This window comes from Tenrec ecaudatus, chromosome 13 (genome assembly GCF_050624435.1).
Source record: "Tenrec ecaudatus isolate mTenEca1 chromosome 13, mTenEca1.hap1, whole genome shotgun sequence".
NCBI classification, from domain to species: Eukaryota; Metazoa; Chordata; class Mammalia; order Afrosoricida; family Tenrecidae; genus Tenrec; species Tenrec ecaudatus.
The window spans coordinates 22,891,478-22,952,425 of record NC_134542.1 but is presented as its reverse complement, the minus strand read 5'-3'; the positions used below and the strand labels follow the sequence as shown (position 1 = coordinate 22,952,425).

Sequence of the window (60,948 nt, the reverse complement as noted above, 5' to 3'; positions counted from 1 at the left end):
ACAAGTTCAACATTAGCCCATATGTCCGACACAGATCCACAAAGTCCTCCTCCATCTCACAAAACACAGACTATGATGCCAACTGCAGGAGGAAAGACAAATCAGTGAACGTGTAAGCATCTCAGGGCTGTCAGGGGTCTCCACACAGCTGCTCCAGCACCCAGGGCTGCATCAGGGTAAGTCCATGTGGCTTTTCCTCAGGGATGTCTTGCAGGAAGTGAGCCTTGCCAGCTGAAGCAGGAAAGTGGTAAGGAAGCTGCACCCTGGTCTGACCATCACAAAGAAAGAGACCTGAGAACTCAAAAGGTGAGGCTCACTGAGCCATTTAATCCTCTGCCTTTCAATTAACTCCACATGTGTTTATCGGCCAGGTTGACACAATGAACTAACTACCTCAGGTGGCATGGTTTATTCATTCATATAACCTTTGGGTGGTTCTCAGGTTTTTTGCTGTTGTGAATAATGCTGCAACGAACAAGGTTGTGCACATCTCTCCACATCAGAGCTCTTATTGCTCTGGGACACATGCCTAGTGGGACTGCTAGATCATGTATTACTATTTCCAACTTATTTTCCCCATACTGATTTCCCATTGTACAGCGCCCACCAGCAGTCTCTTCAGACCCTCAACAGCGTTTGTGGTTTTCTGATTTTTAACTTTGCCATCAATACTGAGGTGAGAAAATATTTTGTGATGCCTCTAGTTTTTGTCTCTCTGATTGGTAATGACCATGAGAATTTCTTATTGTGTTTGGCCACGAGAATGTCCTCTTTGATGAATAGGTCATGTATCCTCAGTCCACTCTTGAATTGGATTATTTATCTTTTTGTTATTGAGGTATTGACGTTTGTTGAGTTTATGTATTTTAGAGATTGGTCCTTTGCTGATATGTCACTGTCAATTTTTTCCCCCCAATATCAGAAACTTACAGGGGCAGTTCTCTCCTGTCCTGAAGGGTCGTTATGAGTCTACATTGACTCAGATAGAATTGAGTTTGGCATTTTGGAGATACTCTCTTTATTCTTTGGGTGAAATCTTTCCATGAACGTGTGATGTTTCGTTTCTAGGCCGTCCCAGTTATCTGCTTTGTATTTTGCTGTTTGTGCATTTTTAGGTATGTTTAATATCTGTTTATTTTAGGGCCCCTAAGTTTGCCCCTGTTTTTTCCTCTGATGATCCTTACAGTTTAAAGTTCACATTTAGGTATTTGATCTAACTTGAGTTCATTTTTTCACATGGTGAGATACGTGGATCCTACTTCATTTTTTCTTAAGCAGTCATGCCAGCATTATTGCTGAAGCGACATTTCCTGGTCTCAAAATGTACTATGCAGACATAGAAGTCAAAACAGCCTGGTATTGGTACAGTCACAAGCACATAGCCCAATGGAACAGAGTTAAGAAAGCAAACATAAATTCATGTGTTATGAATAAATGGTTTTTGAGAAAGGGCTGATTTTCTGGAAATGTGAGACCCCTCACTATCATCGAGTCAATTCTGACTCATAGCAATTCTATAGAACCAGGTAGAATTGCCCCTGTGGGTTTCCAGGAGTACAGAGCCTCCTCTCTTGCCCTGTTCCTTATTAGTGTTCTGCTTATCCAGGGTCTCTTTCTTTCATATATAAATTTGATTATTCATGTTTCTATCTCTTTAAAGAATGATGGGGAGGCTAGGTCAGGGTAGCAAGACCTGTAGATAACTTTGCATTGTAATGACAATTCCATAATGTTAAACCTTTCTATGCATGAGCATGTTGTTATTTTATTATGTAAGTCCTTTGGTTCCTTGTAGTAATATATTGTAGTTTTTTTGCGTGTAGGTATTTTATAACTCAAGTTAAGTTTATTCCTATGTGCTTCATCATTTGGGTGGCTATTATACACGTTAAAATACAATTTATATTTTTCTGCTGTTTGATCTTACATCAACAAATTATTTCACTGATGAAAAACCTGCAAACAAGAAATGCAGACAAAACCGGAAGAGAAGAAGCTAAAGTTGAAACGTTGTTAGCAGGTCTTGGAAATCCAAGAAGGCACTGCCCAGATCAGCTGGTATTCCACTAGCTAGCGGCTTTTTGTTGTTGTTGTTGAGCCAAGTCCTTGGTTACTGTGACAAGTGAGGTCAGGCAGTTGTCGTGAAGAGAGCACTGAGCTCCATGGCAGTCCTGAAAGTCCTCTGCTCGGATCTCCTGCGGACGGCTCCAGTTGCTGGCCTCTGAGTCCACCATGGCTTTCACGTGGAGACCTCACTTCCCGCAGGCATTCTCAGGCACAGTCCTGCCAAATGGGAGGCTACTCCAAGGATGGGAAGCGCAAGGGCTTCCCAACAGCCTGGTCAACACTTTCTTAGACAGTACCGCCATCGGAGAGTCTTCCCACCCGATCCTGCATCCTGTCTCTTTCACAGGTGTCCAGCCTTCGTTCCAGCCACATTCAGAGGATAAGTAGGAAAAGAGAGAGGAAACATCTTCCTAATGGCGGGATGTGCGCAGAGTATGCCTGCTGTCCAACTGGAAAGCAAAGTGGCTTGAGATGAGGACATAGGGAGATTCCTGAGCAGGGGCCAGGAGTCTGGCTCTTAGATCAGGAATCTAGATGATGAACCATGATGACGCAGGGCATAGAGGCATGTGGATTCCTCAGTGCTTTGACCTGGTTCTTTCCAGTTCAGTCATGACAAAGTGAAACTGATATGAATCCACATATTTAAAATGAAGGTGAGCTGGAAAGTTAACAGGAAAAATGACAGGTGAATGATCTGCTAAAAACGTAATTTCTTTGGAAGAAAACAAAGGCTGTGTGCCTGTCCCATAGCAACCACATCTCCTGAATGGCAGAGGCAGAAAGAACAATACCAAGATCAAAGGTGCTGGCATAGCAGGGCCCGGAAAGAAAGCTCATGCTGCGTCTTTCATCTGTCCCATTCACTGAGTGCTTCAACCCATAACTTCTCCCCTTCTAGTTCTTGTTCTGCTTTACCAATGTGTAAAAAATTCCATCTGTTTCAATTTCACTTCATTTGCCATGAGCCAACCTCTTCACAGCCCTTGTCATGAGCCAAGGGAAGCTTTCATTTTCTTCTCACACATTCATTGCCCCTCAGGAAGCATTTGTTCTGGAAGAAGCATTGGACAACTAAGCAGACAGGATGACTTAGACAGGTTGATATGTGCTGATGTCATTACCTAGAACCACCAGCTGCCACAGAACCAAAAGGTGAGCTACACAAATGGAGAAAATTTACGCATGAGCTTAAAAGCATGGACTCCCAGTGAGCAATGCTAATGTAGTTAGTGCTGCCTCTGAATATCCCACCTGCCGACAGCAGCGACCAAGGCAGAATCCGCAATTTTCTACCATTCATTCCAGAGCCCTCCTGACCACTTGTGGGTAAGCCGGTAGCTGTTCTTATGGCTTCGCTATTTCTCCATTCTATGAAAATAGATCCACATGGTCGGCTGCCCATGACCGCCAGCAGCACCTTAGGAGAAAGACCGGACTGTCTACTCTTGTAAACAGTCTCAGAAACCATGGGCTTACTGGCAGTAGGATGGCAGCAGGGAGATGGCAGTGATGAAAGCTTGGCTAGTAGAGGGCGGTGGAGAGGCAGTGCAAGAGGAGAGACAGTCCAATCAGGTTCTCCAACTCCAGGTTCTTGTAAAGCATAATGGCCAGCTGCAACCTGCAGCCAGAAACTCCCCCAGCACCTGCCCACGTGTATTGAGAAGCCTCTGGTGAAGGACCTATCCACCAACAGTTTCTTGAACACCAGGGGGCCGATTTCCAGCAAGTTCTGCCAACATAGCACTACAGCGACACCCCTGCCCTCCAGTAAGGCACCACCATACCTTCCCTGAAAGGCTGTGTGTTTGCCGCGGGTACAGGGCTTGCTTCTTTGGGTGCACCATGTCAATTCTATGAGGGTGATGGTTGCTCATTGCATCTGCTATCCCTGCATTCTTTAGGGTTCTTTTTACTTCCTCCTAGGCCGGCCCAACAAGATGTGGTAAGTGAAAGAGAAGAAGGTTCTGGACGGGTAATGTTTGGCCAAGATGGAGACCAAAGACAGTGCTGCACGTGGCTCACAATCAGCTTATGACAGCTAATAGTTAAAAACTTTAAGAATTTTTGGAGCTGGTTATTCAACACATACAGTATAAAATTTGTGATATAAACTTACAACCAAATAAATCTTATTAGAACAAGGTTAATAAATCTTAAAACCAATAAATTCCTAATTATTTAGTATGGTTTAATATGACCCATGCTGTTCTGGTTATTAACATCTATCTGCATGGTGGAAATGTTATATAATAGTACTATCCCAGCATCTTCTCCCAAATCTCTGCATTCAGTAACAGCTTGTTAGTAGTTGGAAATTGGTCACAGTGCAAGTGTTTACACCATAGGAACTGGTGAACTCTACATATTTGGGCTGTTTTTCCAAAAAACCAAGAGTTAAACATCTACTAAAACAGCACTGGCAGACAGGGATGCTTGTGAGGAGGAATGGCCAGAAAGAAGGCAGTCTATGGACTTGCAAGGTGGAGTTACAATACGGGAGAGGGAAACTCAACTTCTCACAGACTTTCATAGAGTTCACAAAGCAGGTAAGGCTTGAGAGAGGTCTCAAAAGAGGGGTAAGATCAGACAGAAGAGGGAAGAGAAAGGAAAGGGCACTGAAGGCTCCGCGAGGACTGTGAGAGTGGAAGGATTCTCAGCGAGTGTTTTGTGCAGATGTGTGGTATGAACAAACAATTGGATACACCATTGGGCAGTCAGTGTCTGTCTGTGCACCAAGCAGCACAGTCCTATGTATTCACCCAGCTAGCAACTCCCAAACGCCGGTGTCCATCTTTGTTTCAAACGTAGACGCAGAGGCAAAGCCCCACGGATTCTAATTCTTAGAACTGGAGTGGGCATTCGAAACCACATCCCAGCTACTTCGTGGCACATTGGGAAAAAGTGATCCCATGACTAAGGACATCACAGGAAAGGTGGAACCTTCGTGTGATTGGAAAGAAATGTGAGCCTACCCTCTTCTTGGATAGACAGCTCAGGAAAACGGCCAGGCTTCATTTTCTACCTCAGTGGGGGTCATGGAAAGGGCCATGGTGGTGCTCATGTCTTAAATGGTCTAAGGGATTCGCATTTAAAATAAATCATGTAGTGAATTTCTTATCAATAGCCTCCTAAATCCATCAAAATGCACACAATGAATGTGCTTGACAAGGTTCATCTGTGAGTTAAGGTGGATGCTGTTAGAAATATTTCGTGATCCGTGAGTCTTTTCTGGTTCAGGAGCGCTGGGAGTGTCGTGGGTCACTGCTGGGCTACTGCAACCAGAGTGGCAGTTGTGACCCACCAGCCACTTCTCTGGAGAAAGACGAAGGTTTCTGTTCCTGGATGGACCCCACAAGAGCAGTCTACTCTGCTTAGTAGGCGCACTATTGTCGGGCTGAAGCAAGAGTTGGCAGGGCAGGCACGTGGAAAGATGCCCGGGGCTGGGGAAAACATTTCAAGGACTTTGTGAGAGGCCAGGCCTCCCCCTCCCCTTCGGTGACCTTCCAAGGCCAGATGCAGGAGGCTGACCATTACAGATAACATTGTAGCTTCATCCCGGCCTTTCAGACAGCCAAGCCCCATTGGAAAATTCCCCTGCTACTCCCTTCCTCAGACACCATCAATAGAACTCTTCTCCTCTCGCCCAGACAGTGCGACTTTGCAGGCCCCAGCTGAGGACCGTGAACCTCGCCAGGGAGCCAAGGATGCTCCCGCCCCTGTCTTCAGATGCCTTTCCCTCTCTGTCCCCAATCAGGGACCCATGAACCTGTCCCAGGTTTCTGAAATAAACCTCTGAAACTGCTTCTGCCTTTTCCTTCTTTCTTTCTTCCTTCACCAAACCTGCCTTACAAGTAGAAGCCAGAATCCACTAGGTGTCAGTCAGTTTGAACTGAGTGTTTTCAGAGCTCCAATGGATGTCAGTTAGGAAGACCCTGCCTTGTTGAAGAGCTAATCCATGAAAGTTGTGTCAAAGTATCAAGTGGTTGAGATATAGTCTATCAATGAGGTCTGTATGACGTTAATCCCTTTTGCGATGTATTGCAAATTCCTTCACCTGGTGGTATATAATATAACCAACTGTTGTTAAACATTACAATTGAAAGCAACTCTGACCTCCTAGCAACCAGAGATTTTATGCTTGGTAAAGTGTATACATTGAAATGAGTTGGTCTCAGTGATAAAGAAAGGAAAATATGTGCTTCATCACAACTGGGAAGAAGAAATCAACCGAACAATTTCTTAATGGATTAAGACCAAAATATGGATTGATGTAATCTGCTAATGGTATTTCTTAAACAAAAGTAATTCCCTGGAAGAATCATTTGAAGGCAGAATCCAACCCTAATAAATTTGTATAAAATTTAAACAATGAAATAGGAAGTTATGTTGGCTGGTAAATAAAGATGTAAATCAAGCACTGCAAGAAAATATTGGATATAAATTTATTTTTCCCTTGAGTTAAGAGAGTTTATACAAAGTTGTCTTCATTAACAAAAAAAGCTATACATTGATTATTACATAAGGCTGAATTTTTTAAAAGTATTTGCCTATAAAAATTAACTATGGTATAACTCACCTACAATCATAATTATGCCACCATTCAGAGTTTTTCTCTAACTTCATAATTAAGTAATAAAATATTTTGAAGGTTCACAATCCATGTAATTGTTATCAATTTAAGTGTGTTCGTTTTCAAAATGCCTTTCTTGGTTATCTCACCGTGTGATCAAGTGTACTCTGACCCATAGGGCCCGAAAAGACCCCGTCAAACTGCCTCTGTGAGTTCCTGAGTCTGTAAATCGTTACGGCAGCAGGAAGCCTCCACTTGCTTCCAAGGAGCACCTGGGACGTTCAACACGTAACCCACTATGTCACCAGACCTCCTATTTTAATTTCTAAAAGTACTTTTAATTTCCCTTCTTATTTTTATTTATTTATTTTTAAAGTAAAAGATCATTTTATTGGAGGCGGTTACAACTCTAATTACAATCCATACATCTATTGTATCAGGCATATTTGTACAGATGTTGCCATCATTCTTTTCTAGACTTTTACTTTCTATTGAACCCTTACTACCAGGCTCTTTTTTTCCTCGTCCGCCCCACCCTCATGACCCCTTGATAGATTATAAATTATTATTATTTTCATATTCCCTTCTTAATTTTTATTTAATTACAGGGTAATGTGAGTTTATTTTGAGAAATAATTTTTGCATCCATTAAAATTTACATTGCTTCTAGAAAGCAGAAAGTGATTTTTTAATACAAAGTATAAACTCTCATGTCTTTCTCGAGATGTTACGGCTCTTGGGGAAAAAGAAAGCCTCATGTTCTTAGCTTAGAGCTTATGCTTAGTTTTGTAAAATGCCTTCAGTTTTTTGACAGCTGAAAAGTCCCCTATTCCTTCAGGCCAGTTGTCATGATCTGTTAATTAAGTAGAAAATTTTAGGTCATTTGTTAGGCAACCAATCAGTGACAAGCACTTATCTCTGAAAGTCAGCCAAGAGAGGACAGACTACCACACTTTAAGCTTACATTTATGGATAGGCACAAACACACACACACACACACACACATTGTGCATTCATACTGAGAATATTTCTCAGGGTTCAAATTTCACCCAACAGTGGGCATGCACACACACAAACAGAAACCCTACTCTTAATGTATAATGTTATGTTATATAATAAGGATACTTTCTGCAGTTAAGAACATGGCGTTTAAAAGACGTTATCATGAATAAAAACATTCTGCACCCTCACTTTGATCATCTAGATTTCACAGGGGTCCTCAAACTCTGGCCGGTGGGCCACATGCGGCCCGCCAAGGACATTCTTACAGCCCATCGGGTGTTTTTGCCTCATATCTTGTTTACTTCAATATAAGATATGTGCAGTGTCCATAGTAATTTGTTCATAGTTAAAAAAAATAGTCTGGCCCTCCAACGTATCTGAGGGACAGTGAACTGACCCCTGTTTAAAAAGTTTCAGGACACCTATCTACAAGGGGTTGGGAACACCTGGCCTGAGGGTCGTATGAGGTCCCTGAAATCATCAAAACCAGCTAACACCCAATGCCTGCCAGAGAGAAGCAGTTCCAGCCTTCATATCACAGTAAAAGTGAATTAATTAAATGTCTGACCATTATGGCCTGTGAGTTACAAATATCTGTATGTCCCTTGGCAAAAAAAAAAAAAAGGCTCTCCACCCACGTGTAGAAGAACAGAAATCTGTTCTACACCAATTACTTAACACAACACGAGTCACATACGCCTTCCTGCGCTGCTCACCTGGTATTTGGACTGCATGGTTGTACAGAGACTGGCCCCCATCCACATCCACCAGCTGCCCAGTAATGAAGGAAGCTCCGGGAGACAGCAGGAAGCACACCAGCGAGGACACCTGGAAAGACAAATGGACTCAGGCGCAGGTAAAAGCAGCCACTCCCAGGTTGTGCAGCTTTGCACTCCACAATACAGCCTTCTCCAAGCTCAGGGCTGTATCCGTAAATCCTGTGGTACAACTGCACCGGAATGGCAGCAGGCAGCCTCTACTCTTCCTCTCTGAGCATCATTTAAATCAAGCAGCAGTGCACTGGTCAGAACCGAGCCCGGGGTCTCCCACGTGCAGGGAAAGGATTGTAGAGTTGTCTGCTCCCTGACTAAGGTCAAGGCTGATAAGACCAGGAAAGATGGAGGCCAAGGCAGACAGGAACTGAGTTGTATTCGTGGGAGACCACCAGGGTCCAGATCAACAGAGAAGGCACCTGCTCTGCAAACCACAGGTGCCGGGATCTGTGTTTCTGGCTTCCTGAGGCCTGGTGTAGTGGGTGCTCCTATGTCCCAGGAGAGCTGGTTGGAAAACAGCTCGATATATTTTAGGTTCTCTTGAGTAACTATGTGCGTGCGACCAGATTAGGCTCAACAGGAGAGCTGTGGAGGTAATCAGAGCCACTTTGCAGGGCTGTGGACTCTCCTTGGCAGGTGCCCAAGAAGCAGAGCAGGCAGAGATGCGGGCACCCACGGTTTACTAAGGTGGGGAGCTGGGAGAGAGAAAGGATACGAGGGACGCAGGACTTAGTAAAGCTGAAGTCTCACATCTAACTCAACTTCAACTCCTACCCAAGAAGCCACTCACTGTTTCCTCTCGGCAGGCCGCCCTCTGACTTCCTTGTTCTGTTTGCGACTCCTTCCTGATCACCAGCTCTTTCCCATCCCGGTTACATCCTCAAATGTATATGACCTGGAAAACGCTTTCTTCTCTCTCTAGCCACCACTTTCTCTTCTGCCCCTCCAAGAGGTACTTAGGGAGGGTCTCCTGAGCATTTGTCCATGTACAGTCAGCAGAAGTCGGACATCCCTACGGCCTTTCTGGGGGGTTGCCAGGGAAAGACATCTGCCGTCATACTAAGGCCGTGTGTGTCATCTTCACGGAGCTGACAATGCTGCAAAAGCAATGGTGAAGACCTGCCAAAGCCTCAGTCTGATGGGAGACAGTAGTAACATGAAAGGGCGCTAACCAACGTGACCTTACTCTTTGGTAGCCGCATCCAGGGAGAGGTGGGGGAGGGAGGCTGTGTAATGTTAGGATGTCCTTCATAAAGGGGTAAAATCTGTTACTTCTACTATAGCTTTACGCTTCAACACACATCTTTTTTAAATGCTCATGTTAAAGAAACCCCAGATTACTTAAAAGAATGGATCCGACTATGTGGTTTGCCCTTGGACTCGTGGCAGACGTTTCCCCCAAAGTAAACAGAGCCTGCTGCACTATGGAAAACACCCAGCAGCATTTGTGGCCAATGGCAACATTTAAGCTTTCAAGTGAAAATGAGAATTTTGGAAAACTGCTTCATCCATCACCTTGACCTTGACCGCTTCCTAATACTTTTCTGAAGTTTGTTGGTGCTACATACAAATGTCACTTCATATGTGTCATGAAATATGCCAACCTTAAGAAGATTTCCATAACTCAATAATTAACTACTATTTCCCAGAAGGCCCATCCCGATGGTACAAAGCCCTGCACGGTGAGAGATCTGCCAAGGGTGAGACACATCAATGACTGCTGATGGAACGGAGAACCAAAAAGGCCCTCGGCATGGCTTCATTCCACACTGCAGTGTTTGAGATGAAACTACCTGTCGAATCTCAGAGAAAAAACACCCACAACGATGTGAGCAGCCTAATGACAGCTTCTCCTTTTCCATCGACCTACCTGGGTGAGGGCAGATTTTCTTCATGGAGGTCAACCGAAACTATGTGCTGTGAAAGACTGCTCTCAGAGAGACAGGAGAAATAGAGACGGTCCGCTAAGCGCGGCATGAGTGAGATATGCAGGACAGCTAGAACAATGCCATTCTTCACATTATAGTGCTCACTGCTTTCCTTTAGCAAACGTTGTGTTTTTTCATTTAAAAATGTTCTTGAGGCTCAAGCAGAATGAAATGCTTTGAAAATGATGATGGCAACATACAGCCAAATGCGCTTCACACAATGGATGAATGTGTGGATTGTGATAAGAGCTATAAGAGCCCCCAATTAAAGCATTTAATAAAAAAAAGTTCTTGATGTTAGCATGTGACACACTTATTACTATTAGTCTTCATTGAGCTAACCAATTGAAATGATTTCATTCACATTAATACAGTAAAATCAAGAATAGGACAACTATGATAATAGCAGTCGGTTCAAAGTGAAAATGGTATCACAGGAGTCTCCTGATTAAAAGTCTTTATAAACTTCTCTTAGCTTTCAGAAGCCCAAGCATCTTGCTTGCTATTGTTCCTCAAGCCATTCACCAATATCCTCGCAAGTATAAAATGCAGTATATATTAATTCAGGAGCTTGGCTTTAAGAAATTTGGAAATTTACCCATTCCTTCAGGAGTGCCTAACTGTGATCAAGGACGTTCACTGTACAATTATTATAAAAAAAAAAGAATTAGAAATAAACTACCATATATACTTGAATATCAGCCAACCTAAGTACAAGCCGAGTTACCTAATTATTACCTGGGAAAGCAGAAAAACTGATTGACTCGAGTATAAGCCTAGGGTGGGATATGCAGGATGTGAATTCACACAGAGAACAGAGGGGAGAGACTGAGCGCAGCCACAGACACATGCTTACCAGTTCAGCTGCTGGCCTAAGTGAATCACTATGGGTGCTTCTGTGAATTGGAGCCATCCATGTCATAGTAGGGCTCTGATTGGTTAGATGTGAGTAAACAACATTCAGAGCCTAGCCTTGTCAGTGGGGCTTTGAATGAACACCAGAGGAACAGCAATTACCTGCGAGATGTTAAACCTCGCTGGGGTACCACTGACCCGTGTATAAGCTGACACGTGTATACACGAGTATATACGGTATTTAAGAATAACCTATGGTAAGTGTTCTACAGTAACACTGATTACCTAAGTAAATTATGGCACATCCACAACAAATTGTAATGAAAAGCATAAAGTAGAATCACTTTGGTAAAATATGTAAGCATGTTGACACAAGGCAAGGATGGATGGATTGTGATGAATTGTATGAGGCCCCAATAAAATGATTTTTAAATGTAATCATGTATGCACATATACATGCATTTGTTTATGCAAAATAAATTTCTAAAAGACATATCAAACTGATAAGGAAAGCTACTTTTATTAACTGGTAGAGAGTGCTTCTAATTAAACAGTCAATGGCCCCCAAACTTTTGCTGTATATTTCATCTTTTCCCCATAGAGTGAAATGTTAGCTTTATTCTACACTAAACTTTCATGTGCATGAATCAAGAATCTGTTCTGTCCTAAGTTTACTCCATTATGGAAACAGTACCCAGACATTGAAACCCCTGTAGTTTTCAATGTCCACCCGCTGCCATTGAGTGCCATTGGCTCCACTCCCAGAGCCCTGGCCGAGGGTTTCCAAGACTGCAGACCCGACAGCAGCAGAGAGCCTCATCCTTCTTCCAAGGGAAGGCTGCTGGGTTTGACCTGCCAACGCTGTGGTTCACAGGCCGGAGACGACCCTCAGAGCCTCAGATGCCCTATTTGGGTATCGGGACAGTGCATGATTTACCATTCTTGTTTCTCAAGATAATTTTTTTGCTATTCGTCCATACACATATTTTTGGTAGACATGCTTTAGAGTCCGTGTGCTGAATGACACAAGTAGATCCGTTTTCTGCCCTGATTTGGGGGAACAGACCTGCTCCTCCCCACTGAGCATGTCTCTGTGTCTAGCTGGGTCTTTCCCTCTGCCCCCGAGTCTGAGTTTGTTTGTCATTGTTTTCCTTAGAGCTAAGTTTGCTCCGAGGAAGGAGTTCTGGTAGCAGAGTGGCTTATGTGTCCTGGGTTACAGGGAGTCAGGCTGCAAACGCAAAGATCAGGGGTCTGAACCCATGACAGCCCTTCTGCAGAGAAAGATGAGGCAGCCCATTTCCTTCCAGATTCACAGCTGCAGACCCCTGCGGCGCGGTTGTGCTCTTTCCTATAAGGCCGACCCACACAGGGCAGTCAGAGTAGGATTGGACAGCAGAAGGTTGTTGGGTTGGATTTGCCTTTATTCCCGTCTATTTTAGTTTTTACTATAATGGTGGAATAATATCCTTTTTAAAGAGTTAAGGGCTCAAGTAGAAAGCAAATGTTTTGAGAATGATGATGGCAATGAATGTACAACTGTGCTTCACACCGTGGATATAGGTATGCATTGTGATGAGTCGTGAGAGACCCCAGGAAAATGATTTTTTTAAAGAAATTCCATTTGAAGGCTGATATTGTTGAAATTTTAAAAAGTTATTGGTTTTACATACTTCTGTCACGTGTCCTTACTGAAATCTTGTGTAGACATACATAAAGTCATAATCCTCTGACTTACTGAGGGTCCTGCGTACCTGCATGGGCCAGGAACTCATTTACTGGAAGGGGCAGTGACACAATGGCACACACTGAGTTCACTCCGGAGTAAAGACCGCTGCTCTTATTCCAAACACAACCAGGATGTTCTTGAAAGCCAGCAGGCAGAGAGGGAATGGTGTGGAGGAAGTGGACATCATCCTGTCAGTCAGCCTGACCCTACCAAAAGGGCCCCAAGTGTTGGAAATGTCCAGATAGAGCAGTCATTTTCATCAAACTTAGAAATGTACATTACCTCCTCAGGAATTCCTAGTCGTTTAGCTGGGATATGCTGATAGTTCCCAAACAATTCCTCTGCAAGATCACCATAGTTGGCAAAAGCAGTCTCAGAGTATATGGTGCCCTGTGATTGAAAGAGAGCAGAAACGACATGAAGCGCGTGAAGCTCAGTGTTAACTGCTAAGACATCAGCACAGTCCTTTGGTAGACTCTAACCGTGAGCAACGAATACCAGAAAGCGAGCCAGTTGCCAGGTTGGTTATGATCCCAGTGACCCTGCAGGAAGAACAAAACTTCCCCAGAGAGCCCAAGGTGGCCTTCTTTAGGGAAGCAGATTGTCCTCCCACTGAGCGCCTGGTGGGTCCGAACCTCTGATTTTAGCTGGCAGATGAGCAGGTACCCAGGGCCCCCCAGGACTCCCTATCACAAAATAAAGTAGCTTACATGGAAAAGGAAAGTTAACGTAAACACTGTAAATTTCCAGGCCACGGGGATCCTTTATCTGAGCTGTCACAGCTTAGTCAGCAACTATTGACACGTATTTTATCTAAACTTTCAGTCAGTGACCACCTCTGCCTGAATAGCCAACCAAAACTTGGAGTTTTTCTTTTTTTCCATAATAGACGTGGCTCCTGAAAAGCATAATTCTAGGAATAGATCAGAGAGGGCCGTGGCTAGGAACGTTGTGGCTTGGCTTTTTCAGGGGACACCTAGGAGACTTTGTAGCGCTGTCTTGGCTTCCCACCTCTGATGACAATAAATAAACTAACATCTTCATGAAGCATTCTCTTATTTATTTTTCACCAGCGTTCAAGGGTTCAAAAAGCCAGGGGAAATGTTTGAGCTGCTTCTTACTGGCTTTATAACTACAAAGAAGTTCAGAAGAAGAAGAAAAAGGAGAGACGAGATGGAAGTTGAGAAACAATTGGCAGCATGAATTACTCCAAATGACATTGGCTTCCAATCACACCCTCAGGTGGGAAGGCACTCAAAATACGATGAGGGAAGAGAGCCCTCCTCAGCGGAGAGCTGACCATGACATTGACATGGAGGGAGCAACTCTCTCAGGCCCTTAATTGGCTGGGGTGGGGGTGGGGAAGGCACCACTAGAAAGGAGAAGGACCTGCTGCAACATCCTTTAAGGACCAGAATGCAGATGTGCACAGCAGGAACCGAGGACAGTTGAACATGGTCAAAATGTAAGAGAACCCATGCTTATCACACCAAAGACCAGACAACAGCACAGAGGAAGTAGAATTTAAGCTGAGTTTTGCGGGTTGGCAGAGATATTTAGTTTAATTTCTCTTTTGAAGTTCATGGCCAGCAATGTTCAAAGAAGCAAAAGTTACAGCTTGTTTCTCAAAAATCATGGTTTTTGAAGTTGACTATGTTGTTTATATTTGGTTGTTGTTGTTTGGTTTGTTTTACATTTAATTACTACTCCCGAGAATTTATTTCTTAACTACTAATTAAATCCTCACCTGGGAATTCGTCTCTAAAAGTCTCACTTTAAGATTTTTTTTTTCTGGCAAAGGATTAATAATATCAAAGAAATATCAACATGAGCTGAACATTTCCCTGTACATTTGCTTTGCCTCAGGACTCTTGAAAGTGATAACGTCTGGGCTTCAAAGGTTGGGGTGAGGTTCATATAACACTATTTTTTTCTTAAAACGTTTAACAGATCACTTTAAGATACAACCAGGATCGCAAACCACTGGCTTAATTTAAACTTTTTAACAATCTTGTTGTTAACTGAATACTTTTGTAATATAAATTAGGCTTTCTATGGGATCTACCTTACAATGTAAATATTCAATAGTCCATGTACATATAACAAATCCCTCTATCAATATAGCACAGGAGGATTTAGAAAATACACAGTTTTGTCAACAGCTGTCGCCAAACAGTTTCACATTAATGGTTTACCTACAGGAGCAACGCAATTGATCCTTACTCCACAGTGGGCCCATTCCAAAGCCAAGGTTTTGGTGAGGTTATAAACACCTGCTCTTGCTGCTCCACTGTGCCTTTAAAAACATAAAACATAATGATTAGATAAATCATATTCCAATGAATATTTCTCTCAATGACCTAAGTTGACAACTGTGTGAAAACCCTTAAGAGCATTCTGCTTATAAATTTCTGTCTTGTTGATCTTTGCCTAAACAAGAGGTCAACACCTAGATCTTCCAATATTAAAGCCAAACCAAGAGTCCTCATGACCTAACGCTATAACAGAAATAACAGAAACGAGTGGCCTTGACAAACAGCAAGGGAGGTGACTGCATGGCCAACCAAGCCAAGGGAAGAGGCAGACTCGTGGCAACATCATGGCTGACCCTAGCAAGTTCCCTGTGCGGTGGTTCCAGGAGCAACGGCATTACTGGCAGGGCTCACACACCCAACTTTCGGGCCCAGTCTGCAGTTGCTGATGCTGTCGGTCTGGAGTGGGGCTGGTGGATTTGCACTTCTACCAAGTAAGATCCCAAGTGATTATAACACTACTAGTCCAGACATCACAGTTTCAGTTTCTCTGCCCTAGATTTTTGCTTAAGTGTGTTCAGATCTTATTGTTTCTAGCCAACTGACCAAGTAATGAAAAATCAACGCAATGGGCAGGCTGGTAGAATTTGCTCTGAGGGAGTACTCTCTCCTTATCATGAATTAGAAACGTCGGGGCATCTTTTTGTGGATCCTTAGTAGTAACCGGTGAGCACCTCCGCCTACAGTTGCAAAGGTATACCCATGCTAAGCAAACCTCAATTAACACAGAGATGAACTTCACTTCCACACTTTAAAGAAAAGGCTCTTCCCAAACACTGATGCCCAGTTGATTAACCTCTGGATTAGGATCCTCAGAGAAAAACACAGGGCACCCAAGCAAGTCTAGTAAACAAAACTTTGCATTCCAGCATCATTTAGTAAAAGCATCTCTTACAAACTTGTTGGGACATTTAGAAAATTATTTAACTGGGTATCTCGGGCATTACTGCATCCTTTTGAATGGGAATGTTTTCTTAAAGTACAAATACAGGGAAAGGCTAATTAATGAGGTCAGACTTCACTAACGGGAAACTGAGTTCGAATCAGGAAATTTTCCCTGCCCCATTTCCCCACATTCAAAAAGCAAAATGCACCAACAGAGGAAGAAATACATACAACTGCTTACACAGCCACCGCACCGAAGAGACACACAACATTCCTGTTTGAGGCTTCCTCACCACCACCCCTGCCCCCACTACCATGACCCCAGTTCTGCCTTTCTGTTCTGGCTAGACCAGAGCATGTTCAAGGCTACAGATCATGGCTCACAACACACAGAATCCAGGTCAGGTAAAGCCCTCAGGAAGAGAAATGGCAAGTAGTAATAACCTCTGAGCAGCCCTGCCTACAATTGAAAAGGTATACTCATGCTATTGACACAGAGATGAACTTCATTTCCACACTTTAAAGAAAAGGCTCTTCCCAAACACTGATGCCCAGTTGATTGACCTCCGGATTACGATTGTCCGAGAAAAACACAGGGCACCCAGGTAAGTCCGGTAAACAAAACTTGGCATTCCAGCATCATTTATTATAAGCACCTCTCACAAAGTTGTTGGGACATCTAGAAAATTATTTAACAGGTTATCTCGGGTGTTTCGGCATCCTTATGAATGGGAATGTTTTATTAAAGTACAAATACAGGGAAATGCTAATTACTGAGATCAGAGTTCACTAACAGTAAACTGAGTTCGATTCTGGAAATTTCCCTGCCCCATTTCCCACATTCAGAAAGCAAAACTCCTTAACAGAGGAAGAAATACATAAAAATGCTTACACAGCCATCGCACCGATGAGACACACAACATTCCTGTTTGAGGCTTCCTCACCACCATCCCCGCCCCCACTACCATGACCCCAATCCAGCCTTTCCTTTCCGGCTAGACCAGAGCATGTACAGGGCTACAGATAATGGCTCACAACACACAGAATCCAGGTCAGGTAAAGCCCTCAGGAAGAGAAATGGCAAGTAGCCAAACCAGGAGGGTCGGGCGAAGGTGGGGAGGAGAAAGGAAGGAAACCTGATGGAAATGAGTGACGCAGACCACCTCCCCCCCCCCGAGGAACTGAACAACAGAGAGGTGGGTGAAAGGAGACAGTGGTCGGTATAAGGCATGAAAATAATAATAATTTATAACTTATCAAGGGATCACAAGGGTGGGAAGCGGGGGTGAGGGAGGGAAAACAGAGGAGCTGATACCAAGGGCTCAAATAGAAAGTAAATGTTTAGAAAACGATGATGGCAACATATGTACAAATATGCTTCATACAATGGATGAATGGGTTGTTATAAGAGCTGTAAGAGCCCCCAATAAAATGATCTTTTAAAAAAATTGCTTACCCAGCCATGGGAAATCCATGTTTACTAAGAACAACGATATTGACGATCGATCCTCCATGCTCTTTCATCCAGGAGTTGTAAACTGTACAAGACAAGGGCAGCCCAATTAAATAGAGTCTTGGTTTCCCCCATTTCCATCCCAGCAGGCTGCCAACTCCATCTGTGTTAAGTCCTTTCTTTAAAATAAAAAGTCTTGTTGCTCGAAATCAAATGCGATAAAATTGAACCGTTTGGAGTGCACAGTTTCATTACCTTTTCACGAACACGCAGAGTTGTGCAACCATCAGCACGATCCAGTTTCAGAGCCCTTGCACCAGCCTCCCCACAGGTACCCCCCTGACCTTTATCAGTACCCCAGCCTCCAGTGAAACTCCTCCCTTTTCTGGCCGGGTCCTTTGTTGTTGTTGTAGTTGCATTTTACTTGTTAAACCTTTCATTAGGGGCTTATGCAACTCTTATCACAATCCATACACACATCAATTGTGTAGAGCACATCTGTACATTCATTGCCCTCATCATTTTCCTAACATTTGCTCTCCACTTAAGCCCTTGGCATCAGGTCCCCTTTTTTCCCCTTCCTCCCCTCTCCCTCAGTCCCTCATGAGCCCTTGATAATTTATAAATTATTAATTTGTCATATCTTTCTCCTGTCCGATGTCTCCCTTCACCCTCTTTTCTGTTGCCCATCACCCAGGGACGAGGTCACATGTAGATCCTTGTAATCGGTTCCCACTTTCCAACCCACTCTCCCTCTACCCTCCCAGAATTGCCATTGATACCCCTGGTACTGAAGGCATCATTGCCCTGGATTCCCTGTTCCTCCATCTCCTATCTACACCAGTGTACATCCTCTGGTCAAGCCAGAATTGCAAGGTAGAATTCAAATTATGATATTGGGGCGAGGGGGTGGGAGGAGGAGAGAAAGCTATTAGGAACTAGAGGAAAGCTGTATTCTTCATCGGTGCTACATCTCACTTTGACTGACTCATCTCCTCCCCTAGATCCCTCTGCAAGGAGATCTCCAATGAGTGACACCTGGGCTTTGGGGCCACACTCTGCACTTCCCCCTTCATCGACTATGGTAAGATTTTTTTGTAGTTGTTGTTCTGATAATGCCTTATACCTGATCCCTTCTACAGCACATGATAGCACAGGCTGCTGTGCTTCTTCCATGTGGGCTTTGTTGCTCCTGAGCTAGATGGCCCCTTTTTTGCATTCAAGTCTTTAAGACCCCAGACGTTATGTCTTTGGTTAGCTGGTCACCATCAACTTCCTTTGCCACATTAACTTATGCACCTGTTTGTCTTCAGTGATCGTATCATGGAGGTGTGTACCCAATGATATGAATTTTTGTTCTTTGATGCCAGTTATCTGATCCCTTCAGAACCTCGTGATCACAGAGGCTGGTGTGTTCTTCCATGTGGGCTTTGTTGCTTCTGGGCTGGATGGCTGCTTGTTTATCCTCAAACCTTTAAGACCTCAGATGCTATATCTTTTGATAGCCGGGCACCATCAGCTTTCTTCACCACATTTGCTTATTGACCCGATTTGTCCTCAGCGGTTGTGGTCAGGAGGATGAACATCAGAGAATGCCAATTTAATAGAAGAAAGTATTCTTGCATTGAGGGAGTACTTGAGTGGAGGCCCAATGTCCTTCTCCCACATTAATACTAGACCTATAAATGTAGGCACATAGATCTATTTCCCGATCCTCATATATAAATATATTTGCAAATGTACATGTCTTTATCTAGACCTCTATAAATGCCCATTGACTCCCAGCTCTTTCCTCTATATCCCTTGACTTTCCTCCTGTCCCACTATCATGCTCTATCCCCACCTGGGTTTCAGCAGTTTCTCTTCATTACATTACCCTTCATCATGGCCTACCAGGCCTCCTACACCCACCTCACCACCAATTTGGATCCCTTGTTGTTCACTTGTCCCTGGGGCTGTTAACACCACTTCCTTTCTTCCCACCTCCCTCTTTCCCATGTCCCCCCAGAAATGTTGGTCCCATTGTTTTCTCCTCCAGATTGTTCATCCAGCCTATCTTATTGAGACAGACCTGCGGAGATAATAACATACACAAAAACGAGACAGAGTAAAACCAAGCAACAATATACAACAAAACAACACCAAACTAGTGACAAAGAACAAAACAAAACAAACACAAGAAAGAAAAACTTGTAGTTAGGTCAAGGATCGTTTGTTGGCTTTTAGGAGTGTTTTCTAGTCCAGTCTGTTAGGGCATCACGTCTGGTCATGTCTTCCATGGGATCAGACAACATGTAGTCTTCTTTGTCTAGTTTCTTTCAATCAGCTTCTGAGGTTCTGAGGTTCATGCGTTCCACATGCTAACAATACAGAAGACGCTGGCACTGCGATCCAGTCCCTCAGTGGCCATCGTTGGACGGTGCAGTGGTTAAGCCGATGGGTGCTAACTGAAAGGGGGGCTTTGACTCCACCGAGAGCAGTGGCTCTCCACCCTCCTCATGTGGCGTCCCTGACATACAGCTCCTTGTGTGGTGGTGACCCCCCAACCATAAAAGTGTATTTGCTTCCCTTCATCACTGTCATTTTGCTACTGTGGTGAATCGGGTGACCCCTATGAAAGGGTCTTTCGACCCCCAAAGGGGTCACGACCTTCAGGTTGAGAACCGCCAACCCAGACACACTCGGAAGAAAGGTCTGATGATCTCTAGATCCACTGGCTTATCCATGGGTGAGAATGGAGTCAACAGCAACCATCTGTTATCTGTTTGTTGCATGAAGTACATAATCTCTGGGTGACCTCCAAGGACTTCTGATGTGAAGGAGAAATAAAGTCCTATCTTACTGTAGCACTTATTTTTATTATTGTTATTATTTTTTTCAGGGGAGTAAAGAAGCAGTGTTTCGTTCAGTTGGGCATTGGGTCATTACGGGTAGGAGCCAATAGAATGGCACCTAACAACAATAATAGCCAACCATGCGTCACAACTAATCCGGGATTTTTTTTAATCAGAATTTTTTTTTAATTCGGAACTTTACATGAGTAGTTAAAGATGAAAGTGAAGATTTCTTTGTAAGACCTTTAACTCAAAAGTGACACAGTGGTTAAACTGCTCTGCTGATAACCAGAAGGTGGGCAGTTCAAGCCTAGCAGGCACTCTCTATGGGAAAGATGGGACAGGGGGCTTCCATGGAGATTCCCAGTCTTAGAAACTCTCTGGGGGCAGTTTGACTCTGCTCTCGAGAGCTCTGATGGATCTGAATCAACAGCAGTGGGTCTTTAGGGCTTGACTTCAATATACTAACTGTCCAGCTTAACCAAACACCCATGTTCGGGTTAGGGTAAGACCCTTAGGGACAGAATTACAAAGTTGTTCTCTACTTTGTCATCTTATAAATGTCTTAGACGATATCTGAGGGAATCCTTAAAATCCAGCATCCAGAATTTAATATGACAGCCTAGTAAAGATAATCTATCATCCAAAAGCTACCCAAGTGAATTAAAAATTGTTGGAAATCATGGGGGCTCATTCTCTGAGGAGAATGTTCCCACAGAAGAACTCTCTCAATAATTAATAAGTTGATCTTTACTACAGATTAACAGATTCACTTCTTAAAAAGAATAAATGTGAACATTTGCTCTAATTTTATGAAAATATAGTTAGATCTTTGTGCAGATCCTTAATCATTTTCTCATGATAAATCCCTGAAAATAAGGTGGTAAGATCAAAGATACCTAGAGTTTACAAATACTGCTAAGTCAATATCCTAATTTATAACCCTATACCAAAAACAAAAAACCTCATTGCCACCAAGACATTTCTGACACACAGCAACCCTAGAGGACTGGGTGGACCTGCCCCTGTGAGTTTATGAGACTGTAACTGGAGTGGAAGGCCTTGTCTTCCTCTGGAGCAACAGCTGGTGGTTTTGAACTGCTGACCTTGCCGTCATCAAACCAATGCATGACCACTTCACAACCGGCTCCTCTTTTACAATCTGATAGGCATGAGGAAATCAGGGTGATAGGTGTTAAAGTGAGGTAGATTCTGGGTCCCTCTCTGAGGGTGCTCTGAGATCCCGAAAGAAGACACCTTGGTTTTCCAGGCGGTAGGTCACACTTGCCTGCTTTGCACATGTAGAAGGTGCCTGTCAGGTTGGTTTCAATCACAGCATGCCATCCCTTTGCACTGATGTGTTCAGCAGGAGACAGGAACTGGCCTCCCCCGTTGTTTACCAAGAAATTGATCTTACCATAAAGATCTAAAGTGGATTTCACCAAATTGTTCACCTAGAGGAAGGCAGGCAAAATAAAAACTGATCAATCATATCCTCTTGCTTGTGCTGATCGATTGCTATAGGGAAGCAAGCTTGCATAAGATCACCCCAAGGGCATGGACTCACCCAGTGAGGCAAGCAAAGGTCATATTAGCTTTAGAGCCTCGAACCCAGCCTCATGCATGTGAAAGTTGGACACTGAATAAAGACAACCACAGCACTGATAGGTTTGAACTGTGATGCTGGAGACGCCTGTGGAAAGTAACATGGACAGCTACAAAGACACAATCCCTCCTGGAAGAAGTATGGCCTGATGCAAGGATGGGGTGACTCCATCTCACATACGTTAGACATGTTGTCAGGAGAGACCAGTTCCTGGAGAAAGACAACATGCTTGGCCATGTCGAAGGGCAGTGAAGGAGAAAGGGCCCTCAAGGAGAGGATGGACACAGTGGCTGCCACATGGGCTCAGACATCAGTGTCTGCGACATGGGCTCAGACAATGCAGAGGCTGGTGCAGGACCAGGCAAGCTGTGTTCTGTTGTGCACAGGGGGTCGCTATGGGATGCAACGGGCTCGATGGCACTGAACAACCATCACAGCCAAGCCGAATGCCTCTTGATGAAATCAGGGGAAAATGAGCATGCAGTAAGGGCTTCATTGGCACAAACACTTAAGACTACTCATGGAGAGGCTTGAGGCTCAAATCCACCAACATGAATTTTGGGAGCTATATACGCAGAGATTGTTATGAATTGGAATTAACTGGAGGGCAATTAAACTCTCTCTCTATCTCCCCCACACCTCCTCTCTCTGTTTCCCACCCAGGCTGGTGAAAGAGTAACCAGCATTGTGAATGGCACAGGAAATGGTTGGACTGGAAGTTCAAGACCAAACAACATGTTCAGCAAAAACAAAGGATCACAGAGGTCCTTTCCCCGTGGCAGCCCTGAAACAGAAACTGGACAAAAGGTACGAGGGCACACCAGATGTCATCTTAGTGGCTTTCGCAGGTTTGGCGGTTACGTGGATGATGCAGAGACAAACAAACACGTGAACCCATTTGCAAGACTTAGTTTACATGAGAACCTTAGCCAACCAGTCCAAGAAATGCAGCTGTGGAAGGAGGAGCAGTGGAGGGACGGCAAAGGCCAAGCTTGGTACCAACAAAAAAAGGAATGAGGACAGACTCAGCCACGAGTTCTACTGCAACGATTGTGAGGCACTATTGAAAAAAATCAATGCCAAAAAGTAAACGCCAACTCATAGCAACCCTAAAAGACAAAGTGATTTTGGGAGACGTAACTTCTTTTTTTATTTGAGACTAACTCTTTACAGGAGTAGAAAGCCCCATCTTTCTCCCTAGGAGTGTCTGGTGGTTTTAAATTGCTGACATTTTGGTTAACAGCCCGGTGCGTAACCACTATGCCACCGGGGATCCTTAACAAACTATAAAAACTGAAAAATATATGCAGCAAGAATTAGAAACGCAGTGTCTTGGGGAACCGATCCTTGCTAAACTTCCCTATCCGGCTCCTTCTATGGGGGCTATTCTGTCACATCCATAACTTGGTCATGAGTCTCCTTCACAGGCTCTGCTTCTAGTGAGTCTCCTCCTAGACCTCCTAGCCCACGGAGGGCGCACAGTGCCGTCAGGTTGGGGACCCTCTGGCGCATGACAGGAAAGAAGCAAAGGTACAGGTGCATCTGCATTACCTCCTCCTCTTTGCGGATGTTGCACTGGATAGGAGTGACCTGAGCTTGCTGGTCGGGAGGCAAGCTGGCCTTCAGTTCTTCTGAAGCGGCCTTTAGTCTATCAAATTTGCGAGATGCAATGACCACATTACATCCTGCGGAGAAAAGCAGCGAGAGAACAGTAAATAGGCTCAGGCTTGAAAAGTGCTGGTGTTCCTGTAAAAGAAATAAATAAGGAAATAAAAGGGTGGCTGATACTGATTTGTCTGGACCAGATGGAGCAAAAGGAACCACATTTATGTTCCACCACAAAGCAGCAAAGAAACGGGATGAAATCTAAGAAACAGCAGTTTGCAGGCATCGGGCATCAGGTGGCACAAGACTGCAATTCCTGGTAGAGCGGAAAGGTGGGCCCTGTGACTGCCAAGTTTAACGCCTGGAGCAGCGGTTCTCAGCCGGGGGGTCGGGACCCCTTTCAGGGAGGAATGACCCTTTCACAGGGGTTGCCGGATTCATAACACTAGCAAAATGAACTTATGCAATAGCACCAAATATAATTTTATGGTTTGGGGCGTCACCACAACATGAGGAACTGTATGAAAGTGTCGGGACATAAGGAAGGTGGAGAAATGCTGGCCTAGAGGGAGTGTGCAGGCAGCAGCAGGACGGGGGAAAGACCAACAGCTCCTGGGATGGAGGAGATGAGTCCAGAGAGGGTAAGGCAGCTCGAAGGCACAGGGCACAGAGAAGTGCCCAAGGAAGAGGACAGAGGTTTACAGAGGGCGTCCCCAGTTTCCTGCTGAGTGCGCACTGCTCCACATAAGGGAAACAGTCACTGTGTTAGTTACCTAGCGATGCTCCACCAGAAATCCTGCAAGAGGTGGCTTCAGCCAACTGACATTTATTTCCTTGACTCTTCTGAGGCTAGAAGTGTAAATGCACTGTGCTGGCTCTAGGGGAAAGCTTTCTTTGTGGGCTCTGGAAGAAAGGGCTTTATCTCCATGAGCTTCTGCTCCTGGGGAGTTTCCATGTAGCTGGGCATCTCCCTTCCCCCATCTCTGCTTGGTCCCCCTTGTTTAATCTTTTGATATCTCAAAACAGATTGGCTCAGCATATACTCAGTTCTAACCCTGCCTCATAAGCAGAACAAAGACAACCGATTTCCAAATGGAATTATCACCACAGGCATGGAGCTTTAGAAGACAAGTATTTGGGAGGACACAATGCAATCCATAACAAAATCATAGTTAACAAACACACTTGTAAGCTGAGGGTTTAAAGCTGAACATTGACGGTGCTTGAAGAAGCAGAAGACAGCTATACCAAGATACCTGAGCTGTGGGTAGGCAGACAATCGTTGATTTATTCCATCATGACCTATATGTTGCCCGTATGATATATATTTTCTGGCAAACCTGTAACTGACATTCTCAGTAAGTATTATTTTAAAATTACCCTGAGAACCAACTCACGTTGTTTATGTAACTACCGTCCAGCCATGAAAGGATTTATTCTGTACCAGTTAATAATTCAGGTATTCTAATCAGATGTGAGCCTACATTGGCCCAATATCCCTCTCTCAGCAGAGTTTTAAAAAAATTAGTACCAAGGGCTAATCACAGACAATAATAATAGGGAGGTGATTGATAAGACTCTCTACCACAAACGAACAAGCAGGTCTCTAATGGCAGATTTAAAAAGAAGAAAAAAGATCCAGGAATGGGTTTGGGGCGCCGACTAAATCCTAGCTCCGATTTAAGAACAATTACTTCTTATATCATGGTCCCGCTCAATACTCACGCTGAGGAAGCGAACACAGAAGTTATGGGTGCTATAGCAAAGTGTGGTGAAAAAATTAGATGGTGCCCGGCTTTCAGATAAAATAGCATCTTGGGTCTTAAAAGCTTGTTTCCAGAGAAGCAGCCATCTCAGTGAGATATCAACTAAGTTCCCATGGAAGAAGCACACCAACAACATTGACCAAGGATTGTAAATCATATAATCCAAAGTGAAAGGAGGGAATCCAGTATCAGAGCCTAAAGTGTGAGAATCTTGTTTGCAGGTGGCGATGGATGACAGTGGGAGCCCAAGAGATCTGTAAGATCCACACAGGACAGAAGCTGCCAGTGATCGCCCTCTGTCCATGGTAGAAGGTAGACAGATGGGAGGAAACTGGTTACTGTGATAGTTAGCCGAAGTAAAGCCATTTTGTATTAAGTAAACATGCTGCACCAGACCTAACATGCAACCACAGGCCTTATAGCATTCTCAGAGAAACCAACTAGCCCCTAGTTCTTAGAACTGGCAATAGACTATCCTGTACCAGGAAACTGTGCAACTGCCTCACCACAAAGTCTGCTTCTGTTCCAACCTGCTTGCTGAGCTGCACAGCTCAACTGTTTGATGAAGCCCTATAAAAAGCTAAGTCTGTAAGCAGGAGAGACCGACCAGCCAAGTTCCCTCTTCCTTTCAGGCTGCTGGTCTCTGCGCACATTCTTCTTCTTCGTCCTTTTTGTTGATAAACTCTTCATTCTTCCAATCTCACATCTCAGTTGTTCTTGTCAGGCTCATGTACAACATTACCAAACAGAGTGCATTGGAGAGATGACTATACGAGATCAAGATGATAAACCTGATTTGAACAGTTAAAACCTGGTCAGGTAATCCCCCCGGATGGACAATGGGACTGATCTGGTTCTCAACATTTTCTGTATTTTTTTGTTTGTTTGTTGTTGATATCGGGGATTTGTCTCAGAAGAATTTTGTCATGGGTGAGGTGACCCTCTTGAATTTTTCTTACATGTTTTTCTGTTTTTCAGGATATCCAGCCCAGGATTGATGAACCTATAGAGATAGCAAATAGAATAGGGTTCCTTGGGGTGGGGTGGGGGGCAGTGGGTAAAAGGGAGCTTATGTCAAGGAGTTCAAGGAGTAAAAGGGAGCTTATGTCAAGGAGTTCAAGGAGTTGAAACAGATTGTGGTCAAAATTGCACAATACTGTTGGATGTGATCGAGCTATGGAACAGTATGATAACTGTATTCGCTCCTAAAAAAAATGTTTTTTTGGGGGAATAAAAGTCACAGTAAAATTCCTTTCATTGAAGGAAGTCTATTTCCCGCACAACAAAATTCAGCATATGCATTTCTCTGAACAAGTGAGGTGAGGCTGCCTTCCTTCACCAGAATCGTGGAGCCATGGTGACCACCAATTACAAAAGCCAGTCTTAATGCTTCAGCCTGTGCTGCTGGAAAAAAATAAACCCACTAGTGCTGATGTAAAATTACCGAACAAGAAAATACAGCTTTAAGAAAACTATCAGGCATCTTATTGGGCAAACCAAGATCCTACTCATAAAAAGTCTAGGTCTTCCTTTTGCATAAAACGGCAGGGAGTTCTGGTTTTTTCAGGGGCTTCTTTGTAACTGGTGGGTAACTGCGGGGCCACTCAGCACATGATCAGCAGTTCAAAAGCACCATCTGCTCCAGAATCAGCTTGACAGACTTACCTTTGGTTTGGGTGATACCCCTGAAAAAGGACAGAGGATGGTGTTGAGAATGGAGTGGGCAGAGATGGGAGTAAAACTACACCAGGGCCAGATTCCACCAAGAAACCAAACCCAATGTCATAAAGTCAATTCCAACTCATAATTAAGTCTACAGGCAGAGGAGAACTGCTCCTTGAGGTTTCTTAGCTGGGTGGTCTTTCCAGGAGCAGAGAGCCCCATCTGTCTCCCTCCCTTGGAGCAGCCTCTGGGGTTGTCTGGGTCTGATCTGCCACCCATACAGTTAACATCCAACAGCCCTATTAATTATTAACTTAACCCACAGCCCCACCTGGGTGCCATAGGGACAGATTGAAAAACCAAATCCGCTCCCGGCAAGTCAATTCCAACTCATAGTTACTATATATTTAGTTTCTGAGACTCAATCTTTGAGTCAAGCAGCCTCATCCTCCTTACCCTTAGTTTTCAGCCTCTGACTTGAGGTGAGTAGCCCAATGCCTGTAGTTCTGGGGGAACAAACTCTCCGCTGGACTGTTTTTTGTTTGGTTGTTGCTTATTTTCCTGAATTAGTTGTGAGAGCTCTTCCTATCATAAGACAATTTGTCATATGTTTGAAAAGCTTTCCTCTAAGCTTTAAAATATGTGTATGCTGGAGTCAGCCAGGAGACATATCTCCATGGGGGTAGGATGACCTATTTTCCCCTTGGGGTTTCTTGACTTGTTTATGTGCTGACAAACTCCTCCTTTTACCACTTAGCTTCAAAAACTGAATGTAGGTTCTTATTGTGCTTTCGATGAGAGTTCAAGAAGGTCTGGTCAGCCCCTCTTGCTACAGTGAACAACCTTAGTGTCCTTCGGCCATTAAATGGCCTCTTTCCAGAGCTCCATGTTGCTCCAACTAGGTAATACTACGTAAATAGGTGGATCGATTTTAAATATACATCCACAGCTAATTCTACTGCAAAAAGTCACAAACTCGTTATACATACTGTCTGGACATAATAACTTTGGCTTTTTAAAGTGTTTGGGTCCATTTTTAACTGGGGCCTCCAAGTCTCGCACACAATGTCTCTGGGAGAAGCCCTTTCCCCTTTCTCCCATGCTGTCCCTCTTCCTTGTTTTCCAACCCCCCAAGCTCCCTGTGCTACAGTTACTCTCCCTCTGGGGACCCTCGCCCACGCGGCCTGCTCACACACCCAAGTGCAGGAGCTCCTTCGTTATGGCTTTTCCGATGCCGGTGCCCCCGCCGGTGACGATGGCCACTTGATTCTGCAGCAGGTCCATCGCCAGACAACTCTTGATCTTGGTCACGGAAGTCATGATCGCGGAGCCCCCAACAGGCAACTGCAGACACATCAGTAGGTCACCGACCTTAGAAGGACGGCCCACGTGACCACCAGAGCCACGCCCCTACCAATTCCACCCCTCCGCGGCTCCGCTTGGCCCGCCCCTGCTCTCAGCCCCGCCCCGTCCCCAACCCTCCTCTTTCCAACTGCCGCTCTGTCGAGCCCCGCCCCGTCCCTCTCGGCCCCGACCAGTCCCTCTCGGCCCCGCCCCGTCCCTCTCGACCCCGACCGGTCCCTTTCGTCCGGGACCCTGCGCTCAGTCCAGTCCCTCTCAGCGGCCCCGCCCGCCACTGGCTGGGCTCTGGAACCTCAGCGCTGGATTGCTCCAGAATGGAAGTTCCCTAATGGTCTTCATCCTCTGCGGGTTCCGACTCTCGGGCACGTGTGGGTGAGACTTCTCCTTCTTAAAAATTACAATAAAATTCAATGTGATTGAGGGAAGAACTGGGGACAAAAAGTGGGATGTGCTCTGTTTGAAAATTCATTCCTCATTGCTATAGCTCTCATGGTTAATTAAATTTCAGTCCCCAAAGCAGCTGGGAAAAGAGAAGCCACAGATCAGGAGGCCTTGCCAAGGCCCTTCCCCAGCAGACGCTGGATGATGCTGGGACTCTGTCCGCTGTGTGCAGCAGGGCAGGCTGTCCGTGAACAACCCCGGTTTTCCACACCTGTTCATCCTTGGTATGAGCACAGGCGTGGGAGTGACAGTTATGGTAGCAGGTGTCCCCAAAGCTAAAATAATAAATGATTTGCAAAATCAGCTCAGCCCCACCTCCATTTCATTTCCCTCTCCCCACCCAGGAATGAAGGGAAGAAGCCACCTAAGCCAGACTTGGGAGTTGATCCAAGTTAGCCAGACTGCCTAACAATTGAACCCCAAAGTGGATATTGTCTTTCAGGGTGGTGCATGCTTCCTGCAAAACACACACACGCACACACACACACACACACACACACACACACACACACCAAAACCAACAAACAAAAAACCACCCGCAACTGTAGCGTGTTTTGGGGGGTCTTGCTCCTTCCTTATGGAGAAACACTGCCTGATGAGGATGGGGAAGATGTCTTACTGAGTTGGTGTGCCTGGTGACAGCGACGGGCTAGTCGTATTGTCATCCCTATTGTTCATCTCGCTCAATCCACCACAGTATCATTGCGCCCGGTGTAGCCCTGTGAGACGTGGACTGAAAACTCGCCAGCTGTGGCAGGTGCTGTGGCAGTACCAGTCTGGGCAGGCTGCTCTGTCTAAGTCAGATGCTACACCGGGTGCTGCATTTTCCTTTGTCAGCTATTAAAATAATTTAAAAGCAAACATCACCGCATCACCGTTCTTTTGCTGGATACCCCCTAGGCTTCACAAAGCCCATTGGAAAACCGGCTGGTTCCTGTGGAATCAGGCCCCTCTACTCCACTGGGTCTCACCCACCAACGAGGCTGCAGTTCTTCCCCACCACCCACCCTGCCTCCCCTCCCACCAGCCCCCTGCCCTCGTCTGACCCTTTTTCAGAAACACTTCCCCTTCTCCTGCTTGCTGATAGATTTCCAGATAGTTGCTGATGGGTGCAGGCAGGTTGGTCCCACACATCTTGACACTATGTATCAACATCCACACAGCAGCAGGTGTGTTGGAGTCACTGCCGCTGAGTTTGTCAAGGTGTCCTCTTCTTCACAGACCCTCTCCCAATCATGATGATGTCCTTCTCCAGGAACTGGTCCCTTCAGATAACATGTCCAACGTGAGTGAAACAGAGTCAATGAAATTCCAGTGCATATGCATGAAGGGAGAAAGGGAAACCAGACTGAATTATTTATCTTTTTGTTATTGAGGTATTGATGTTTGTTCAGTTTGTTTAGTTAATGCATTTGAGAGATTGGTCCTTTGTCTCATATATCACTGTCAATTTCTTTTTCCAATTTCAGAATCTTACAGGGGCAGTTCTGTCCTGTCCTGTAGGGTAGCTATGAGGCTGCATTGACTCAGATAGAATTGAGTTTGGCGTTTTAAAGATAATCTATTCTTTGGTTGAAATCTTTATATGAACGCATTATGTTTAATTTCTAGACAGTCCCAGTCATCTACTTTGTCTTTTGCTCTTTGTGCATTTTTTAGGTATGTTTAATATCTGTTTATTTTAGGGCCCCTAAGTTTGCCCCTGTTTTTTCCTCTGATGATCCTTACAGTTTAAAGTTCACATTTAGGTCTTTGATCTAACTTGAGTTCATTTTTTCACATGGTGAGATACGTGGATCCTACTTCATTTTTTCTTAAGCAGTCATGCCAGCATTATTGCTGAAGCGACATTTCCTGGTCTCAAAATGTACTATACAGACATAGAAGTCAAATCAGCCTGGTATTGGTACAGTCACAAACACATAGCCCAATGGAACAGAGTTAAGAAAGCAAACATAAATTCATGTGTTATGAACAAATGGTCTTTGAGAAAGGGCTGAATTTCTGGAAATGTGAGACCTCTCACTATCATCGAGTCAATTCTGACTCATAGCAATTCTATAGAACCAGGTAGAATTGCCCCTGTGGGTTTCCAGGAGTACAGAGCCTCCTCTCTCTCCCTGTTCCTTATTAGTGTTCTGCTTATCCAGGGTCTCTTTCTTTCATATATAAATTTGATTATTCATTTTTCTATCTCTTTAAAGAATGATGGGGAGGCTAGGTCAGGGAAGCAAGACCTGTAGATAACTTTGCATTGTAATGACAATTCCATAATGTTAAACCTTTCTATGCATGAGCATGTTGTTATTTTATTATGTAAGTCCTTTGGTTCCTTGTAGTAATATTTTGTAGTTTTTTTTGCGTGTAGGTATTTTATAACTCAAGTTAAGTTTATTCCTATGTGCTTCATCATTTGGGTGGCTATTATACACGTTAAAATACAATTTATATTTTTCTGCTGTTTGATCTTACATCAACAAATTATTTCACTGATGAAAAACCTGCAAACAAGAAATGCAGACAAAACCGGAAGAGAAGAAGCTAAAGTTGAAACGTTGTTAGCAGGTCTTGGAAATCCAAGAAGGCACTGCCCAGATCAGCTGGTATTCCACTAGCTAGCGGCTTTTTGTTGTTGTTGTTGAGCCAAGTCCTTGGTTACTGTGACAAGTGAGGTCAGGCAGTTGTCGTGAAGAGAGCACTGAGCTCCATGGCAGTCCTGAAAGTCCTCTGCTCGGATCTCCTGCGGACGGCTCCAGTTGCTGGCCTCTGAGTCCACCATGGCTTTCACGTGGAGACCTCACTTCCAGCACGCATTCTCAGGCACATTCCAGTCAAATGGGAGGCTACTCCAAGGATGGGAAGCGCAAGGGCTTCCCAACAGCTTGGTCAACACTTTCTTAGACAGTACCGCCATCGGAGAGTCTTCCCACCCGATCCTGCATCCTGTCTCTTTCACAGGTGTCCAGCCTTCGTTCCAGCCACATTCAGAGGATAAATAGGAAAATAGAGAGGAAACATCTTCCTAATGGTGGGATGTGCGCAGAGTATGCCTGCTGTCCAACTGGAAATCAAAGTGGCCTGAGATGAGAACATAGGGAGATTCCTGAGCAGGGGCCAGGAGTCTGGCTCTTAGATCAGGAATCTAGATGATGAACCATGATGACACAGGGCGTAGAGGCATGTGGATTCCTCAGTGCTTTGACCTGGTTCTTTCCAGTTCAGTCATGACAAAGTGAAACTGATATGAATCCACATATTTAAAATGAAGGTGAGCTGGAAAGTTAACAGGAAAAATGACAGGTGAATGATCTGCTAAAAACGTAATTTCTTTGGAAGAAAACAAAGGCTGTGTGCCTGTCCCATAGCAACCACATCTCCTGAATGGCAGAGGCAGAAAGAACAATACCAAGATCAAAGGTGCTGGCATAGCAGGGCCCGGAAAGAAAGCTCATGCTGCGTCTTTCATCTGTCCCATTCACTGAGTGCTTCAACCCATAACTTCTCCCCTTCTAGTTCTTGTTCTGCTTTACCAATGTGTAAAAAATTCCATCTGTTTCAATTTCACTTCATTTGCCATGAGCCAACCTCTTCACAGCCCTTGTCATGAGCCAAGGGAAGCTTTCATTTTCTTCTCACACATTCATTGCCCCTCAGGAAGCATTTGTTCTGGAAGAAGCATTGGACAACCAAGCAGACAGGATGACTTAGACAGGTTGATATGTGCTGATGTCATTACCTAGAACCACCAGCTGCCACAGAACCAAAAGGTGAGCTACACAAATGGAGAAAATTTACGCATGAGCTTAAAAGCATGGACTCCCAGTGAGCAATGCTAATGTAGTTAGTGCTGCCTCTGAATATCCCACCTGCCGACAGCAGCGACCAAGGCAGAATCCGCCATTTTCTACCATTCATTCCAGAGCCCTCCTGACCACTTGTGGGTAAGCCGGTAGCTGTTCTTATGGCTTCGGTATTTCTCCATTCTATGAAAATAGATCCACATGGTCGGCTGCCCATGACCGCCAGCAGCACCTCAGGAGAAAGACCAGACTGTCTACTCTTGTAAACAGTCTCAGAAACCATGGGCTTACTGGCAGTAAGATGGCAGCAGGGAGATGGCAGTGATGAAAGCTTGGCCAGTAGAGGGCGGTGGAGAGGCAGTGCAGGAGGAGAGACAGTCCAATCAGGTTCTCCAACTCCAGGTTCTTGGAAAGCATAATGGCCAGCTGCAACCCACAGCCAGAAACTCCCCCAGCAACGGCCCACGTGTATTGAGAAGCCTCTGGTGAAGGACCTGTCCACCAACAGTTTCTCGAACACCAGGGGGACAGATTTCCAGCAAGTTCTGCCAACATAGCACCATAGCAACACCCCTGCCCTCCAGTAAGGCACCACCATACCCTCCCTGAAAGGCTGTGTGTTTGCCGCGGGTACAGGGCTTGCTTCTTTGGGTGCACCATGTCAATTCTATTGGGGTGATGTTTGCTCATTGCATCTGCTATCCCTGCATTCTTTAGGATTCTTTTTACTTCCTCCTAGGCCGGCACAACAAGATGTGTTACGTGAAAGAGAAGAAGGTTCTGGACGGGTAATGTTTGGCCAAGATGGAGACCAAAGACAGTGCTGCACGTGGCTCACAATCAGCTTATGACAGCTAATAGTTAAAAACTTTAAGAATTTTTGGAGCAGGTTATTCAACACATACAGTATAAAATTTGTGATATAAACTTACAACCAAATAAATCTTATTAGAACAAGGTTAATAAATCTTAAAACCAATAAATTCCTAATTATTTAGTATGGTTTAATATGACCCATGCTGTTCTGGTTATTAACATCTATCTGCATGGTGGAAATGTTATATAATAGTACTATCCCAGCATCTTCTCCCAAATCTCTGCTTCAGTAACTACTTGTTAGTAGTTGGAAATTGGTCACAGTGCAAGTGTTTACACCATAGGAACTGGTGAACTCTACATATTTGGGCTGTTTTTCCGAAAACCAAGAGTTAAACATCTACTACAACAGCACTGGCAGACAGGGATGCTTGTGAGGAGGAATGGCCAGAAAGAAGGCAGTCTATGGACTTGCAAGGTGGAATTACAATAAGGGAGAGGGAAACTCAACTTCTCACAGACTTTCATAGGGTTCACAAAGCAGGTAAGGCTTGAGAGAGGGCTCAAAAGAGGGGTAGGCATCAGAGAGAAGAGGGGAGAAAGGGGAAAGGGCACTGAAGGCTCCGCGAGGACTGTGAGGTGGAAGGATTCTCAGCGAGTGTTTTGTGCAGATGTGTGGTATGTACAAACATAATTGGATACACCATTGGGCAGCCAGTGTCTGTCTGTGCACCAAGCAGCACAGTCCTATGTATTCACCCAGCTAGCAACTCCCAAACGCCGGTGTCCATCTTTGTTTCAAACGTAGACATAGAGGCAAAGCCCCACGGATTCTAATTCTTAGAACTGGAGTGGGTATTCTCAACCACATCCCAGCTACTTCGTGGCACAACATTGGGAAAAAGTGATCCCAAGAGTAACGACGTCACAGGAAAGGTGGAACCTTCGTGTGATAGGAAAGAAATGTGAGCCTACACTCTTCTTGGATAGACAGCTCAGGAAAACGGCCAGGCTTCATTTTTACCTCAGTGGGGGTCATGGAAAGGGCCATGGTGGTGCTCATGTCTTAAATGGTCTAAGGGATTCTCATTTAAAATAAATCATGTAGTGAATTTCTTATCAACAGCCTCCTAAATCCATCAAAATGCACACAATGAATGTGCTTGACAAGGTTCATCTGTGAGTTAAGGTGGATGGTGTTAGCGATATGTCGTGATCCATGAGTCTTTCTGGTTCAGGAGCCCTGGGAGTGTCGTGGGTCACTGCTGGGCTGCTGCACCCAGAGTGGCAGTTTTCACCCACCAGCCACTTCTCTGGAGAAAGACGAAGGTTTCTGTTCCTGGATGGACCCCACAAGAGCAGTCTACTCTGCTTAGTAGGCGCACTATTGTCGGGCTGAAGCGAGAGTTGGCAGGGCAGGCACGTGGAAAGATGCCCGGGGCTGGTGAAAACATTTCAAGGACTTTGTGAGAAGCCAGGCCTCCCCCTCCCCTTCCGTGACCTTCCAGGGCCAGATGCAGGAGGCTGACCATTACAGATAACATTGTAGCTTCATCCCGGCCTTTCAGACAGCCAAGCCCCAGTGGAAAATTCCCCTGCTACTCCCTTCCTCAGACACAATCAATAGAACTCTTCTCCTCTCGCCCAGACAGTGCGACTTTGCAGGCCCCCAGCTGAGGACCCCTGGACCTCACGGGGGGAGCTCAAGATGCTCCCCTCACGGTCTTCATAATCCCTTCCCTCTCTGTCCCCAATCAGGGACCCATGAACCTGGCCCAGGTTTCTGAAATAAACCTCTGAAACTGCTTCTGCCTTTTCCTTCTTTCTTTCTTCCTTCACCAAACCTGCCTTACAACTAGAAGCCAGAATCCACTAGGTGTCAGTCAGTTTGAACTGAGTGTTTTCAGAGCTCCAATGGATGTCAGTTAGGAAGACCCTGCCTTGTTGAAGAGCTAATCCATGAAAGTTGTGTCAAAGTATCAAGTGGTTGAGATATAGTCTATCAATGAGGTCTGTATGACGTTAATCCCTTTTGCGATGTATTGCAAATTCCTTCAGCTGGTGGTATATAATTTAACCAATTGCTGTTAAACATTACAATTAAAAGCCACTCTGACCTCCTAGCAACCAGAGATTTTATGCTTGGTAAAGTGTATACATTGAAATGAGTTGGTCTCAGTGATAAAGAAAGGAAAATATGTGCTTCATCACAACTGGGAAGAAGAAATCAACCGAACGATTTCTTAATGGATTAAGACCAAAATATGGATTGATGTAATCTGCTAATGGTATTTCTTAAACAAAAGTAATTCCCTGGAAGAATCATTTGAAGGCAGAATCCAACCCTAATAAATTTGTATAAAATTTAAACAATGAAATAGGAAGTTATGTTGGCTGGTAAATCAAGATGTAAATCAAGCACTGCAAGAAAATATTGGATATAAATTTATTTTTCCCTTGAGTTAAGAGAGTTTATACAAAGTTGTCTTCATTAACAAAACAAGCTATACATTGATTATTACATAAGGCTGAATTTTTAAAAAGTATTTGCCTATAAAAATTAACTATGGTATAACTCACCTATAATCATAATTATGCCACCATTCAGAGTTTTTCTCTAACTTCATAATTAAGTAATAAAATATTTTGAAGGTTCACAACCCATGTAATTATTATCAATTTAAGTGTGTTCGTTTTCAAAATGCCTTTCTTGGTTATCTCACCGTGTGATCATGTGTACTCTGACCCATAGGGCCCGAAAAGACCCCGTCAAACTGCCTCTGTGAGTTCCTGAGTCTGTAAATCGTTACGGCAGCAGGAAGCCTCCGCTTGCTTCCAAGGAGCACCTGGCACGTTCAACACGTAACCCACTATGTCACCAGACCTCCTATTTTAATTTCTAAAAGTACTTTTAATTTCCCTTCTTATTTTTAAAGTAAAAGATCATTTTATTGGAGGCGGTTACAACTCTAATTACAATCCATACATCAATTGTATCCGCATATTTGTACAGACGTTGCCATCATTCTTTTCTAGACTTTTACTTTCTATTGAACCCTTACTACCAGGCTCTTTTTTTCCTCGTCCGCCCCACCCTCATGACCCCTTGATAGATTATAAATTATTATTATTTTCATATTCCCTTCTTAATTTTTATTTAATTACAGGGTAAAGTGAGTTTATTTTGAGAAATAATTTTTGCATCCATTAAAATTTACATTGCTTCTAGAAAGCAGAAAGTGATTTTTTAATACAAAGTATAAACTCTCATGTCTTTCTCGAGATGTTACGGCTCTTGGGGAAAAAGAAAGCCTCATGTTCTTAGCTTAGAGCTTATGCTTAGTTTTGTAAAATGCCTTCAGTTTTTTGACAGCTGAAAAGTCCCCTATTCCTTCAGGCCAGTTGTCATGATCTGTTAATTAAGTAGAAAATTTTAGGTCATTTGTTAGGCAACCAATCAGTGACAAGCACTTATCTCTAAAAGTCAGCCAACAGAGGACAGACTACCACACTTTAAGCTTACATTTATGGATAGGCACAAACACACACACACACACACATTGTGCATTCATACTGAGAATATTTCTCAGGGTTCAAATTTCACCCAACAGTGGGCATGCACACACACAAACAGAAACCCTATTCTTAATGTATAATGTTATGTTATATAATAAGGATACTTTCTGCAGTTAAGAACATGGCGTTTAAAAGACGTTATCATGAATAAAAACATTCTGCACCCTCACTTTGATCATCTAGATTTCACAGGGGTCCTCAAACTCTGGCCGGTGGGCCACATGCGGCCCGCCAAGGACATTCTTACAGCCCATCGGGTGTTTTTGCCTCATATCTTGTTTTACTTCAATATAAGATATGTGCAGTGTCCATAGTAATTTGTTCATAGTTAAAAAAAATAGTCTGGCCCTCCAACGTATCTGAGGGACAGTGAACTGACCCCTGTTTAAAAAGATTCAGGACACCTATCTACAAGGGGTTGGGAACACCTGGCCTGAGGGTCGTATGAGGTCCCTGAAATCATCAAAACCAGCTAACACCCAATGCCTGCCAGAGAGAAGCAGTTCCAGCCTTCATATCACAGTAAAAGTGAATTAATTAAATGTCTGACCATTATGGCCTGTGAGTTACAAATATCTATATGTCCCTTGGCAAAAAAAAAAAAAAGGCTCTCCACCCACGTGTAGAAGAACAGAAATCTGTTCTACACCAATTACTTAACACAACACTAGTCACATACGCCTTCCTGCGCTGCTCACCTGGTATTTGGACTGCATGGTTGTACAGAGACTGGCCCCCATCCACATCCACCAGCTGCCCAGTAATGAAGGAAGCTCCGGGAGACAGCAGGAAGCACACCAGCGAGGACACCTGGAAAGACAAATGGACTCAGGCCCAGGTAAAAGCAGCCACTCCCAGGTTGTGCAGCTTTGCACTCCACAATACAGCCTTCTCCAAGCTCAGGGCTGTATCCGTAAATCCTGTGGTACAACTGCACCGGAATGGCAGCAGGCAGACTCTACTCTTCCTCTCTGAGCATCATTTAAATCAAGCAGCAGTGTACTGGTCAGAACCGAACCCGGGTCTCCCACGTGCAGGGAAAGAATCGTAGAGTTGTCTGCTCCCTGACTAAGGTCAACGCTGATAAGAGCACCAGGAGAGATGGAGGCCAAGGCAGACAGGAACTGAGTTGTATTCGTGGGAGACCACCAGGGTCCAGATCAACAGAGAAGGCACCTGCCCTGCAAACCACAGGTGCCGGGATCTGTGTTTCTGGCTTCCTGAGGCCTGGTGTAGTGGGTGCTCCTATGTCCCAGGAGAGCTGGTTGGAAAACAGCTCGATTTATTTTAGGTTCTCTTGAGTAACTATGTGCGTGCGACCAGATTAGGCTCAACAGGAGAGCTGTGAAGGTAATCAGAGCCACTTTGCAGGGCTGTGGACTCTCCTTGGCAGGTGCCCGAGAAGCAGAGCAGGCAGAGATGCGGGCACCCACGGTTTACTAAGGTGGGGAGCTGGGAGAGAGAAAGGATAAGAGGGACACAGGACTGAGTAAAGCTGAAGTCTCACATCTAACTCAACTTCAACTCCTACCCAAGAAGCCACTCACTGTTTCCTCTCGGCAGGCCGCCCTCTGACTTCCTTGTTCTGTTTGCGACTCCTTCCTGATCACCAGCTCTTTCCCATCCCGGTTACATCCTCAAATGTATCTGCCCTGGAAAACGCTTTCTTCTCTCTCTAGCCACCACTTTCTCTTCTGCCCCTCCAAGAGGTACTTAGGGAGCGTCTCCTGAGCATTTGTCCATGTACAGTCAGCAGAAGTCGGACATCCCTACGGCCTTTCTGGGGGGTTGCCAGGGAAAGACATCTGCCGTCATACTAAGGCCCTGTGTGTCATCTTCACGGAGCTGACAATGCTGCAAAAGCAATGCTGAAGACCTGCCAAAGCCTCAGTCTGATGGGAGACAGTAGTAACATGAAAGGGCGCTAACCAACGTGACCTTACTCTTTGGTAGCCGCATCCAGGGAGAGGTGGGGGAGGGGTGGGGGAGGGAGTCTGTGTAATGTTAGGATGTCCTTCATAAAGGGGTAAAATCTGTTACTTCTACTATAGCTTTACCCTTCAACACACATCTTTTTTAAATGCTCATGTTAAAGAAACCCCAGATTACTTAAAAGAATGGATCCGACTATGTGGTTTGCCCTTGGACTCGTGGCAGACGTTTCCCCCAAAGTAAACAGAGCCTGCTGCACTACGGAAAACACCCAGCAGCATTTGTGGCCAATGGCAACATTTAAGCTTTCAAGTGAAAATGAGAATTTTGGAAAGACTGCTTCATCCATCACCTTGACCTTGACCGCTTCCTAATACTTTTCTGAAGTTTGTTGGTGCTACATACAAATGTCACTTCATATGTGTCATGAAATATGCCAACCTTAAGAAGATTTCCATAACTCAATAATTAACTACTATTTCCCAGAAGGCCCATCCTGATGGTACAAAGCCCTGCACGGTGAGAGAACTGCCAAGGGTGAGACACATCAATGACTGCTGATGGAACATAGAACCAAAAAGGCCCTCAGTATGGCTTCATTCCACACTGCAGTGTTTGAGATGAAACTACCTGTCGAATCTCAGAGAAAAAACACCCACAACGATGTGAGCAGGCTAATGACAGCTTCTCCTTTTCCATCGACCTACCTGGATGAGGGCAGATTTTCTTCATGGAGGTCAACCGAAACTATGTGCTGTGAAAGACTGCTCTCAGAGAGACAGGAGAAATAGAGACGGTCCGCTAAGCGCGGCATGAGTGAGATATGCAGGACAGCTAGAACAATGCCATTCTTCACATTACAGCGCTCACTGCTTTCCTTTAGCAAACGTTGTGTTTTTTCATTTAAAAATGTTCTTGAGGCTCAAGTAGAATGAAATGCTTTGAAAATGATGATGGCAACATACAGCCAAATGCGCTTCACACAATGGATGAATGTGTGGATTGTGATAAGAGCTGTAAGAGCCCCCAGTTAAAGCATTTAATAAAAAAATGTTCTTGATGTTAGCATGTGACACACTTATTACTATTATTCTTCATTGAGCTAACCAATTGAAATGATTTCATTCACATTAATACACATCCTTACCAGTTCAGCTGCCGGCCTAAGTGAATCAGTATGGGTGCTTCTGCGAATTGGAGGCATCACGTCATAGGAGGGCTCTGATTGGTTAGATGTGAGTAAACAAACATTCAGAGCCCAGCCTTGTCAGTGGCGCTCTGAATGAACAGCAGAGGAACAGCAATTACCTGTGAGATTTTAAACCTCGCTGGGGTACCACTGACCCGTGTATAAGCTGAACCGTGGATACATGAGTATATACGGTATTTAAGAATAACCTATGGTAAGTGTTCTACAGTAACACTGATTACCTGAGTAAATTATGGCACATCCACAACAAATTGTAATGAAAAGCATAAAGTAGAATCACTTTGGTAAAATATGTAAGCATGTTGACACAAGGCAAGGATGGATGGATTGTGATGAATTGTATGAGGCCCCAATAAAATGATTTTTAAATGTAATCATGTATGCACATATACATGCATTTGTTTATGCAAAATAAATTTCTAAAAGACATATCAAACTGATAAGGAAAGCTACTTTTATTAACTGGTAGAGAGTGCTTCTAATTAAACAGTCAATGGCCCCCAAACTTTTGCTGTATATTTCATCTTTTCCCCATAGAGTGAAATGTTAGCTTTATTCTACACTAAACTTTCATGTGGATGAATCAAGAATCTGTTCTGTCCTAAATTTACTCCATTATGGAAAGAGTACCCAGACTTTGAAACCCCTGTAGTTTTCAATGTCCACCCGCTGCCATTGAGTGCCATTGGCTCCACTCCCAGAGCCCTGGCCGAGGGTTTCCAAGACTGCAGACCCGACAGCAGCAGAGAGCCTCATCCTTCTTCCAAGGGAAGGCTGCTGGGTTTGACCTGCCAACGCTGTGGTTCACAGGCCGGGGACGACCCTCAGAGCCACCTGAGTTCTACATGTGGTTTCCCTATATAGCTACACGGTATTGGGGTGTCTGGAAGAGTGCATGATTTGCCATTCTTGTTTCTCAAGATATTTTTTTTGCTGTTCTTGCATACACATACTTTTGGCAGACATACTTTAGAGTCCGTGTGCTGAATGACACAAGTAGGTCCGTTTGCTGCCCTGATTTGGGGGAACAGACCTGCTCCTCCCCACTGAGCGTGTCTCTGTGTCTAGTTGGGTCTTTCCCTCTGCCCCCGAGTCTGAGTTTGTTTGTCATTGTTTTCCTTAGAGCTAAGTTTGCTCCGAGGAAGGAGTTCTGGTAGCAGAGGGGCTTATGTGTCCTGGGTTACAGGGAGTCAGGCTGCAAACGCAAAGATCAGGGGTCTGAACCCATGACAGCCCTTCTGCAGAGAAAGATGAGGCAGCCCATTTCCTTCCAGATTCACAGCTGCAGACCCCTGCGGCGCGGCTTTGCTCTTTCCTATAAGGCCGACCCACACAGGGCAGTCAGAGTAGGATTGGACAGCAGAAGGTTGTTGGGTTGGATTTGCCTTCATTCCCGTCTATTTTAGTTTTTACTATTATGGTGGAAAAATATCCTTTTTAAAAAGTTAAGGGCTCAAGTAGAAAGCAAATGTTTTGAGAATGATGATGGCAATGAATGTACAACTGTGCTTCACACTGTGGATATAGGTATGCATTGTGATGAGTCGTGAGAGCCCCCAAGAAAATGATTTTTTTAAAGAAATTCCATTTGAAGGCTGACATTGTTGACATTTTTAAAAGTTATTGGCTTTACATACTTCTATCACGTGTCCTTACTGAAATCTTGTGTAGACCTATATAAAGTCATAATCCTCTGACTTACTGAGGGTCCTGCGTACCTGCATGGGCCAGGAACTCATTTACTGGAAGGGGCAGTGACACAATGGCACACACTGAGTTCACTCCGGAGTAAAGACCGCTGCTCTTATTCCAAACACAACCAGGATGTTCTTGAAAGCCAGCAGGCAGAGAGGGAATGGTGTGGAGGAAGTGGACATCATCCTGTCAGTCAGCCTGACCCTACCAAAAGGGCCCCAAGTGTTGGAAATGTCCAGATAGAGCAGTCATTTTCATCGATCTTAGAATGTACATTACCTCCTCGGGAGTTCCTAGTCGTTTGGCTGGGATATGCTGATCGTTCCAAAACAATTCCTCTGCAAGATCAACATAGTTGGCAAAAGCAGTCTCAGAGTATATGGTGCCCTGTGATCGAAAGAGAGAGAAACGACATGAAGCGCGGGAAGCTCAGTGTTAACTGCTAAGACATCAGCACAGTCCAGTGGTGGACTCTAACCGTGAGCAACGAATACCAGAAAAGGGAGCCAGTTGCCAAGGTGACCCTGCAGGAAGAACAAAACTGCCCCAGAGAGCCCAAGGTGGCCTTCTTTAGGGAAGCAGATTGTCCTCCCACTGAGCGCCTGGTGCGTCCGAACCTCTGATTTTAGCTGGCAGATGAGCAGGTACCCAAGGCCCCCCAGGACTCCCTATCACAAAATAAAGTAGCTTACATGGAAAAGGAAAGTTAACGTAAACACTGTAAATTTCCAGGCCACGGGGATCCTTTATCTGAGCTGTCACAGCTTAGTCAGCAACTATTGACACGTATTTTATCTAAACTTTCAGTCAGTGACCACCTCTGCCTGCATAGCCAACCAAAACTTGGAGTTTTTCTTTTTTTCCATAATAGACGTGGCTCCTGAAAAGCATAATTCTAGGAATAGATCAGAGAGGGCCGTGGCTAGGAACCTTGTGGCTTGGCTTTTTCAGGGGACACCTAGGAGACTTTGTAGCGCTGTCTTGGCTTCCCACCTCCGATGACAATAAATAAACTAACATCTTCATGAAGCATTCTCTTATTTATTTTTCACCAGCTTTCAAGGGTTCAAAAAGCCAGGGGAAATGTTTGAGCTGCTTCTTACTGGCTTTATAACTACAAAGAAGTTCAGAAGAAGAAGAAAAAGGAGAGACGAGATGGAAGTTGAGAAACAATTGGCAGCATGAATTACTCCAAATGACATTGGCTTCCAATCACACCCTCAGGTGGGAAGGCACTCAAAATACGATGAGGGAAGAGAGCCCTCCTCAGCGGAGAGCTGACCATGACATTGACATGGAGGGAGCAACTCTCTCAGGCCCTTAATTGGCTGGGGTGGGGGTGGGGGAAGGCACCACTAGAAAGGAGAAGGACCTGCTGCAACATCCTTTAAGGATCAGAATGCAGATGTGCACAGCAGGAACCCAGGACAGTTGAACATGGTCAAAATGTAAGAGAACCCATGCTTATCACACCAAAGACCAGACAACAGCACAGAGGAAGTAGAATTTAAGCTGAGTTTTGCGGGTTGGCAGAGATATTTAGTTTAATTTCTCTTTTGAAGTTCATGGCCAGCAATGTTCAAAGAAGCAAAAGTTACAGCTTGTTTCTCAAAAATCATGGTCTTTGAAGTTGACTATGTTGTTTATATTTGGTTGTTGTTGTTTGGTTTGTTTTACATTTAATTACTACTCCCGAGAATTTATTTCTTAACTACTAATTAAATCCTCACCTGGGAATTCGTCTCTAAAAGTCTCACTTTAAGATTTTTTTTTTCTGGCAAAGGATTAATAATATCAAAGAAATAGCAACATGAGCTGAACATTTCCCTGTACATTTGCTTTGCCTCAGGACTCTTGAAAGTGATAACGTCTGGGCTTCAAAGGTTGGGGTGAGGTTCATATAACACTATTTTTTTCTTAAAACATTTAACAGATCATTTTAAGATACAACCAGGATCGCAAACCACTGGCTTAATTTAAACTTTTTAACAATCTTGTTGTTAACTGAATACTTTTGTAATATAAATTAGGCTTTCTATGGGATCTACCTTACAATGTAAATATTCAATAGTCCATGTACATATAACAAATCCCTCTATCAATATAGCACAGGAGGATTTAGAAAATACACAGTTTTGTCAATAGCTGTCGCCAAACAGTTTCACATTAATGGTTTACCTACAGGAGCAACGCAATTGATCCTTACTCCACAGTGGGCCCATTCCAAAGCCAAGGTTTTGGTGAGGTTATAAACACCTGCTCTTGCTGCTCCACTGTGCCTTTAAAAACGTAAAACATAATTATTAGATAAATCATATTCCAATGAATATTTCTCTCAATGACCTAAGTTGACAACTGTATGAAAACCGTTAAGAGCATTCTGCTTATAAATTTCTGTCTTGTTGATCTTTGCCTAAACAAGAGGTCAACACCTAGATCTTCCAATATTAAAGCCAAACCAAGAGTCCTCATGACCTAGCGCTATAACAGAAATAACAGAAACTAGTGGCCTTGACTAACAACAAGGGAGGTGACTGCATGGCAAACCAAGCCAAGGGAAGAGGCAGACCCGTGGCAACATCATGACTGCCCCTAGCAAGTTCCCTATGCGGTGGTTCCAGGAGCCACGGCATCACTGGCAGGGCTCACACACCCAACTTTCGGGCCCAGTCTGCAGTTGCTGATGCTGTCGGTCAGGAGTGGGGCTGGTGGATTTGCACTTCTACCAAGTAAGTTCCCAAGTGATTATAACACTACTGGTCCAGACATCACAGTTTCAGTTTCTCTGCCCTAGATTTTTGCTTAAGTGTGTTCAGATTTTATTGTTTCTAGCCAACTGACCAAGTAATGAAAAATCAACGCAATGGGCAGGCTGGTGGAATTTGCTCTGAGGGAGTACTCTCTCCTTATCATGAATTAGAAACGTCGGGGCATCTTTTTGTGGATCCTTAATAGTAACCGCTGAGCAGCTCCGCCTACAGTTGCAAAGGTATACCCATGCTAAGCAAACCTCAATTAACAAGGAGAGGTTTAACACTTCCACGCTTTAAAGAAAAGGCTCTTCCCAAACACTGATGCCCAGTTGATTAACCTCTGGATTAGGATCCTCAGAGAAAAACACAGGGCACCCAAGCAAGTCTAGTAAACAAAACTTTGCATTCCAGCATCATTTAGTAAAAGCATCTCTTACAAAGTTGTTGGGACATTTAGAAAATTATTTAACTGGGTATCTCGGGCATTACTGCATCCTTTTGAATGGGAATGTTTTCTTAAAGTACAAATACAGGGAAAGGCTAATTAATGAGGTCAGACTTCACTAAGTTTGAGTCAGGAAATTTTCCCTGCCCCATTTCCCCACATTCAGAAATCAAAATGCCCCAACAGAGGAAGAAATACATAAAAATGCTTAGACAGCCATCGCACCGAAGAGACACACAACATTCCTGTTTGAGGCTTCCTCACCACCACCCCCGCCCCCACTACCATGACCCCAATCCAGCCTTTCCTTTCCGGCTAGACCAGAGCATGTACAGGGCTACAGATAATGGCTCACAACACACAGAATCCAGGTCAGGTAAAGCCCTCAGGAAGAGAAATGGCAAGTAGCCAAACCAGGAGGGTCGGGCGAAGGTGGGGAGGAGAAAGGAAGGAAACCTGATGGAAATGAGTGACGCAGACCACCCCCCCCCCCCCCCGAGGAACTGAACAACAGAGAGGTGGGTGAAAGGAGACAGTGGTCGGTATAAGGCATGAAAATAATAATAATTTATAACTTATCAAGGGATCACGAGGGTGGGAAGCGGGGCCAAAAGTGAAAACAGAGGAGCTGATACCAAGGGCTCAAATAGAAAGTAAATGTTTAGAAAACGATGATGGCAACATATGTACAAATATGCTTCATACAATGGATGAATGGGTTGTTATAAGAGCTGTAAGAGCCCCCAATAAAATGATCTTTTAAAAAAATTGCTTACCCAGCCATGGGAAATCCATGTTTACTAAGAACAACGATATTGACAATCGATCCTCCATGCTCTTTCATCCAGGAGTTGTAAACTGTACAAGACAAGGGCAGCCCAATTAAATAGAGTCTTGGTTTCCCCCATTTCCATCCCAGCAGGCTGCCAACTCCATCTGTGTTAAGTCCTTTCTTTAAAATAAAAAGTCTTGTTGCTCTAAATCAAATGCGATAAAATTGAACCGTTTGGACAGCACAGTTTCATTACCTTTTCATGAACACGCAGAGTTGTGCAACCATCAGCACGATCCAGTTTCAGAGCCCTTGCACCAACCTCCCCACAGGTACCTCCCTGACCTTTATCAGTACCCCAGCCTCCAGTGAAACTCCTCCCTTTTCTGGCCGGGTCCTTTGTTGTTGTTGTAGTTGCATTTTACTTGTTAAACCTTTCATTAGGGGCTTATGCAACTCTTATCACAATCCATACACACATCAATTGTGTAGAGCACATCTGTACATTCATTGCCCTCATCATTTTCCTAACATTTGCTCTCCACTTAAGCCCTTGGCATCAGGTCCCCTTTTTTCCCCTTCCTCCCCTCTCCCTCAGTCCCTCATGAGCCCTTGATAATTTATAAATTATTAATTTGTCATATCTTTCCCCTGTCCGATGTCTCCCTTCACCCTCTTTTCTGTTGCCCATCACCCAGGGACGAGGTCACATGTAGATCCTTGTTCGGTTCCCACTTTTCAACCCACTCTCCCTCTACCCTCCCAGAATTGCCATTGATACCCCTGGTACTGAAGGTATCATTGCCCTGGATTCCCTGTTCCTCCATCTCCTATCTACACCAGTGTACATCCTCTGGTCAAGGCAGAATTGCAAGGTAGAATTCAAATCATGATATTGAAGCGAGGGGTGGGGGGAGGAGAGAAAGCTATTAGGAACTAGAGGAAAGCTGTATTCTTCATCGGTGCTACATCTCACTTTGACTGACTCATCTCCTCCCCTAGACCCCTCTGCAAGGAGATCTCCAGTGAGTGACACATGGGCTTTGGGGCCACCCTTCATTCACTATGGTAAGATTTTTTTGTAGTTGTTGTTCTGATAATGCCTTATACCTGATCCCTTCTACACCTCATTATCGCACAGACTGCTGTGCTTCATCCGTGTAGACTTTGTTGCTTCTGAGTTAGATGGCCCCTTTTTTGCATTCAAGCCTTTAAGACCCCAGACGCTATGTCTTTTGATAGCTGGTCACCATCAACTTCCTTTGCCACATTAACTTATGCACCTGTTTGTCTTCAGTGATCGTATCATGGAGGTGTGCACCCAATGATATGAATTTTTGTTCTTTGATGCCGGTTATCTGATCCCTTCGGAACCTCGTGATCACAGAGGCTGGTGTGTTCTTCCATGTGGGCTTTGTTGCTTCTGGGATGGATGGCTCCTTGTTTATCCTCAAACCTTTAAGACCTCAGATGCTATATCTTTTGATAGCCGGGCACCATCAGCTTTCTTCACCACATTTGCTTATTGACCAGCTTTGTCCTCAGCGGTTGTGGTCAGGAGGATGAACATCAAAGAATTCCAATTTAATAGAAGAAAGTATTCTTGCATTGAGGGAGTACTTGAGTGGAGGCCCAATGTCCTTCTCCCACATTAATACTAAACCTATAAATGTAGGCACATAGATCTATTTCCCGATCCTCATATATAAATATATTTGCAAATGTACATGTCTTTATCTAGGCCTCTATAAATGCCCGTTGCCTCCCAGCTCTTTCCTCTATATCCCTTGACTTTCCTCCTGTCCCACCATCATGCTCTATCCCCACCTGGGTTTCAGCAGTTTCTCTTCATTACATTACCCTTCATCATGGCCTACCAGGCCTCCTACACCCACCTCACCACCAATTTGGATCCCTTGTTGTTCACTTGTCCCTGGGGCTGTTAACACCACTTCCTTTCTTCCCACCTCCCTCTTTCCCATGTCCCCCCAGAAATGTTGGTCCCATTGTTTTCTCCTCCAGATTGTTCATCCAGCCTATCTTATTGAGACAGACCTGCGGAGATAATAACATACACAAAAACGAGACAGAGTAAAACCAAGCAACAATATACAACAAAACAACACCAAACTAGTGACAAAGAACAAAACAAACACAAGAAAGAAAAACTTGTAGTTAGGTCAAGGATCGTTTGTTGGCTTTTAGGAGTGTTTTCTAGTCCAGTCTGTTAGGGCACCACGTCTGGTCATGTCTTCCATGGGATCAGACAACATGTAGTCTCCTTTGTCTAGTTTCTTTCAATCAGCTTCTGAGGTTCTGAGGTTCATGCGTTCCACATGCTAACAATACAGAAGACGCTGGCACTGCGATCCAGTCCCTCAGTGGACATCGTTGGACGGTGCAGTGGTTAAGCCCATGGGTGCTAACTGAAAGGGGGGCTTTGACTCCACCGAGAGCAGTGGCTCTCCACCCTCCTCATGTGGCGTCCCTGACATACAGCTCCTTGTGTGGTGGTGACCCCCCAACCATAAAAGTGTATTTGCTTCCCTTCATCACTGTCATTTTGCTACTGTGGTGAATCGGGTGACCCCTATGAAAGGGTCTATCGACCCCCAAAGGGGTCACGACCTTCAGGTTGAGAACCGCCAACCCAGACACACTCGGAAGAAAGGTCTGATGATCTCTAGATCCACTGGCTTATCCATGGGTGAGAATGGAGTCAACAGCAACCATCTGTTATCTGTTTGTTGCATGAAGTACATAATCTCTGGGTGACCTCCAAGGACTTCTGATGTGAAGGAGAAATAAAGTCCTATCTTACTGTAGCACTTATTTTTATTATTGTTATTATTTTTTTCAGGGGAGTAAAGAAGCAGTGTTTCGTTCAGTTGGGCATTGGGTCATTACGGGTAGGAGCCAATAGAATGGCACCTAACAACAATAATAGCCAACCATGCGTCACAACTAATCCGGGATTTTTTTTTAATCAGAATTTTTTTTTTTAATTCGGAACTATATATGAGTAGTTAAAGATGAAAGTGAAGATTTCTTTGTAAGACCTTTAACTCAAAAGTGACACAGTGGTTAAACTGCTCTGCTGATAACCAGAAGGTGGGCAGTTCAAGCCTAGCAGGCACTCTCTATGGGAAAGATGGGACAGGGGGCTTCCATGGAGATTCCCAGTCTTAGAAACTCTCTGGGGGCAGTTCGACTCTGCTCTCGAGAGCTCTGATGGATCTGAATCAACAGCAGTGGGTCTTTAGGGCTTGACTTCAATATACTAACTGTCCAGCTTAACCAAACACCCATGTTCGGGTTAGGGTAAGACCCTTAGGGACAGAATTACAAAGTTGTTCTCTACTTTGTCATCTTATAAATGTCTTAGACGATATCTGAGGGAATCCTTAAAATCCAGCATCCAGAATTTAATATGACAGCCTAGTAAAGATAATCTATCATCCAAAAGCTACCCAAGTGAATTAAAAATTGTTGGGAATCATGGGGGCTCATTCTCTGAGGAGAATGTTCCCACAGAAGAACTCTCTCAATAATTAATAAGTTGATCTTTACTACAGATTAACAGATTCACTTCTTAAAAAGAATAAATGTGAACATTTGCTCTAATTTTATGAAAATATAGTTAGATCTTTGTGCAGATCCTTAATCATTTTCTCATGATAAATCCCTGAAAATAAGGTGGTAAGATCAAAGATACCTAGAGTTTACAAATACTGCTAAGTCAATATCCTAATTTATAACCCTATACCAAAAACAAAAAACCTCATTGCCACCAAGACATTTCTGACACACAGCAACCCTAGAGGACAGGGTGGACCTGCCCCTGTGAGTTTATGAGACTGTAACTGGAGTGGAAGACCTTGTCTTCCTCTGGAGCAACAGCTGGTGGTTTTGAACTGCTGACCTTGCCGTCATCAAACCAATGCATGACCACTTCACAACCGGCTCCTCTTTTACAATCTGATAGGCATGAGGAAATCAGGGTGATAGGTGTTAAAGTGAGACAGATTCTGGGTACCTCTCTGAGGGTGCTCTGAGATCCCGAAAGAAGACACCTTGGTTTTCCAGGCGGTAGGTCACACTTGCCTGCTTTGCACATGTAGAAGGTGCCTGTCAGGTTGGTTTCAATCACAGCATGCCATCCCTTTGCACTGATGTGTTCAGCAGGAGACAGGAACTGGCCTCCCCCGTTGTTTACCAAGAAATTGATCTTACCATAAAGATCTAAAGTGGATTTCACCAAATTGTTCACCTAGAGGAAGGCAGGCAAAATAAAAACTGATCAATCATATCCTCTTGCTTGTGCTGATCGATTGCTATAGGGAAGCAAGCTTGCATAAGATCACCCCAAGGGCATGGACTCACCCAGTGAGGCAAGCAAAGGTCATATTAGCTTTCGAGCCTTGAGTCCAGCCTCATATGCATGTGAAAGTTGGACACTGAATAAAGACAACCACAGCATTGATAGGTTTGAACTGTGATGCTGGAGACGCCTGTGGAAAGTAACATGGACAGCTACAAAGACACAATCCCTCTTGGAAGAAGTATGGCCTGAGGCAAGGATGGGGTGACTCCATCTCACATACGTTAGACATGTTGTCAGGAGAGACCAGTTCCTAGAGAAAGACAATATGCTTGGCCATGTCGAAGGGCAGTGAAGGAGAAAAGGTCTTCAAGGAGATGATGGATACAGTGGCTGCCACATGGGCTCAGACATCAGTGTCTGCGACATGGGCTCAGACAATGGAGAGGCTGGAGCAGGACCAGGCGGGGCTGTTTTCTGCTGTGCACAGGGGGTCGCTATGGGATGCAACAGGCTCGATGGCACTGAACAACCACCACAGCCAAGCCGAATGCCTCTTGATGAAATCAGGTGAAAATGAGCATGCAGTAAGGGCTTCATTGGCACAAACACTTAAGACTACTCATGGAGAGGCTCGAGGTTCAAATCCACCCAGATGTACTTTGGGAGCTATATACACAGAGGTTGTTATGAGTTGGAATTAACTGGAGGGCAATTAAACTCTCTCTCCTTCTCTCTGTCTCTCTGTCTATCTCTCTCTCTTTCTCCGCCCCCTCTCTCCACCTCTCGCCATTTCCCACCCAGGCTGTTGAAAGAGTAACCACCATTGTGAATGGTACAGGAAGTGGTTGGACTGGAAGTTCAAGAGAAAACAACATGTTCTGCAAAAACAAATGATCACAGAGGTCCTTTCCCCGTGGCAGCCCTGACACAGAAAGTGGACAAAAGGTACGAGGGCACATCAGATGTCATCTTAGTGGCGTAAGCTTGATTGGCGGTTCCTTGGATGATGCAGAGACAAACAAATGCATGCGCCCATTTGTAAGACGTAATTTGTATGTGGACCTTAGCCAACGAGTGGAAGAAATGCAGCTGTGGGATGAGGAGAAGTGGAGGGACTGCCATGTCCAAGGTTGATACTAGCAAAAAAGGAATGAGGACAGATTCTGCCATGAGTTTTCCTCAAACGAATGTGAGGCACTTTGTCAGAAAATTAGTAACTATTAAAAAACTCAATGCCAAAAAGTAGACGCCTACTCATAGCAATGCTAAAAGAAAAAGTGAGTTTGGGAGAAGTAACTTTTTTTTAAATTTGAGATTAAACCTTTACACGAGTAGAAAGCCCCATCTTTCTCCCTAGGAGTTTCTGGTGGTTTTAAACTGCTGACATTTTGGTTAGCAGCCCAGTAAGCAACCACTATGCTACTGGGCATCCTTAATAAACTATAGAAACTTAAAAATATATGCAGCAAGAATTAGAAACGCAGTGTCTTGGGGAACCCACCCTTCCTTAACTTCCCTATCCGGCTCCTTCTATGGGGGCTATTCTGTCACATCCATTACTTGGTCATGAGTCTCCTTCACAGGCTCTGCTTCTAGTGAGTCTCCTCCTAGACCTCCTAGCCCACGGAGGGCGCACAGTGCCGTCAGGTTGGGGACCCTCTGGCGACCGACAGGAAAGAAGCAAAGGTGCAGGTGCATCTGCATTACCTCCTCCTCTTTGCGGATGTTGCACTGGATAGGAGTGACCTGAGCTTGCTGGTCGGGAGGCAAGCTGGCCTTCAGTTCTTCTGAAGCGGCCTTTAGTCTATCAAATTTGCGAGATGCAATGACCACATTACACCCTGCGGAGAAAAGCAGCGAGAGAACAGTAAATAGGCTCAGGCTTGAAAAGTGCTGGTGTTCCTGTAAAAGAAATAAATAAACGGGTGGATGATACTCATGTGTCTGGACCAGATGGAGCAAAAGGAACCGGATTTATACTCCACCACAAAGCAGCAAAGAAACGGGATGAAATCTAAGAAACAGCAGTTTGCAGGCATCGGGCATCAGGTGGCACAAGACTGCAATTCCTGATAGAGCGGAAAGGTGGGCCCTGTGACTGCCAAGTTTACTGCCTGGAGCAGCGGTTCTCAGCCGGGGGGTCGGGACCCCTTTCAGGGAGGAATGACACTTTCACAGGGGTTGCCGGATTCATAACACTAGCAAAATGAACTTATGCAATAGCACCAAATATAATTTTATAGTTGGGGGGTCACCACAACATGAGGAACTGTATGAAAGAGGCGCGACATTAGCAAGGTGGAGAAACCCTGACCTAGGGGGAGTGTGCAGGCAGCAGCAGGAGGAGGGAAAGACCAACAGCTCCTGGGATGGAGGAGACGAGTCCAGAGAGGGTAAGGCAGCTCCAAGGCACAGGGCACAGAGAAGTGCCCAAGGAAGAGGACAGAGGTTTACAGAGGGCGTCCCCAGTTTCCTGCTGAGTGCGCACTGCTCCACAAACAACTGACATTTATTTCCTTGACGCTTCTGTGCTAGAAGTGTAAATGCACTGTGCTGGCTCTAGGGGAAATCTTTCTTTGTGGGCTCTGGAAGAAAGGGCTTTATCTCCATGAGCTTTTGCTCCTGGGGAGTCTCCATGTAGCTGGGCATCTCCCTTCTCCCATCTCTGCTTGGTCCCCTCGTTTAATCTTTTGACATCTCAAAATAGATTGGCTCAGCATACACCCAGTTCTAACCCTGCCTCATCAGCAGAACAAAGACAGCCCATTTCCAAATGGAATTATCACCACAGGCATGGAGCTTTACAAGTCAAGTATTTGGGAGGACACAATGCAATCCATAACAAAATCATAGTGAACAAACACACTTGTAAGCTGAGGGTTTAAAGCTGAACATTGATGGTGCTTGAAGAAGCAGAAGACAGCTATACCAAGATACCTGAGCTGTGGGTAGGCAGACAATCGTTGATTTATTCCATCAACGACCTATATGTTGCCCGTATGATATATATTTTCTGGCAAACCTGTAACTGACATTCTCAGTAAGTATTATTTTAAAATTACCCTGAGAACCAACTCACGTTGTTTGTGTAACTACCGTCCAGCCATGAAAGGATTTATTCTGTACAAGTTAATAATTCAGGTATTCTAATCAGATGTGAGCCTACATTGGCCCAATATCCCTCTCTCAGCAGAGTTTTAAAAAAATTAGTACCAAGGGCTAATCACAGACAATAAGAACAGGGAGGTTATTGATAAGACTCTCTGCTACAAATGAACAAGCAGGTCTCCAATGGCAGATTAAAAAAAAAGAAAGAAAGAAAGAAAACAGATCCAGGAATGGGTTTCTGGTGCCAACTAAATCCAAGCTCCAATTTAAGAACAATTACTTCTTATATCATGGACCCGCTCAATACTCACCCTGAGGAAGGGAACACAGAAGTTATGGGTGCTATAGCAAAGTGTGGTGAAAAAATTAGATGGTGCCTGGCTTTCAGATAAAATAGAATCTGGGGTCTTAAAAGCTTGTTTCCGGAGAAGCAGCCATCTAAGTGAGACATCAACTAAGTTTCCATGGAAGAAGCACACCAACAACATTGACCAAGGATTGTAAATCATATAATCCAAAGTGAAGGGAGGGAATCCAGTATCAGAGCCTAAAGTGTGAGAATCTTGTTTGCAGGTGGCGATGGATGGCAGTGGGAGCCCAAGAGATCTGTGAGATCCACACAGGACAGAAGCTGTCAGTGATCGCCCTCTGTCCAGGGTAGAAGGTAGATGGATGGGAGGAAACTGGTTACTGTGATAGTTAGCCGAAGTAAAGCCATTTTGTATTAAGTAAACATGCTGCACCAGACCTAACATGCAACCACAGGCCTTATAGCATTCTCAGAGAAACCAACTAGCCCCTAGTTCTTAGAACTGGCAATTGACTATCCTGTACCAGGAAACTGTGCAACTGCCTAACCACAAAGTCTGCTTCTGTTCCAACCTGCTTGCTGAGCTGCACAGCTCAACTGTTTGATGAAGCCCTATAAAAAGCTAAGTCTGTAAGCAGGAGAGACCGACCAGCCAAGTTCCCTCTTCCTTTCAGGCTGCTGGTCCCTGCGCACATTCTTCTTCTTCGTCCTTTTTGTTGATAAACTCTTCATTCTTCCAATCTCACATCTCAGTTGTTCTTGTCAGGCTCATGTACAACATTACCAAACAGAGTGCATTGGAGAGATGACTATATGAGATCAAGATGATAAACCTGATTTGAACAGTTAAAACCTGGTCAGGTAATCCCCCCGGATGGACAATGGGACTGATCTGGTTCTCAACATTTTCTGTATTTGTTTGTTTGTTTGTTGTTGATATCGGGGATTTCTCTCAGAAGAATTTTGTCATGGGTGAGGTGACCCTCTTGAATTTTTCTTACATGTTTTTCTGCTTTTCAGGATATGCAGCCCAGGATTGATGAACCTATAGAGATAGCAAATAGAATAGGGTTCCTTGGGGTGGGGTGGGGGGCAGTGGGTAAAAGGGAGCTTATGTCAAGGAGTTCAAGAAGATGAGAATGTTTTGAAACAGATTGTGGTCGAAATTGCACAATACTGTTGGATGTGATCGAGCTATGGAACAGTATGATAACTGTATTCGCTCCTAAAAAAAAATGTTTTTTTGGGGGAATAAAAGTCACAGTAAAATTCCTTTCATTGAAGGAAGTCTATTTCCCGCACAACAAAATTCAGCATATGCATTTCTCTGAACAAGTGAGGTGAGGCTGCCTTCCTTCACCAGAATCGTGGAGCCATGGTGACCACCAATTACAAAAGCCAGTCTTAATGCTTTCAGCCTGTGCTTCTAGAGAAAAATAAACCCACTAGTGCTGATGTAAATTTACCGAACAAGAAAATACAGCTTTAAGAAAACTATCAGGCATCTTATTGGGCAAACCAAGATCCTACTCATAAAAAGTCTAGGTCTTCCTTTTGCATAAAACGGCAGGGAGTTCTGGTTTTTTCAGGTGCTTCTTTGTAGCTGGTGGGTAACTGCGGGGCCACTCAGCACATGATCAGCAGTTCAAAAGCACCATCTGCTCCAGAATCAGCTTGACAGACTTACCTTTGGTTTGGGTGATACCCCTGAAAAAGGACAGAGGATGGTGTTGAGAATGGAGTGGGCAGAGATGGGAGTAAAACTACACCAGGGCCAGATTCCACCAAGAAACCAAACCCAATGTCATAAAGTCAATTCCAACTCATAATTAAGTCTACAGGCAGAGGAGAACTGCTCCTTGAGGTTTCTTAGCTGGGTGGTCTTTCCAGGAGCAGAGAGCCCCATCTGTCTCCCTCCCTTGGAGCAGCCTCTGGGGTTGTCTGGGTCTGATCTGCCACCCATACAGTTAACATCCAACAGCCCTATTAATTATCAACTTAACACACAGCCCCACCTGGGTGCCATAGGGACAGATTGAAAAGACCAAAACCGCTCCCGGCAAGTCAATTCCAACTCATAGTTACTATACATTTGGTTTCTGAGACTCAATCTTTGAGTCAAGCACCCTCATCCTCCTTACCCTTAGTTTTCAGCCTCTGACTTGAGGTGAGTAGCCCAATGCCTGTAGTTCTGGGGGAACAAACTGTCTGCTGGACTATTTTTTGTTTGGGAGTTGCTTATTTTCCTGAATTAGTTGTGAGAGCTCTTCTTATCATAAGACAATTTGTCATATGTTTGAAAAGCTTTCCTCTAAGCTTTAAAATATGTGTATGCTGGAGTCAGCCAGGAGACATATCTCCATGGCGGTAGGATGACCTATTTTCCCCTTGTGGTTTCTTGACTTGATTATGTGCTGACAAACTCCTCCTTTTACCACTTAGCTTCAAAAACTGAATGTAGGTTCTTATTGTGCTTTCGATGAGAGATCAAGAAGGTCTGGTCAGCCCTGCTCGCTACAGTGAACAACCTTAGTGTGCTTAGGCCATTAAATGGACTCTTTCCAGAGCTCCTTATTGCTCCAACTAGGTAATACTACGTACATAGGTGGATCGATTTTAAATACACATCCACAGCTAATCCTACTGCAAATAGTCACAGACTCGTTATACATACAGCCTGGACATAATAACTTTGCCTTTTTAAAGTGTTTGGTTCTATTTTTAACTGGTGCCTACAAGTCTCGCACACAATGTCTCCGAGAGAAGCCCTTTCCCTTTTCTCCCATGCTGTCCCCCTTCCTTATTTTCCAACCCCCCATGCTCCCTGTGCCACAGTTACTCTCCCTCTGGGGACCCTCGCCCATGGGGCCTGCTCACACACCCAAGTGCAGGAGCTCCTTTGTTATGGCTTTTCCGATGCCGGTGCCCCCGCCGGTGACGATGGCCACTTGATTCCGCAGCAGGTCCATCGCCAGACAACTCTTGTTCTTGGTCACGGAAGTCATGATTGCAGATCTCCCAACAGGTTACTGCAGACACATCAGTAGGTCACCAAACTTAGAAAGGACGGCCCACGTGACCACCCGAGGCCCGCCCCTCCCTATTCCACCCCTCCGCGTTTCGGCTCGGCACGCCCCTGCTCTCATCCCCGCCCTGTCCCCAACCCTCCTTTCTCCAACAGCCGCTCCGCTCAGCCCCGCCCCCTCTTTCGGCCCCGCCCCTGATCTCAGCCCCGCCCCTCTCAGCGGCCCCGCCCGCCAGAGGCTGGGCTCAGGAATCTCAGGGCTGGACTGCTCCAGAATGTAAACTCCCTGATGGTCCCTATCCTCTGTGGGTTCCCACCGTCGGGCACATGCGCGTGAGACTTCTCGCTCTTAAAAATAATAACTTCAATGTGATTGAGGGAGGAACTGGGGTAAAAAGTGGGTTGTGCTGTTTCGATAATTCATTCCTCATTGCTATCGCTCTCATGGTTAATTAAATTTCAGTCCCCAAGGCAGCCCGAGAAAAGAGAAGCCTCAGATCAGGAGGCCTTGCCGGACCCTTCAGCAGCGGACACTGGATGATGCTGGGGCTCTGGCCACTGTGTGCAGCAGGGCAGTCTGTCCGGGAACAAACCCAGCATTTCAGACCTGTTTGTCCTTGGTGTGAGCACGGGCGTGGGAGTGACGGTTATGGTAGCAGTTGTCCCCAAAGCTAAAATAATAAATGATTTGCAAAATCAGCTCAGCCGCACCTCCATTTCATCTCCCCCTCCCCACTCAGGAATGAAGGGAAGAAGCCACCTAAGCCAGACTTGGGAGTTGATCCAAGTCAGCCAGACTGCCTAACATTTGAACCCCAAAGTGCCTAACAATTGAACCCCAAAGATGATATTGTCTTGCAGGGTGGTGCATGTTTCCTGCAAAGCGTGCACGCGCACGCGCACGTGCACGCGCGGGGACACACACACACACACAAAAAAACCAACAAACAAAAAACCACCTGCAATTGTAGCGTGTTTTGGGGGGTCTTGCTCCTTCCTTATGGAGAAACGCCTGATGATGGGGGAGATGTCTTACTGAGTTGAGGTGCCTCGTGACATTATGCCAATGTCCTAACTGCACGGGGGTTTTCCCTCCCGCTACAGCATGAGGCTGGAAGGGACAGCGTTCGCCAGGCAGCACAGGACCGTACTGCCAAACCCAGTGCCATGCCAGGCGGCAATGAATCGGCTGCCAGGCCAGGCTGGGTGGTAGTGTGGACAGCACCCTTCGTGGTGCTGCACAATCCCCTCGGTCCCTGGATTCTGCTCCGGAATTGGAATGTGGTTTGACTCAGAAGTCAGTTGTCAGGCTCAAGTAGAAAATGGTAAAAGGATGTGGCCCAAATGCGAAGTCACACCGAGAAGATGGAATGTTGGAGTGACACTGCTATGCACTCCAGATGGTTGGGTTTGTGGGGAAGGGAGAAGTTGGAGAAAGCACTTCGCTCCTGGGCAGCATGGGTGCCCTTGCTTTCACTGACGTTGACCTGCAACGGGCCCTTGCATTTCTGGAGCCTCGAGTTTCCAGGCTGTGACTTGGAGACTATGAGCCTGCCTTACCTAATAGGCATTGTGTGTGAGACTCAACTGAGCGGCTTTCAATGTCCTGCAGTGCTGAAGACATTAAAGGATTCAGGGAAACCCAAATCATAGCAGCCTGCTGGGCCAAGCGTCCATTCCAGTTTGGTATGTGGGCATATTTCTTTTCACATTTGTATGTCGGCAATAGACGTGTATCTCTTCTGTGGTCAGTGTCAGATAGACGTGTATCTCGTCTGCGGTCAGTGTCACATAGACGTGCATCTCTTCTGCAGTCAGTGTCAGATAGACGTATATCTCTTCTGCAGTCAGTGTCACATAGACATGTATCTCTTCTGTGGTCAGTGTCACATAGACGTGTATCTCTTCTGCGGTCAGTTTTGGATAGACGTGTATCTCTTCTGCGGTCAGTGTCACATAGACGTGTATCTCTTCTGCGGTCAGTTTCGGATAGACGTGTATCTCTTCTGCGGTCAGTGTTAGATAGCCGTATATCTCTTCTGCGGACAGTGTCAGATGGGACAGTTCAAGAAAGGCAAAGACTCATGTCTAGTTAGCAAACTTCACCAGGAGTTTCATGACTTACTTTAATGATGGATCAAGGATCCTTGGTGGCAATGTGGGTTAATCACTGGCCTGCTATCCAAAAGGATGGTGGTTCAAACCCACAAGCCACTCCACAGGGAAGAGATCAGGCTGTCTGCTCCTGTAGTCTTGGAAACCCCAGGGAGAAATTCTGTTCATTTCTATTGGAATCAAATCAATGGCAGTGGGTTTGGTTTGGGCTTTACTAAGGAGCCTTGCTGTCAGATAAGCTTTGGACTGCCAACCGCAAGGTGAGAAGGTCAAACACACCAGCCGAGCTCTGGGGTAGAAAGATGAGACAGGCTATCTGCTCTCATGAAGCCTATCCAGTGTCGTAATGAGTCAGAATCAACTTGACAGGTGTGGTTTGATGGATTTAGAAGGCTCATATCCTAGTGCTTGCCTAATGTAACAATTACTAATATTTTTCATTTATTTTGTTTTAAAACTTATAAAAGAAATGTTCTTACATTCCTTAAACATAGAACTACTATAGTTATGTTTAAAGTTCCCTAGAACTACTAACCCTAGTCCTCGTGCACTCTCTACCCTCCCACAGTAACTATGAATGCTAACACGGGCCAAACCCGTTTCTGGACACAAACTCGTACCTACAAATATAAGCCCTTGTGGTAGGTACGTAGTCACCGTGGTTCACGTGCTCTGTGGCTAACCAAACACTTGATAGCTCCCACCCAGCGCTGCCCTGCGGGAGAAAGACGTGACAGTCACCTTTGGGAAAGATGCCAGCCTTGGAGACCCACGAGGCTCTTCTGCTGTGTCCTCCAGGGTCAGCGCAGCAGGCTACACCCCACTGTGGTGAGTTGGGGCGGGTTTGTTTGTGTGGGGTGGGGTGGACAGTCCATGTGCTTGGCCGCTCCCTGGAAGAGTACACAGAGGTTCCGCAGAAGAAAAGCCGGGAAACCGGCTTCCTAGGATCAAAGAAGAGCAAACGCACTGCCACGGAGTCCGTTCTCACTCCCAGCAGCCCCATAGGCTGACAGGATAGAAGTGCCTGCATGCTTTGGAGACTGCCACTCTAGGAGCTGGTGGCTTCAAACTGCTGACCTTGTGGTTGGCAGCTCAATGAGGAACGCCGTGCCACCAGGGGTCTATTGAAAACCCTGTCCAGTTCTATTCTGGCCGACAGTGTCTTAAAATGCCAACCCCCCCCCTCAAAAAAAACAAACAAACCCCAAAACGCTGCCATCAAGTTGTCCCCAACTCATAGCGACCCTATCGAACAGGATAGAACTGCCCCTGTGAGTTTCTGAGACTGATGAATGTTAATGGTAATGGGAGTAGAAAGCCTCATCTGTCTCCTGTGGGGCAGCTGGTGGTTTCCAACTGCTGACCTTGCGGTTAACAGCCCAGAGAATAACCCCTCTGCTACCCTGGGTTCCTTTTATAAATAGCCTCATTCGTTGTATTATGCTCAATGGTGAGTTTTGTTTTACATAAAACCAAAAAAAAAAAAAGAGCTCATTGCCATGAAGGCTGGGCTTACTCACAGCTCCCCATGTGGGTTCCCCAGACTGTAACTGCTTACAGGTGCAGAAAGCCCAGTTTCTCCCGTGGAGCAGATGGTGCTTTAGATCTACCACTGTCCCACCAGCTGGATCGGGTCCTGAGGGTCAAAGGAAACAGTAATTATCAGTGACTTGCTTTTCCACTCAATGATAGATCTTAGAGAGCTGTCCTTATCAGTACACTTAAAGTTACCTCTCCCCCTCCCTGCCCCCGCCCCAACCTGGTGTGAGTTTTGTTGAATCATTTTCTAAGGATTTACCTAACTACTCGTTTTTGTAGTCCTCATCTTCTGAGAAGTTGAAAACCTTGGTGATTTCGCTGGTTTTAACCAACTGGACTTTGATGGGACTAGCAAGCCCACCGAAGGCCCACCTTCAGCTTCTAGGAGGAGGAGACAACATTTCGCAGCCTCATTTCCTGTTTCAGAAATTCGCAGGAGTGTAGCTTGCTTCCCCTTGACTTTTTTTTAGAGTAGTGTTTAATTGCTCCTCTGCCTGCGGTGACTCCCACCACCAGGGGTACAGCTGACAAGTCCAGATATCCCCCGGGAACTGCTGTGGTCCAGTGGGCAGGTCTCTCAGGGAGAACAGCTGGGCAGCCAGTGATCTGCAGACTTGCATCAGCTGCCTGTTTTCAAGGCCCAAGTGCTGCCTCGTGCCTCAGATCGCCTCCTAACCG

The 60,948-nt window shown here is 44.9% G+C and overlaps 2 protein-coding genes and 1 long non-coding RNA gene across 3 annotated transcripts; 1 reads left to right on the top strand and 2 right to left on the bottom strand.

The window, feature by feature from the left end:
* Positions 1-6,498: 6,498 nt before the first annotated feature.
* On the bottom strand, positions 6,499-28,425 carry LOC142424203 (peroxisomal trans-2-enoyl-CoA reductase-like). The gene is made up of 8 exons (XM_075529316.1): positions 28,244-28,425; positions 23,566-23,699; positions 21,697-21,862; positions 17,578-17,659; positions 15,124-15,220; positions 13,207-13,314; positions 8,359-8,470; positions 6,499-7,493 (listed from the first exon to the last, which is right to left on the bottom strand). The coding sequence occupies exons 1-8, from the start codon at positions 28,401-28,403 to the stop codon at positions 7,408-7,410; spliced, it is 945 nt and encodes a 314-aa protein (XP_075385431.1). The 5' UTR covers positions 28,404-28,425; the 3' UTR covers positions 6,499-7,407.
* Positions 28,426-28,550: 125 nt separating this feature from the next.
* On the top strand, positions 28,551-33,663 carry LOC142424160 (uncharacterized). Its single transcript, XR_012779355.1, has 3 exons — positions 28,551-28,781; positions 32,505-32,617; positions 33,390-33,663. It is a non-coding gene; the product is annotated as an uncharacterized LOC142424160 (long non-coding RNA).
* A 2,243-nt stretch (positions 33,664-35,906) lies between these two features.
* On the bottom strand, positions 35,907-56,662 carry LOC142424233 (peroxisomal trans-2-enoyl-CoA reductase-like). The gene is made up of 8 exons (XM_075529352.1): positions 56,473-56,662; positions 51,881-52,014; positions 49,954-50,119; positions 45,854-45,935; positions 44,062-44,158; positions 42,159-42,266; positions 37,741-37,852; positions 35,907-36,878 (listed from the first exon to the last, which is right to left on the bottom strand). Exons 1-8 carry the CDS (start codon positions 56,594-56,596, stop codon positions 36,793-36,795), a joined length of 909 nt encoding a protein of 302 aa, XP_075385467.1. The 5' UTR covers positions 56,597-56,662; the 3' UTR covers positions 35,907-36,792.
* Between the last annotated feature and the right edge of the window lie 4,286 nt (positions 56,663-60,948).

Coding starts and splice junctions, on each gene's coding strand:
- LOC142424203 (XM_075529316.1), bottom strand. CDS start 28,403: ATGTGTCTGCAGTTGCCTGTTGGGGGCTCCGCGATCATGACTTCCGTG. Junction 8,471..13,206: donor GACTAGGAATTCCTGAGGAG/GTAATGTACATT, acceptor TTGTCTTTCCAG/GTGTCCTCGCTGGTGTGCTT. Junction 7,494..8,358: donor CCATGCAGTCCAAATACCAG/GTGAGCAGCGCA, acceptor CTTAATTAACAG/ATCATGACAACTGGCCTGAA.
- LOC142424233 (XM_075529352.1), bottom strand. CDS start 56,596: ATGACTTCCGTGACCAAGAACAAGAGTTGTCTGGCGATGGACCTGCTG. Junction 52,015..56,472: donor AAAGGAGCTCCTGCACTTGG/GTGTGTGAGCAG, acceptor TTTTCTCCGCAG/GGTGTAATGTGGTCATTGCA. Junction 44,159..45,853: donor CATGGATTTCCCATGGCTGG/GTAAGCAATTTT, acceptor ACGTTTTTAAAG/GCACAGTGGAGCAGCAAGAG.